This window comes from Electrona antarctica, assembly GCF_951216825.1.
Source record: "Electrona antarctica genome assembly, chromosome: 10".
Classification (NCBI taxonomy): Eukaryota; Metazoa; Chordata; class Actinopteri; order Myctophiformes; family Myctophidae; genus Electrona; species Electrona antarctica.
The window spans coordinates 43,889,441-43,941,364 of NC_136791.1; the positions used below are offsets into that span (position 1 = coordinate 43,889,441).

General features: G+C 43.8%; 1 protein-coding gene and 2 long non-coding RNA genes across 4 annotated transcripts in view; 2 read left to right on the plus strand and 1 right to left on the minus strand.

Annotated features, from left to right (window-relative positions):
• Positions 1-912, minus strand: part of LOC306930998 — a 943-nt gene extending 31 nt beyond the window's left edge. Inside the window, exons 1-5 of the long non-coding RNA XR_013790946.1 lie at positions 852-912; positions 606-674; positions 407-454; positions 223-294; positions 1-64 (exon numbers count right to left, since the gene is read on the minus strand). The exon at positions 1-64 is cut by the window's left edge and continues 31 nt beyond it. This is a non-coding gene — a long non-coding RNA (uncharacterized lncRNA). The remainder of the gene's footprint in view (positions 65-222; positions 295-406; positions 455-605; positions 675-851) is intronic.
• Positions 913-16,868: 15,956 nt separating this feature from the next.
• On the plus strand, positions 16,869-31,120 carry LOC306930854 (receptor-interacting serine/threonine-protein kinase 4-like; the record flags this gene model as incomplete). The annotated part of the gene is made up of 12 exons (XM_079511950.1): positions 16,869-17,032; positions 17,884-18,055; positions 19,146-19,301; positions 20,956-21,092; positions 23,506-23,534; positions 24,011-24,169; positions 25,504-25,586; positions 26,210-26,258; positions 27,217-27,495; positions 28,541-28,640; positions 29,214-29,379; positions 30,993-31,120. 12 exons carry the CDS (start codon positions 16,869-16,871, stop codon positions 31,077-31,079), a joined length of 1,581 nt encoding a protein of 526 aa, XP_079368076.1. The 3' UTR covers positions 31,080-31,120.
• Positions 31,121-40,910: 9,790 nt separating this feature from the next.
• LOC306931101 lies at positions 40,911-51,530 on the plus strand. 2 transcript variants are annotated; one of them, XR_013790966.1, is made up of 10 exons: positions 40,911-41,006; positions 42,947-42,990; positions 43,309-43,404; positions 44,321-44,593; positions 44,695-44,795; positions 45,218-45,319; positions 46,810-46,929; positions 47,668-47,796; positions 48,908-48,990; positions 49,256-51,530. It is a non-coding gene; the product is annotated as an uncharacterized lncRNA (long non-coding RNA). The 2 variants fall into 2 exon arrangements; XR_013790967.1 differs by lacking the exon at positions 44,321-44,593.
• Positions 51,531-51,924: the final 394 nt, after the last annotated feature.

The following is a 51,924-nucleotide window of genomic DNA, read 5'->3' on the forward strand; positions in this document are numbered from 1 at the left end:
GTCTTTGGGGCTGATGTTGCGCAGTAGCATCAAGGGCATTCCTGGCTTGAGGGTGATGAGGTGCCTGGGAAATCCATTGGGGCAGAGGGTGTTGAGGTATTACACGTTGAACCGCATTCTGTCTTGGTAGTTCTCCAGGGTGTATGTGTAGTGGGACAATGTGATAGTTGTATTAGAGTTATTGAGGTGAAAGTGTAGATGTGAGTGTAGTGCGTTGGTTACCTGTGGTTTCTGCTGTGGCCATTGGCTGTGTTGTAGCCATCATGTGCTGCTGTTTGTCCAGGTTATGCTGAGCTGAGAAATTAAGATGGGAGTGTATGTGACTATATATTCAGTACATGTAGGTATAACATACACACATATGCGTAATGCATTGAGGCAGAGGGCAACATATCTGAGGCCTTACCTCTGGTCCGTCTCACTCTGTCACGTGTTTGCTCCCGCCTGCGCTGACCTGGGTATGGATGTCAGTAGTGTGTGTAGACACAGAGGTACAAAATGTTATCGACATGTTATGCAGAGATATGTAGATAGATGTCTCTATACAGTGTGTCAGGATGCTCGGTACCAAGCAGTAAGGTTATCTGAATAACAGAAGTCAGTACCTCTGGCCTCAGCCACGTCCAATGAAGGTGTGTTGGCCATTTGTGGAGGAGTGCTGCCCTGGTGTTGAGCTGTGAAGTGATGTGTAGAGAGATAGTATGAGTTATGTAGAGCACAGGGTGTGAGTGTAGTGTACACAATTAATGTAGGTTATGTGATGAAGATACTGCAGTATCTGTGGAGAAAGAAACAGCAGTGTATTGCATTGTGCAATGTGCTGTGCAAAGTGTAGTTTGGTGCAAGTTTACCTGGTACATGTTGTGCTGCAGCTGCTGGAACCAAGCGTTGTGTTGGGGCTGTTGGCGTGTGAGTGGCGTGGGAGGGTCCATGTAGTAGTTCAGCTGCTTGATGCATGCATTTGCGTGTAGCTGTTGGCGATGGATGTTTTGCAGCCTATACATTGCAGAGGCTGCAGAATTGGGGAAACAGAGAATGTAGGGATAAAGTATACATTGAGACATCTCCACCAGGTATGTTGTGAATGAAATGACAATGCTATGTCTATGTTTGATTATCAGTTATGTAGACTAATCAACAATGAGACTTGTAAGAATGCAACAGCCTTACGTTGATGGGGATGGTTTGGGGAAGACGCAGTTGTCGTGGAAAGGCCAACTTAGCAAAGGAACAATTGTATTTGGCAGCTGATCCAGGAGGGCGTGGAGGAGTGGGGTGATGTGGAAGGGGTGTTTGTGTTTCTGGTTCCAGAGATTGTCATGGTTGAGCCTGCAGAAAAGGAGACACAGATAAGGGATGAATCAACCACACAATGTGACATGTCCACCACAGATCATGTGAAAGGTAGTGATATTTCTGGAAAGTGTTAATCAGTGTTAGCAGCAGTTATGTATTATTCAGAAATGACATATGTAGAAATGACATGTAGCAATGCAACAGCCTTACCTCAATGGGGATTGTAGGGCCAGGAAGAACAGCGCGAAGCAAGTCTCGAAAAACCACATTGGCAGTATGATGTTCCGGCTGTCCTTCTTTCTGCTTTATGGCATAGGTGAGAGCTTCTGGGTTACCTGTCCTTGAGCTGGCAACATAAAGCTGTCCGTGACTGAAGACAGGGGACGAAAGCCAGACCCCCACTCTTGTAAGTGTCTGGCCTTGGGATTTATTGATGGTGGTGGCAAAAGCGGTGCGGACTGGAAACTGTCGTCTGGCCCACTCAAAGTAGGAATGTCTAGGATCAGGAATGAACTTGATTCGAGGGATCAGGACTTCCTTTTGTGTGGCTGCAAGTTTGCACAGCAGCAGTTTGTTGTTGAGGGTTCTCAGGAAAAACAGTTTGGTGCCATTGCAGAGTCCGTCTTTGGGGCTGATGTTGCGCAGTAGCATCAAGGGCATTCCTGGCTTGAGGGTGATGAGGTGCCTGGGAAATCCATTGGGGCAGAGGGTGTTGAGGTATTCCACGTTGAACCGCATTCTGTCTTGGTAGTTCTCCAGGGTGTCAGCACTGCTCAGGTTGGTTGACAGACCTGGTACCCAGGTCTCCATTAGGTCGTTGATGGTGTCCACGTCCTTGTTGGTAGGGGCAAGTACTGATCGGCCATCCAGCCAGCCGGTAGTAGTGAAGTTGTTGGACATATTGGGAAATATAGTTTGGCAAAACATCTTCATGGAGCACTCCTCCGCTGTGTGGTCATTGTCTGTGTTGCTTTGAATGTGGAAATACCTGTCATCTGGGATGAAGATGAAGTCGTTTGCATCGTTGGCTGTACCATCACCAATGCGGAGTGTCCATTGGTCAAAGGCCTTCAGGTCTTGGTTTTCACTGGCCCTGACTCGCATGTTCTCTGTGAGGCTGGAGACTTGGAAGTGTTGCCAGAGGCCTGAGTTATTGAGGCAGCTGTTGACAATTTGGGCAGGATTAGCCCCTTGAACCACTGGAAGACACTGGCGGAAGTCGCCGGCCAAGATGATGATTTTCCCACCAAATGGACAGTCTGGCTTGTTCATCAGGTCTTTCAGAGTGTAGTCAAGTCCCTCTAGCAAGAAGCGGTGCAGCATGGTTGCCTCATCAATGAGCAGGAGTCGTGCCCGTCGCACCAGCTTGGCTAGGCTGCTTTGAGCTGTGATGTGGAAGGGTGTGTGTTCTGTTGGGTGGAGAGGTGCTTTCATCCGCGAATGGAATGTTCTGCCTAGGTGTAGGAGTTGTGCAGCAATGCCAGTAGTTGCCATGGCAAGGGCAATACAGCCACCAGGTTCCAGACTGCGCACAGCGTCCAGTAGTGCATTGAGTAGGAAGGTCTTACCACAACCGCCACGTGCTGATATGAAGAGTTGTAAGTTGGCCTGTTGCTGGACTGCCGTCATGACAGTGTCGTAAATCTGTTGTTGTGCAGCAGTGAATTGTGGAATGGTTGCCTGTACATTGGCTTTCAGCTGGGCCACATCATAGTCCAGCTCCTCACGGATAAGAGGCTCTTCGATGTTGACCAGCCCATGGACAGTGGCCTTTTCCTCATCTGTCATTTTTTCCAGGAGGAAGTCTTGGAGGTCATGTTCATGTGACTGGAGGCGGACTTGCAGATCCAGTCTCACCATGGTTTTGAGTTGCTGGTCAGTGAAGGTCGTTGCACTCTGCTGTGCTCTCCGCTTGAAGTCATCTGTCCAGTCTGGCCAGAAGTCGTTAAACAGGCTTGCAGGGTTCGCTGGTTGGCAGAAGATGAGGATGATGACGAATAGGGCACGAATCTGGGGGCAGAGGTGAGTGGCAGCAGCCTCAGTAAGGACAGTTGACCACTCTTGGTCATCATCCAACAGGCCAAGCTCCCTGCACACTGCCTGGTAGGTGTCAAGGCGGCTGCCATTGACTGAGTAGAGGTCCTCAAAACTTGTTTTCCCTTTGGAGTGGTCATTGTGGAGGAGCAGTCTCAGGTAGAACACATCTCCAGCTAGGGGGCTGATGGTGTGGACACGGCCAACGGAGAAAGCGTTGTTTTTTCTGAGTTGCCACTTGTTGTTTTTGTAGGTGTATTTGTGAGGCATGTCAACATAGCGCTGCATGGTCATAGGGTTGTAATCTGGACCTTTGGCTGTCTTCTGTTGAGCATTCAGTTTGAAGAAAGCAGTCAACTCTGTCTGTCTGCCCTGCTCCACCACATTCTCCTCATCACCCTCGGCGAAAACGACGTATTGCTCGTGTTCCAGATGCAAGCGGAGGACTTGAACAGGAGGCTTGTTGGCGGATATGGGGAATGCGAAGAGTTTCCAGCAGGCCTCACTTGACCCAACAGAACGCATGTCTTCATAGTCCCTAATCTCATCACGGGCAGCCTGGGCGCCCTCAACTTCAACACAAACCATTGCACGGTCCGGCCCCTTGGTCACATATTTGTAGAGATATTTGGCCGCAAGTGCAGAGATGCATACTTCTACGTTGATGTGGCAGTTGTATCGGAGGCTGAGGTAGGGGTTGTAGGGCACTACCCAACTGTTGTTGATGTGGTTCCCATTTTTTGTTGCAGTTCGGCCACCATTATCTGGAGAGCGCCGGCGGTAGATGGGATAACTTGTTTCGTCACCAACTGTTGTTCTGGGCTGGAAGGGTTTGGGGAAGTTCTTCTTGCAGGCTTTGCAGTTGGAGCCGGCTTTCTTCTCCATGCAGGGATTGTTGGGATGCTCTTGTCCACAGGGACCGTGGATCATGTTAGCAAGTACAATGTCCCACAGTGGCTGGCGCCTTGCTTTTTCTTGGGCAGAGATCCCATTTTCATGCGGGTCAGGGGGAAGTTCTGCACAGACAATTTGGTCCACTTGGGCTGGTGTCTTGGGTTTGTCCTGCTCTGCTAGAATGAGGAGGATGTGCGAGTGAGGCAAGCCGCGTTTTTGAAATTCTATGACCCAGAGGTGGGCAATGGCTAGGCCAAAGATGTGTCTTGTGATGAGGTCATGCATGAGCTGATCTTTCTTGAGTTTGAATACCCGGGCCACCAGGTCAGGTCGGTCTTGGGGTGTCTGGCCAGGGGTGAGGGCAGCTACGATCTCTGGCCAGTGAGGATTGCAGGTGACCGTGATGAAAAGGTCTGGCTTTCGCATGTGGCGGACTATGGCCATAGCGTCCTGGAACTTGCTGTGGTACCAGCGTGGACTGCCATGGAAAGAGCTAGCAAGGATGACTCTACCCACAGCATGTTCCTGCTCATTGTGGTGGACAGAGTGAGATGGAGCACTCCGTTCCCGTCTACGCACAGCCACAACCTGTTGTAGTTGTTTGAAGCTGTCAGCCCGTAATGTCTTCTGGTTATTGCGCTGCCAAGTCAGCCTCTGGTTCTCGCATGTTATCCAGGCATTGAGGATCCATTCTTGGAACAGTCTGCCTGCCTGGAAAAGGTAGTCACTCGCAGTGTGACGACTGTTCATGTGATAGGCAAAGAACTCACGGGCTGTGAGCCTTTTTTCATCATCCACATGCTTGAGAGCACAGTGCCAGCCAGATGTCCCTTCAATGAAGAGGAGGGTGAAGTGGAGGGGCATGGCTTTGGGATGGCGGTCAGATATGATTTTCAGACCTCCACCACGTAAGTGGATGACCAGATCATGTGCCTGTTCGTTGGTGACAATGCAAAGTTCTTGGAGATTGGAGGGGGCATTGTAAACACCGGAATGTCCTCCCTGTGGCCTGGCTGCAGCACTTATGACAATAGTGCCTCGCTGTAGTTGTTCTTCTGGGGTTTCAAGGATTTGCTTGAAATCTTGGACAAATATATTGTGCAGGTGAATAACTTGCTGCACAGTGTGCAGCAGCTGCGCCATTGTGTCCTTGTCAGCAGTGGATGTTCTGGCGGGGAGTGTCATGTTTGCAAATCTGGTGGTGTTTTCCAGACTTGGGTCGAGGACATAAAGTTGGGCAAACACAGCAACAGCACCAGGTTCTGGTTGGAGTGGCCCGATGCGCTGGATTACCTTTCCTTGGAAAATGACAGTGGGAGTGAAGCGTGTGAATGTTTTCTCTTTGACCGCAATACTGGAGAGGCAGACAGCGTTGTTGATGACACGGCTGTGTTTCCGAAACAGTTTTGCCTGAGGGGTATCGTCAAACCACAGATCATTGATGGCCTGTGGGGGCCTAGGGAAGGCTGGTAGGCAAACCTTTCCATTCAAGCAGCAGATACTGGAGGTCTCGTTTTTGAATGTGAATGCGTGACAGTGGTCACACACACAGTTGAGCTGGCCAATACTCTGTGGTGTGTCGGAGAGTTGGTTGATAGTTAGTTGGCCGCTGAGAATCTGCGCAGTGCAAGTTGCAATTTTGGCAGCAACTTGTGATTGTCGTCTTGCTGGCTGATGGGAACTGCCTGTGAAGGTAAATGGAAAGTATGGTGTGAAGTTAATTTCATGAGAGTCATGCAATAAGTAGATTGTGGTCAGTATGTGAATGTGATGTTTTTGTTGAGGCAGGCAATGGAAATGTGTGGAGGCATTAAATTGAACTGTGTGTATGTGTAGTGGGACAATGTGATAGTTGTATTAGAGTTATTGAGGTGAAAGTGTAGATGTGAGTGTAGTGCGTTGGTTACCTGTGGTTTCTGCTGTGGCCATTGGCTGTGTTGTAGCCATCATGTGCTGCTGTCGTTTGTCCAGCTTATGCTGAGCTGAGAAATGAAGATGGGAGTGTATGTGACTATATCTTCAATACATGTAGGTATAACATACACACATATGCGTAATGCATTGAGGCAGAGGGCAACATATCTGAGGCCTTACCTCTGGTCCGTCTCAGTCTGTCACGTGTTTGCTCCCGCCTGCGCTGAGCTGGGTATGGACGACAGTAGTGTGTGTGTGGACACAGAGGTACAAAATGTTATCGACATGTTATGTAGAGATATGTAGGTAGATGTCTCTATACAGTGTTTCAGGATCCTCTGTACCAAGCAGTAAGGTTAAATGAATAACAGAAGTCAGTACCTCTGGCCTCAGCCACGTCCAATGAAGGTGTTGTGGCCATTTGTGGAGGAGTGCTGCCCTGGTGTTGAGCTGTGAAGTGATGTATAGAGATATAGTATGAGTCATGTTGAGCACAGGGTGTGAGTGTAGTGTACACAATTAATGTAGGTTATATGATGAAGATACTGCAGTATCTGTGGAGAAAGAAACAGCAGTGTATAGCATTGTGCAATGTGCTGTGCAAAGTGTAGTTTTCGAGCAAGTGTACCTGATACATCTGGTGCTGCAGCTGCTGGAACCAAGCGTTGTGTTGGGGCTGTTGGCGTGTGAGTGGCTAGGGAGGGTCCATGTAGTAGTTCAGCTGCTTGATGCATGTGTTTGCGTGTAGCTGTTGGCGATTGTTGTTTTGCACATTATGTGAGTGTAGTGGACACAATGCATTAAGGGTAAATTTGAGTGAAACATATGATGTGAATGCATTACCTCTGGTGTTATGCAGGTGCAAAGTAGGGGTGTGGACCAGTGGTGGTGTAGTGGCGTCATCATGGCGTTCTGCTGTGAAGTGAGACAATCATCATCAGCGGTTGTCAACATAATAGCTTGTGCTGCTATGACATGGTGCTGTGTGATGGGTCCCTGTTGCACACAGTAAATAGAAAGGTGTCAGTGTACTGGGTACCTGTGGGCTGGGTGTCTTCCAATGAGTGGGTGTGAGTGTGGCCATGTAGAGTGTTTCGAGCAGGGTTGTGGTTGAAGTTTGGATCCTCATAGCGTTGTTCTGCGAAGTGTGATTTACTTGAGTTAGTCTGAATGTGCCGATGGCAGTTGTGGAAAGTGTGGGAAACAGGCTAGTGAATGTAATGTGTTTGGTAGATGTATTGGAATGTGATGTGAGAGTGAGGGATGTGATGTGAGAGAGAGGGATGTAATGGAGTGGAGTGGTAATAAGAAGGAAGTATTTACTTTTGGTGGGGGGCGTGTGCAAGGAGGGTGTGTTTGTCTTTTTTGTTGTGAAGTCAGGGGGCGGGGGGGCATAAAGAGTAAGTTGGTTACTTGTGGTGCGATGTTTGTAAATGGTGGTACACACACAGTGAAGGAGTACGTGTGTACAGTATGCACAGACGCACACATGTATTGTGCAGTGCGTGTGTTTGTGTAAGGTTGTTAGAGCACATGTACCTTGTGCGTGGTGTTGTGGCGCAGCTGTGAGCAAGCGTTTTCGGGTGGCGTTTGCCGTTCGGTATCCAAGGGATGATCTGCGTTTCTTCGGCATGGTGTTGTAGGTAGCTGTAGTGTTTTCTGCATTGACGACATAAACAGAATTGTTATTGTAGTTATTGTGGTATTAGGCTAATAATGGCTTTTTTGGCAATAGCAGAATTGCTATTTAATGCTTTTAATGATGCTAGTGTTATTATAATTAATATTGTTTTTGGCATGATGCTATTAATAATAGCATAATTGGTAACAGCCCAATTGTTACCTGCCCTAATAATAGCATAATTGGTAACAGCCCAATTGTTACCAGCCGTTATGCTAGTGTTATTATAATTAATATTGTTTTTGGCATGATGCTATTAATAATAGCATAATTGGTAACAGGCCAATTGTTCCCAGCCCTTAGCATTAGCAGCCGTTATTTTCAGCATTGACATTGTAAATACAGAATTGTGTACTAATCACTCTCACACACACACACACACACACCAGAGAATTCACCACCAAGACGCAGTACGCCCCTCCCCCTATTTGACCGTGTCAGGTAAGTGTCGAATTCCAATGGCTACTACTTTGCATAACAACAGCTTGTGTTTAATTTTATAGCAGAGCGGTGAGCGGCCGTAGGCAAGCATGCACACAACTTACAGCAGTGGACTGCTATGGCTCCAGTAGGCTACTGCTGCTGTGTGGTGTTCTCCATCAAATAACAGTTACAGATGTTTGTCTGACTGTTTTAAGTCTACTTTGGTGTTTTGTTTATGTGTCTGAAACTCATACAGTATTTAGCCTACGCCTACTGCTGCTGTGTGGTGTTCTCCATCAAATAACAGTTACAGATGTTTGTCTGACTGTTTTAAGTCTACTTTGGTGTTTTGTTTATGTGTCTGAAACTCATACAGTATTTAGCCTACGCGTGACGTTCCGTGGTACCAGTGGGGAATTCACCATGACACCACTGATTGTTAGTTATTATTATGCTCTTAATAGCATTAGCAGCTGTTCTTTGAGTGCTGATGCTAATAATAATAGCATTGGCAGATGTTTCTTCAGCATATTGTCATGAAATACAGAATTGTGTACCAATCATACACACACACAGACACACGCACACACGCAAGTTGTAGTTACCTGTAATGGTGGAAAGAGCCGTAGTCAGAAGTAACGTCGTGTCCAAGTGAGTTGTGAAACTGCTGTGAAGAATGTTGTCGTGTTCGAGGGGGACACCGTCCGAGACGTCCCGATGATGCTGCGTTCAGACCTGAATCCAGATATGCGCGTCGGTGCGTCCCGTTGGTACCGCGGCAGGGCTCGGCGCAGTCATGTTTCCATTAATTAAACTGTTGGTGCAATTCTCGTGTTCGCATGAATTAAACTGTATGTAATGTAATCACGCCGCTGTCCATCCAAGTTCGAATGAGTGTGTGTGTGTGTGTGTGTTGTGCTGTGCTTACAATGTTGCCAGGTTCGCGAGTTGTAGTGTGTGTAAGTAGGGTGTTGAGTGGCAGTTTTTGTGGGCTTCGTTTTCATAGACCTGGCAACCCGTGTGTGTGTGTGTGTAGTGTTGTGTTCGTCTTGTTCTTGTAATGTGTGTGTAGTGTGTAAGTTCCGGTTGTCTTTTCGGAAGTGCGCAATGTAACATGGAAGGTCGTGTTGGGGATAGAGCCAATGGAAGAGGGCATGTTAGTGTTGCCAGGTCCGTGTATTGTAAGCGAGTGGTAGTGTGTGTAAGTAGCCTGTAGGAAGTCAGGGTTGGCGGGCTTGGTTTTCTTAGATGTGGCAATAAATTAGCAGTGGCAAAATGGTAGCCAATGGATGCAGGATGCAGTGTTGCCAGGTGCGCGAGTTGTAGTGTGTGTAAGTAGCGTGTTGAGTGGCATTTTTTGTGGGCTTGGTTTTCATAGACCTGGCAACAGTGTTCAGGGGGTGTGGGTGGTTGGGACGATTGTGGCGTGAGTGTGGAAGGGAGGCGAGTTGGTGAGTGTGGAAGTGAAGCAACATTGGTGTCAGTGCAATGAGTAATGTTCCGCGGGTGGTTTTGATGGTCGGCGTTCGGCGCGATATGAGGAGATAGCGGCCGAACGACGCGGAGGGTAAGTGTGTGACGTCAGTGCCGTGTGAGTGTAGTGTGTTGCAGTGTGTCAGTGATGTGTGCAGTGTGTGACTTTGGGTCCCTTTTCCTGGGTTGGGTACAACTTCTCACTTGTATATATAGATTCTATAGTATAGAAATAGGCTAGACTTAGACCGATTATACTAGGCTAATTTCATCTCTAGACCAGACGGCTAATCAACGTCTAGTGCTCAGTGGGTAGGGGCTTGGCCCAAAGCCTGTTAACACTTTAATTGCACGGAACTATTTAATCCATTACATTCATGCGCCCAGTCGATTTATAAACACAGACGCCTTTTCCGGACGGACCGGCCGGAAGTTCATGATGTTGTTTAGCAGCTAACAATAGCCACACCACTCTAGAATCGATCGACAACAACGGGAGACAAGAATAAATCTATCGAGACTAGCGACTGGACCGCGGAGCGCCGTCTAACACAGGATCTTTTTTCAGAAAAAGACGGGATGATTTAGATTGCGAGTTATGAACGTTTTAAGATTTTCGTTTTCATCAGCTAAACAGAGGAGGGAGTTTTTCGATGACGTCTCACTCTTGCGCCTCACCGAGGAGAGCCCAGGAGGCGCGCCTGGGCTATACAGCCATGCGATCTGTTCTCGTATCAATAAACTTCGTCTTTTGGACAATACTTCGTCCTGGGCGACGGGCGTTACTAATAGAAAGGACAAAGAACTTCGTCCTGGGCGTTCGGAGTGTTAATAAAGTATTCAATCAATCAATAAATAGCCTAATTGTCTGTTTCCACAACTGAATGACTACTGAATGAGATGAGTACACAAATGAAATGTAGAAAAATGTAAACTTTAGTTTTATTTAAGATTTGGCTTTTGTTCTAGACTAGAGGTACTAGGCACTTTTGATTTATATTGAACTCTGATGAGTTTTTCATGTATTTATTTATTTTGCTGGTGAAAACAGATTCAATAATCTGGATTATTTTGAGACCGATCCGATACCGATATGGCATTTTTATGGCCGATATGGCCGATTCCGATTATGCTACCAATTATATTGTGCATCCCTAATACACGTCCAAGGCACCCCACGATTTTATTATTCTGTATGTGTCACTTTATACCTATATGGAGTTCAGTGTCAGACTGGGCATGCCCAAATATGTTCACCCAGAGGGTGACAGTTATAGCCTGGTGAAACCACTCCCCCTGCTGGACAACATTTGCATTCTGCCAGAAGGGTGAGTCTGGAATCTCTCGGGCAGAGACGATGTACTCCGGACCAATTCTGTCCGGAGTGATATGCGGCTGTATGGGGCCGCTAGAGGCGGGATCAACGCGAGACTTATGACATATTGAAGCTGTGCCACAGCGCAAATGTAAACTCAACCTAACAAGACTACAACTCGAAATTATTATGGAGATATCAGATTTTTGTCCTACTGCTTCCGTGTTCATCGTTTCTGCTTGAGAGAGCCCAGATGCAGGCAGGAGGAGGAAACTTGTGAACTCAATACTGCCGCAATCTGGCAGAGTCAGGTTATGTGTCCTCCCCTGCCCTTTGGGCCCGGCCCTGTGTTCAGGAATCCAGTAGAACAGGAGTGCGCACACTTTTTTGACTACTTTCAAACCAGCTCAACAAGATCTACCAACAAAATCAACGGGGGTTGATTTTGTTGGTATATAATGCATGCAGGTATAATGCTTGACACTGTACTGTACGTGTGACTGCAGAGGAGAGAGGGTCATCAGGAGCGTACATCAGGTAAGAAGCCTGGTTACTGATAGTGTACCATTTTGGAGATTTAGCTTCTTGAGGTGTGTCATGGATGTATTATTGGCTGTTGTGACGATGCTACGATGTATAGCATTGAAGTGTAATTGTATTTCTGCCTCTTGTCCAGTTCCCACTTGTAAAATAGACTCAGTCTCAATGTGTTTTTACTAGTTAAATAAAGGTTTAAAAAAAAGGGTTCTAGGGTTGACAATGTTGAGTCTAGAGTTGAAACCATTGACAGCACATAGCCTACATCCAAACAGAAAAGTCCTATAATCTGATTAAACGTCAAACTCACAAACATTGCAGCTGTACGAAAAGCTTGAATTATCCTAAATTTCTATCTGCAAAGTGTTTCATTAACAGAACATGTTATGAGCTACGTCCTGTCAGGTCATTTTGTGCAGGTGATATTTTTTGTGTTGGACTTTGGAAGCGATCGTTTTCAACAACGCAACATCCTTCTGACGAGTTCTATTGACGATATTCAGACCGCGGCCATCTTGCCAGCAAGGTGCTAACAAGGTGGACTGAGACCAGATTCTACAAAGTGTCTTCTAAATCCTGACAATTTTCTGAAAAACCTACGTTTCTATGTCAGTGATTCTCAAACTATTTCATGTCAAGAACCCCGAAAGTTTCATGTAATTGGCTGCCGACCCCCATCGGAAAATATGTTGTTCCGGGACCCCACCAGAAGCAAACATATACGAGTTAAAAACGTTTGCTGTGACAGAATATATATTCCAATAATTGCACACATTTCCTCCACGCACATGAGCTTGTAGATCTGATTTTTTTCAATATCTAAAGTATAACATAAACACCAAAAGGGGTTCCCGTCCTGAATGGGTTAAATACCTGAGGGGGCTTTGGAATAGATGGAGATGACATGTAAGACAAATGCACTTGGAATGGGAAATAGAATAGGTAGTTTTTTATTTATTTTGTATTTAATTTGTAACGCTACCGACGTTTTTGTGCACAGCAACACAAAAATAATTGCATTGTGGGTTTGAGGCTGAGCTGACAGGCCCTTTTGATGTCAATCAATCAAGTCACCTTAATTCAAGTGGCAGCTGGCAGCCTTTGTGATCTACTAGTAGATCGCGATCTCCTTTTTGGCCACCCTTGCTTGGATTGTGTGACTGTGTGTATTTTGTCTTGGGCACCCATAGCCCCTCTGCACTGTAGTTCACTCCCACTTATACTCTCCTAGACCAGGAAATATACGTCATGTTCCCCCAGGCGTTAATTGTTTTAGCTGAACACAAACGAAAATAAAAGCCTGGGTACCGAGGCTATTGGGCACCCCTGCTTGGATTGTGTGACTGTGTATTTTGTACTGCATAGTGCAGGCCATTCTATAATGTGTAGGTCTATACTGCCGTCTACTATTGTTCATTCTGAGGATGTTTCTTGTGTGAATGTTATGCTATAAACTATAAAGCTTGCTTAAAAATGGTGCCCGGATGTAACGTTACCGAGTCGGTAACGATGGAAGTTGAAGATCCATGCCCCACCCGGCTATGGAGTACCCGTTCCACCCATCTGTCTGTGTCCCTTTTATGCCCATATATATGGAGTTCTGTGTCAGGCATGCCCAAATATGGAGTGGTGTGATGTCAGAACAGGCCAGTTTATGGAGTTCTGTGTCAGACATGCTCAAATATGGAGTGGTGTGGTGTCAGAACAGGCCAGTTCCATATATGAAGCCTGGGCTTGGGCCCTGTCCAGAACCCGGGAAGAGGCCTTTTGTGGTGGTTCTGGACAACCGTGGGTACGATGGACTCGACACCGGGCACTACACTCCTCGCATGTGTGGAACGCGTATGTTGAATTTGAAGTCGGTGAGGCGAATGGTTCTCGAGTTACATGCATTATAGACGTACACACCGACAGACAGACGCACAGATACATGGTGCATTTATGCAAAAAAACAAACGTCCAGATACCCTATTTGTTAATTTAAGTGCAATATTGTCTGAGATATAGTGAATAATTGTTTTGATAATGCGGCACTCATTTGCATACAAATGGTAGATGGGACACTTTGCCAACCTTTTAACATAGCTCATTCAAGTAAGAAATATTCCATAATGTGGATACAGTTCAAACTCAGTCATTCATTCATTTATTCCAAATGTATAGCTGATACTGGCTGAATATACACTTTTCACCGATTTGAAGTACATAGTTCAGAATGTTGGCTACAGAATTTTCAAGATAGAAAGGTCATCTTGGGACATGGGAGGTTTTCTCTATACAAGTGATATTCACCATAATGTGCTGAAAAATACTTTGTAACTTGTTATTAGTCAAGCGGACAGTGTATTTGTCTGCGTTTCTGGGGATGATGTATGTCATATTTATAAATACAATGGTAGCAAGCCCCAGAATCCTATGTGTCAGGATACTCCATGACACATTTCAGACTACCATGTCTATTTATGTAATTTTAGTGAATAATTATTTGCCTTTATGCAATTTTGCAGCAGAGCCATACCAAAAAGAGGGGTTTGAAGTTGGTGGGGACATTTTGACAACTTCTTAACATAGCTCATGATTTACAGCACTTTTTTTTCATTGAGAAAACACTGATTAGAAGTATATTTCCGGGGGGGTGCATGCTAACCCCTTCCTCCCTCTATGATCCAGATCATTTGCTGTCAGAATTAACACTGAGATAGGCCCCGTTTACACTGGCAGCCAAATCTAGCTTTAATCTAGCCTGAATCAGATCTGAGCCACAACCAGATTGGAGTCAGATTTGTATAAATCTAATGCAGACAGGTCTCATACAAGTCACATGGAATCTGATTTTTTTCTCTCAAATGTGCCACATTCAGAGGTGGTTTCAAATTTGATTCAAATCTGATTTGAGGCGATCCGTCTCAGTCTGAATGCAACAACCTGATCTAAATCAGATTCCATGTGACTTGACTTGTATGCGACTTGTTTGACTTTAGACTCATTTAAACAAATTAGATAATCTGGATAATGCACAGATCTGATTCAGGCTAGATTTGGAGATTTGGCTGCCACTGCAGTCTGAACACACAGATCAGATCTGGTCACTTGCAAACGGCAGTGTCGGGCCAAAAGATCAGATTTGAGAAATATATTCGATTTGAATCAGAATAATTCTGTGTGTGTGTGTGTGTGTGTGTGTGTGTGTGTGTGTGTGTGTGTGTGTGTGTGTGTGTGTGTGTGTGTGTGTGTGTGTGTGTGTGTGTGTGTGTGTTTCATTGTAAGTGCATTATACCTGTGTGACTGTCTCACTGTTTCATTTTACACCTCTGTGTGATTGCAGACTTTCATTCTACAGACCATACCAGGAGAGAGGATCACCAGCAGCATCGTCACACAGGTAAGAACTCTAGGAAAACACACAATAAAAACAACTTAGTTCTATTCTAAAAATCGTGAAAATGTGGCGCAAATCTTTGAATATATTATTTCACAGTGAACATTTTCAACTCAAATCTTTGCCTCTGGGGGGTCCCTGGAACAACATAATGTTGAGATGTGGGTCAGCGGCCAAATAGGCTACAAATAATTCTGGGGGTCCTTGACATGAAAAAGGTTGAGCATCACTGACATAGAAACACAGGTTTTTCAGAAAGCTGGTGTTGTGGGTGTGGACTTCATTGACATTAAGGAAGTATTTAGAGAAGTGCATGGGTATCTTGGTGGTGTAGCGAACCTTGTGGACCAGACCCATTGCAAGATGCTGTACTCTGTGGTCAACTCTAAGACTTGGGAAGTCTGGAGCCTTGTTTTAAGGGCCTTTGATGTGCTGTGGTACCAAGAGTTGCATGCATAGTCGAAGAAACCTTGTGGTCTCCTGTTAGGGTCTTCAAGGTGACCCTAACAGGTTTTGTTGACCAGTGAGGAGATCCTACATGTAAAGGAATACTAATCCTCCTTACACTCCCCCCTATCCATTGAACAATGGCACAGTCCAGCTATCCTAACCCTTAAGCCAAATTCCAATACCCAAAATCTCGGCCACTCACTCACTCCCACTCGATCACTCAGGGTCATTCCAGCTTGACCCGGAAACGGTTAACGTTCCAATTGTTAATGTGCTCCATCGAGGAGGCGATGCTGTTTTCCTGTTTGTTGAAGAGACACATTTCCGCTGAATTAATAGAGCTTCAGAATGATAAAGTAGCCTATCTATAGCCTACATATGTGAAAGTGAAAGGACCACAACAAGCCACTGGCTTTATTGCGTTGTGTGATATAAGCATAATAAAAGTAGGCTATATAAATTAGGCTATATTGTGCGCACCTCAAAAGCTATAGTTAATTTATCTCTGTGCACTGCTATGAATGACAAAAATGTATTTATTTATATGTGGACTGAACTGAATATGTAAGTCAGAGAGACTACCTAATACCTGTTATAGTGTCCGTTATTTGCAAAGACCGTTGGAGGAGGGACTGTCGGGAGGAGGTGGGGTGATTTATACGAGCAAAAAGGAACGCGGGCTGCGGGCAGGTCAGGAATTCCCTTCACAATCATATAATATAAAAGTGTGCGCATCCTGGCGCTTATTCACTATTTCAGGAATAAATAGCCTTGTTACCAATACATACACATTGGCCTCGGTTACATGCACAAAATTATGAATTGTCTATTCTGTAGACTGTACGGCTCTGGGTTCGGAGTTCCAGTGATCCAGCTGTGTGACACTGTATTGTTCCACCACTTTTGCTTTGGCAATGTAAACGTATGTTTTCCCATGCCAATAAAGCCCTTTGAAATGAATTGAATTGATACACGTCATAAGTGATCGCGGAATGTGCCGTCGCTTTGAAATGACAGCGTAGTACATTCCGATTCTATAGAGGCAAATCCACTCCACCACTCTGTCCTCGCATCGAATCCTCTCCTCCTCGCTTGGGGCGGAGCTAAGGAGCGAGTGGAGGACGTGAGGGTAGTGAGCGAGTGTGAAAGTTGCGGTATTGGAATTTGGCTATACTCTCCAGTGAACAATGGTACAGTCCAGCTATCCTAAAGCTGTTGCCAAACCTACCAGACAGGCGCGGACGTTTTCTGCTGTCGGCCAGCATCTTTTCCGGGTTTTTAGACAGCTGGTGGATGGAAAAGAAGCGTGGGGGGAAGTGTTTCCGGGAATCTGGCCGTCATGGCAGTGGGTGGAGCTTAATTTCCGTCTAAAAACCCGGAAAAGAAGCCGTCAGACAGCGGAAAACGGCCGCACCTGTCTGCCCTGGTCTGGAAACACTGTAACCCTTACTCTCCCCCCTCTCCAGTGAACAATGGCACAGTCCAGCCACCCTGCAGCTCTAGCAGTGATTGGTGAGAGGAGCCTGGATCAGAGCTGGAAGGTGATTGGTGCAGGAGGATTTGGTCAAGTCTTCAAGACCAGACATCTTCAGTGGAGATGGGATGTGGCCATTAAACTCTTAGGTCTGGATAATGGGTAAGTGGAGAAAGTTACTGAGCACTGATGACGTTTCAGAGGATACATATTTATATTGAATTATTATTACAAATGGACCCTTACCCACCTGTACTCTCGGGCCCCTTTTCCACCGGTTTGAACCGTGTAAAGTTCAGAAGTAGTCCATGAGCCAGACCTCCAAAATTGGAACGTTCATTATTAATTGACTGAGTGTATACCTATATTAAATTGTTTATAGGATCAATATAAATAAATTAATATATGATAACCTTTCGCTTTTTTCATATTTATCACGCATTTTGTTATTTTCACCTACAGTAGGCCTATATGTGGTAAGTGAATAGGTAAAAATGTAAAAATATAATTAAACAATCAATCAATCATCTGTATTTGTATAGCACATTTCATACAGCAAGTGCAACCGAATTTGCTTCACAGATTACAATAATAGTAATAGTTATCACCATGAAACTTCCCCAGTTGGTTATTTACACGAAGGCAATGATTTATTGCAGGGGTTTTCAACAGGTGGTCTGTGGACCACTGGTGGTCCGTGAAGGTACTGCATGTGGTCCCTGACCATGCATTGAGTAATGTAGGACTTGTTGATTATTTAACTTTTCTTTCCACTAGTTGAGAAACCGGACTGACAGAGGGTCATGTTGTCATGTTCAGATCATTCTCAGATAAAGTGACATATATGTCATGTTATGTTCAGATAAAGTGACATATATCTCATGTTGTCATGTTCAGATAAACTCACATATATCTCATGTTGTCATGTTCAGATCATTCTCAGATAATGTGACATATATGTCATGTTATGTTCAGATAAAGTGACATTATATATCTCATGTTGTCATGTTCAGATCATTCTCAGATGAGGATTTGCTTGGTGAGGCTGAGATGATGCGACGGGCAGAGAGCCCCTATGTCATCAGGGTCCTGGGGGTCTTCAGGGGCTGTAGACCCAGTAATAACCTCATAAGTGTGGGTCTAGTCATGGAGCTGATGGAGAGAGGAGCCCTCGACTCCTTGCAGGTCAGCTTTTTTGAGTGGCGCTAGCCCCTCCAATACGTGGCGTTTGAAGATTAGGTGATATCAGGGACGTGCAGAGAGTGTTAGAGAGGCAGGGGCTGAAATCCCGTAAGAGGGCACTTTTGAACACAAATAGCAACCCGGCACTCTAGTGGAGATATGGTGTACGACATGGATTTCTAAACACATTTGTTCAACGCAAAATGCTGTGTTCAAGTTCAGGAGACTTGAAACAATTCTCCTGAATGCTGCCTTCCGGCATGGCATGGAAATGAGTGGCATTTGCATTTCTTTCACCATAGAAAATGCTGCATTTGTGGTCTGGAAAGGGCAGTTGTTTTACAGACGGATAAAAGGGCAGGGGCTGAAGCCCCCTTTGATGGCTAAGTCTGCACCAAAGTGTAGAGTAGGAGACGCTTTGATCTTGCCGGAAACTTGGTGCCTATGGGCTATAGTTCCAAACATTGCTCCTATGGCTGGAACTATACATTGAGATAGATCGAGCACTTTCACATTCCATTGTTACAATGGGAGTCAACGCTATAGTGTCGCCACTCTCTTACTATATTACTCTGGTCTGCACGTCCCTGCGTGATATGGTGGCCATGCAAGTCTATGGGATTTTTAACCCTAGAACACTAAACATATTTTTGTTACACCATCACTAAACACGGGTACATTTTACCCAATATAAAATATTCCATACAAAATATTTCTCATCAAAATATATTGCCAGTACAGCAATACATGGCAACTTAAGATACTCTTCTTTAATATTTCATCATGACTTTTAGCAAAAAAAAAAAAAGATTTCAGAAATTAAGTTGAGAACTTCTCCTTTGGTCCACCCATTCCTAAAACATGTGAGAATGGTCCAGTGAAGAAAAAAATAAAAAGGTCCATTGTGGGTGTATTGGATTTTTCTCTTTCACACTATCACTAAACACGGGTGAAATTCACCAGAACACCTGCCTGTAGGAAAAACCAAGGATGTGGGCAGGGAAACAAACCTACTGCACTAAGACGGTTAAAATAGCCTTTATGTGTATGTGTGAATGTGAATGAAATGTTTGACCCGCTCCCCCCCCACCAGAAAAAACTAAAGGACCTGCCACCCTGGTCCCTGGTGTTTCGGCTGGTTCACCAAGTGGCTCTGGGCATGAACTACCTTCACAGTCTGACTCCTCCCATGATCCACCGTGACTTGAAGCCTGCCAATGTGCTGCTGGACTCAGGTCTGAATGTCAAGGTGAGTCTACACCTGTTGGACTGAACGTCAAGGTGAGTCTACACCTGTTGGTGTGAACGTCAAGGTGAGTCTACTCTACACCTGTTGGTCTGAATGTCAAGGTGAGTCTACACCTGTTGGACTGAATGTCAAACTGAGTCTACACCTGTTCAGGTCTAAACTAGAAATGCAATACTTGTGCGCGAGCAGAGCACACAACTTACCTCTGACTCTTGTCAACTTACCGTCCCCCGTCCCTGAGCAATGATCTGTATTACATCCTTGCCATAAGCAGACTCCAATCAAGTTATTGAAACATCTGAGTTATATGTCTATAGATATCCCATTCAAGATATCCACTACTACGGGTTCTAAATATTTTAAGTTTCCTATATGTACGTTTGAAACTCAAATTGGTTACGTCATCCACATATGTCGGTGTTGTCCCTCGGCCAATCAGGAACCACTGTTTTTACATAAACATACATAGTCATCAGCCAAACCCTGACTGGCTGAGCGACGCCACCAACATACAGAGCCAATCCAATTGGCTGAGGGGGCCACCGACATATGCAGCAAGCTGCCAACTTGCGCTCTGATTGGCCCAGCGACGCCACCAAAAATACATAATCCTTGATTGGATTGGCCGAGCGACACCACCAAAAATACATAATCCCTGATTGGCCGAAGAGGGGGGGGACGACGACACAGTACTTGCATTCTGCTCGCGCAAGTAATAATAATAAAAGAGAGCAAAAGCATAAAAAAAAAACATTAAAATAATAGCAAAAAGTTCAAGCATGTCGTTCCTTATTGTAGGGGGGTTGTCCCGATCGGATTGGGTGATCGAAATCGGCTCCGATCACATGATTTTCAAAAGATCGGAATCGGGGAGAAAAGATCAGATTTTTTATTGTCTAATGTAAATCTCAAAGAAAGATGTATTATCAATGAGATTTTGTAAAAAACGGTTGTGTTTATGCTAGTTGTTTTCCTTCTGGTCCCAGTCAGAGATCATCAAACAAAGACTAGTCACACTCAGAGGCGTGATAGCATATGTGTCTGTAGTACTCTCTCTGAATGAGAGAGATACTCTTTAAGAGTTTTAACTTGACTTCAGTCCTATAAGCTGTAGAACTGTATTCACTCTAATTAACCAATACATAATTATTTTGCTATGATTCCATGCTTTCATAGAAAGAAGAAAAAACACAATTTTTGCCTTTCAATAATTGAAAGGCAACACAACAGACTAGACTAGAGTGACATACATTAGGATATCTGCTATTGTGATATGGCATGTGTTATATAAAAATCACGCCCATGTGAACTGAGTGGTGCAACTACACATTTATTGTTATAGTTACTGACGTCACATACTAACCATAGCAACCATGCTCACCCGTACAGGCACAAACACACACGGGTATTAACAAAGCCAGTTGTTGGAGTGGTTTGCACTACTCAAAAATAAAGATTGGCTCGGGAAAGATCGGTATGTCTCAAAATCAGATGATCGGAATCGGATCGGGAGCAAAAAAACATGATCCCTAGTAATTGGTGCATTTACTGTATATAGTGCCTTTATCCAAGGTGCTTTACATAGAGCTTTCCTGTTTATGCAGTAGTATTGAACATCATTCTCTCTCTCTCTCTCTCTCTCTCTCTCGTCCAGATCACTGACTTTGGCCTCGCCAAGTTTGTCACCAACGTGACGGCGACTCGTATCAAGGGGGCGGGGACACGGTTCTTCATGCCTCCAGAGGCCTTCTCCACGTCCTACACATCTGCATGCTCCTTTGATGTCTACAGGTATCCATCATTCCCTGTGTGGCTGGAATTCAACCTCACAGCGCTCGCAATTCACTTTGAAAAGCTGCATTAAGACTCTTCAGCTCAGACTGACCATTAACCATTGCAAAGCTATTTCATATAGTATGGCGGTGTGGCTCTGCTCATGTGATATCACAGATTATCTGTGCACGGAGCCACAGCTCTGATATCATATCACATGTGATATCACAGATTATCTGTGCACCGAGCCACAGCTCTGATATCATATCACATGTGATATCACAGATTATCAGGAGCATGTCTTGAGCGTACAGGGTTTGATGAGGTCAGATCAACATATGGAATGTCAGAACATCTATGGAGATCTAAGGGTGGTAGCGGGGACATTCTCTTGAGTGTACAGGGTTTGATGAGGGCCCAGGTAGGGCCAGGTAGGGCCTGTTGAGAACTCTAGTTTTCGCCGGCTGCCGGGCGTGGCTGCACTAATAACTTTGGGGCAGGCCCGTCTAGAGTTTGAATGCACAGGTAGGTTATAAGTCAACAGGGAGACATCGAAGAGGAAGGATGGATGGGGAAGGATCAACATATGGAATTTCAGAACAGGTTCTGACATATATCCATATATGGAGATCTAAGGGTTTTAGGTTTGAGGTCATTATGTAGAGTTGCTGGCCAATGTTGATGACATCAGGGATCTCCATATATGGGCTTAACTGCGACAGCAGGTCACATTTACTATGACATCAGGGATCACCATCCCGGATGATATCACGTGAGGGCTTTTCCATGTATGGGGATTTTGAGTGATACACTGACAAAAATGTACGATTTCATAGTAAATGCAACCTGTGGTCGCAATAAAGCCATGACATCAACATCCTAACTTTCAATGCATTCCATATGCCACATACATATCACATGATCATAATACAATCCATAAAACACATTATAATCTGTCAAAAATAGTATAATAATATAGTCTGTCAAAAAAACAAAAAACCGAAGAGGCTACTGGAGATTGGAGAGCCTGATTGGGAAACATGATCTGATGCAGGATAATGTCACTATGACAGAAAGAGACAAGATGGGTCTGTTGCCACATTCATTCACCCCATAATCTCAGTGGAAATAGGTTGTGAAATTAAAAGTCAGATTCTAAAACTGGAATTTGGGAAAAAGCCCTATTTTTACATTTTCTTAGTTAAAACCATTCCATGATTTCCCCATGCCCCCATGCCCGCACGCACGCACGACGCACGCACGCACGCACGCACGCACGCACGCACGCACGACGCACGCACGCACGCACGCACGCACGCGCGCGCGCGCGCACGCACGCACGCACACACACACACACACACACACACACACACACACACACACACACACACACACACACACACACACACACACACACACACACACACACACACACACACACACAGGACTTTGTGCCTATAATGTGCGCACTATGGCACCGTTCCTCATCTCGTGCGAGACACCACACACCAGTAGAGATAGTCACTTGTTGTGGAGGCTATTGTCTTCCATGAAAAATATTTCGATGCAATGTTACTACTCTGCATGGCTCATTTCCATGCGTCACAGTCAGGGACCCTGCTGACGATTTGGTGGTTCACTGGTTACCCTACTACTGCATATAACAGCGCTGCACTAACATAATGCAGCGCTGCAGAGCCGCGGAGAAAATTGTTATTATTATGTTATTATGGCTTGGCTTTTTTTGGCACATTTGATGCCCCCCTCTGCGTGCGTAGTGTGCGTGCGTGAGAAATGGGAGGTGTGGAGTGGTGCGGGGTAAAAGGTCAAATTGCCCGTAGCCATTTGTCCGTCTATGATTTTACGGCCCTGAAGGTGAAAGATTGTCTTTGGCAAAGGCCTGGGGTCACTGCATAGCCTTGTGAAACTCCAACATAATCTTTGACTGTATAATTCTCTGTGTGTCACTGCATAGCCTTGTGAATATCCAACGTAAACTTTGACTGTAATTATCTGTGTGTCACTGCATAGCCTTGTGAATATCCAACATAAACTTTGACTGTAATTCTCTGTGTGTCACTGCATAGCCTTGTGAATATCCAACATAAACTTTGACTGTAATTATCTGTGTGTCACTGCATAGCCTTGTGAATATCCAACATAAACTTTGACTGTAATTCTCTGTGTGTCACTGCATAGCCTTGTGAATATCCAACGTAAGCTTTGACTGCTGCTTAGCTGTACAGTTCAATAGTCATGATGCATGTAGCTACATGTGCAAATGTACACTGACGACAACAGACAACCAAAACAACATATGCTTGGTTTTAACCAGTTAATTTAGTTAGTGTTTTTAATGAGTAGCTTGCAATCTGTTCCATGTGTGATGATATGCAAAGTAATGACTGATGAATGTCTCTTTTTATTGTAGTTATGCCATGCTGCTGTGGAGCCTTTTAAGTGAGTTATCTCTCTCTTCCTCTTTGTTTATGTTTTTTCAGGTCTATATACGCACTGCACAATTGATTTCCGTCAAATATCCTGCTGCTTTATTAAACGGCTAAAACTAGCCTAAAATAAATATATTGACCCAAAAGTAACAACAAAACAAAGTATTTCCGTACTTATGGTAGTGAATGTATTCCATTAATTTATGCAATGTTTTCTAAAACATTGTTGAGAACAAGTTTAGCTGTAAATTGCATTGTGTGTTTGTTTGCATGGCTGTCATGTTGGATAGTTTTATAACAAGCGCTATAATGCCTTATAAGTGCATTGTAATGCATCATATCTAACACCTAGACCCGACCTTTAAGTAAAGTGTTACCCACTCATTGTTGGTTCAGCCTCACAGAGTCCACTGTTAACAATAAGAATAAAATCACTTTTATTATTCCTATGGTTTATCTTGTCTTCTAATCATGTAAATTCCTCAGACACTGGAAACGACAGCGATCCAGAGTTTGATGTCCAGCGGGGAGGAAGACCACCGCTAGACGTTGCTAAAAGAATGAAGGCTCCAGGACTGGAGGAGCTGATCAAACTCATGGAGAGCTGCTGGCACCAAAACCCTCGCCGAAGACCCACTTTTTCAGGTGAGAATATGAGACTGGCACCAAAACCCTCGCCGAAGAGCCACTTTTACAGGTGAGAATATGAGACTGGTAACAAAACCCTCGCTGAAGACTCACTTTTTCAGGTGAGAATATGAGACTGGCACCAAAATCCTCGCCGAAGATCCACTTTTACAGGTGAGAATATGAGACTGGCACCAAAACCCTCGCCGAAGACCCACTTTTACAGGAGAGAATATGAGACTGGCACCAAAACCCTCGCCGAAGACCCACTTTTTCAGGTGAGAATATGAGACTGGAACCAAAACCCTCGCCGAAGATCCACTTTTACAGGTGAGAATATGAGACTGGCACCAAAACCCTTGCCGAAGACCCACTTTTTGAGGTGAGAATAAGAGACTGGCAACAAAACCCTCGCCGAAGAGCCACTTTTACAGGTGAGAATATGAGACTGGCACCAAAACCCTCGCCGAAGACCCACTTTTACAGGTGAGAATATGAGACTGGCACCAAAACCCTCGCCGAAGACCGACTTTTACAGGTGAGAATAGGAGACTGTCCTGCACCATCGCTCGGACAGCGGTTTCCAAGCTGTTGAGCCTGTGACCCAAAAGAGAAAATGTCCCGGGACAAGACACAAACTAGTGAAAATAGCAGATCTACAAGCTTTTGGAACATAGTTGGCGATCTAAGATATGTATGTGGTGCGGTGTGGTTTGGAAACACTACCCAAGCTGAGAGGAAATCGCTGCAACGAGTTGTCAAAAGTGCAGAGAGAATTATTGGATTAAATCTCCCTGCCATGGACACAATCTACACACAGCGCTGTAGGAGGAGAGCACATCCTGCACATCCTGCTCACCCTCTGTTCATGTGGAAGGACTCAGGACACAACCTGAGACACCACCGGCCAGAGAGCATCTCCACCCACACAACACGATTCTCTAACAGTGTTTTCCCTGCTACTGCGCGACTAGTAGCCGAGGACATTAGGGACGGAAATCAATATGATAGATGAACTGAATCATGAAAGATGAACTGAATTATGCACTGTTTTAGGCGTATTATTAAGCACTTTACTTATTTACACTATCATGATAGATTCACTGAATATGCTTGTTTTTATAGGTAGACTATAATGAAGCACAAGTCTATTCTATTCTTTATATTGAAAGATAATTTAAAGACAATATTCCCAGCTCATCGCTCTGAGTGGCTGAATTCATTGTGTGTGTGTGTGTGTGTGTGTGTGTGTGTGTGTGTGTGTGTGTGTGTGTGTGTGTGTGTGTGTGTGTGTGTGTGTGTGTGTGTGTGTGTGTGTGTGTGTGTGCGCGTGTGTGGTTCCCACTTCCCAGAATGCACTGCTGTGACAGAAGGCCTGTATGGGAAGCACCAGCGTGGGATCAATGATGCCGTCTATCAAGTGCAGAAGAAACAGGTAATGATCAGTGTTGATTTCATTGACTAAAACTAAGATGAAAAATGTTCGTCGACTAACCTTTTTCACAGACGGAAACTAAATGAAAACTAAGCTGTGATGACTAAAACTAAACAAAATATATTGACAATTTCGTCAACAAATAAAAACTACTAGTGGACAACAGATCCAGTTTTATAAGTAATTTTACACTTGGTTGCATGCTGAAAATAGCAGATCTACAAGCTCACATCTGCGACACGTATTTTCAGCAAGTGTAAAAACCGTCATCACTTCAGTGATGCTTGCGGAACTCGACTATGTCTCGTTCCTGACCGCATCACTGTCGTGGCAATAATCACATTAAACCACACCCTCTCGTGTAATATTGCTTAAATCGACTATTCATCCACTAGATGGCAGCTGTGACAGATTAGGTTAGAAACTGTACTGGCACAAGTGCCACTTTATTTTTGTCATGAGTTGAGATGTAGTTATGACTGTATATAGAGTTATAGAGTTTCACACTATTCCATCATAATTGAAGTGATGTCCCTTCATTTACTGTTGTAACACAGCATGCAAAATGCAATATAGAACCCGCAGTTCCTGACTTATTTTCCTACCACTGTATTATTCACCAGGATCAGCAGCAGAGCAAGCTGAGCGGTGGTGAACTGAAAACAACGAAGGGTATATAAAGTAGTGAAAGTTTTTTTTTTTTTTTTAATTACAATATGTTACAATATGTTCACATTGGTGTGAATGAAGCCTGTTTCTAGATTTGGAATCTTATAATTGTATATCCAGAGAGCCTGAAAGCGAAAAAAAAGGTTTGAGTCCAAAATGTTATTTAGGTGGCACAGGTATTGTTTTTACCAGTTCAAGAGAGTGTGATATGGTTTGTTCTCTTCACATTTTGTGAATAAAGCCTCATTTTGTAACTTAATTTCCTCATTAATCATTCCATGACAATCTTTTTGTTCAAAGAGGTTTGGCCGTTTTATGTGTGTTTCCTTAATTCTTAGACTTGTCATAATAGTGTTACAAAATCATTGTCTAACGTCCAAAATAGGACTGTCCTTTTTAGCTTGCGGCCCTTAGACTTTTTGTATATTGCTGAGTGGCCCTTGAGCCATCTTAAGTTGAGTAGCCCTGGTTTATCACATCCTTCTGCCAAAACTGATAGTAGGCAGCCAAAAGACAGCTGCAGAAAACGGAATAAATGGGCCCTTTTCCAAAAAAATAAAATAAAAAACTTTTAAGGACGAAATATTCGGTGGCAGTGTGCAATCGTGACATAACGTGAGGTCGATTTTATTTTATACTCGCTCCGAAATTCGCTCCGTTATTCGGCTGAAAAAAACGCACCAGTCTTCAAGGACCTTTACAATCGGAAGCAGTGGGTTGAAACCTCAGGTCAGATTAAATGTTTTTGCTCAGGAATGCTTTTTTTTTTTTTTTATCAAATGGACTGGCTTCGCCAGGAATTGTACGTTAATATTATAATAATTATGTTTAATGGTTTCATTGATGCAGATTTATTAATGCATATAATTGTATTTTGCTTGCTTCCCTTCCTGCTTTTTTTCTTCTTTATTTCCTTCCTTACTGCGTCTCCTACTTCATTTCATATCATTGTGGGATTAAGAGAATAACAAGATGATTGACAACCTGAAGGAGGAGGGGGGAATCCGCTCCAAGCCGGTGGAAAAGGCGTTTCGGGGAGTCGACAGGGCTGACTACTGTGTGGACGAGTTCAGGGACAACGCCTACAACATCCAACCCTTGCGTCATGGTCACATACACCTGTCAGCTCCCAACATCTACACTGAGGTGATGGAAGCTTTGGACCTCCATGCCGGCCTCTCCTTCCTCAACCTGGGCAGCGGGACTGGCTACCTCAACACCCTGGTCGGCCTCATACTGGGTGAGTGTTCCACCCAGACCATCCTCCTATGGAATGGAAAGAGTAGAATGGATATTTGCTTTGGCTTCACCGTGGGATCAGCATAGCCAATCAGGGACTTAGTTGGGGTGTCAGTGGCTCAGTCAGTGGTAGATTGGCTTCATGGTAGGCCTACTTGCTGCCGGTGTTGCTGTTCTGGCTAGAAGGAGAAGGAGATATCAGCGCATCAAACACTGCATTGCTTTATCGGTTCCGGCTAGCCGAAACGTTTGTCCTTATTTGTTCAACTATGAAATAAACTATTTGAACTGCAGTCTTGGTGTGTGCGACGCACTACCTTTATTTTTATATGTTTTGAACGGGTAGCGCACCTATAGTCAGAGCGCGGTGGTCATATGAAGAGTTAATATACAGATTAACATACAATCCACAGAAACAAACATTTAAATATTGAGCTCTTCAAAAGTTAAGATATAATAGATATAGATAGCAGAGGAGGATACTGGGGAGGAGACTGTATGATAACAATGACATCTGCAGGAGTGTGAGGCTGAGCGTGTACACCTCCTACCTTCTGTGCTGAACTATACTATCGCTATAGGGTTAGTTAGCCCTATAGTATTTTTGAGTGGTGCAACCACTCCTAGACAGCTTTGTTTGTCCCTGGGTCCCTGCCTGGGTGTGTCTGTCTGAGAACAAAATGGCATTTGGTTGGTTTTCATAACCAAGTGTCACTGTTGCGCAGCCTAACACACACACACACACACACACACACACACACACACACACACACACACACACACACACACACACACACACACACACACACACACACACACACAGTATATATATGATGATTTGGCGTGTTACAGTACAGTACAGTAGAGGAACCCCCTGGGGACCCCCACACAGTAACTCTGTAATTTCTCAACCATTCCGGACGCAGGTCGGCTCGCCGGAACCGGGCCGGCCCCCTGGGCACGTTCCTGTGGGTCTAGAACTTCCGGGGACCCCCTAGGAACCCCCACACGGAGTTGCACCACTCATTTTTCATTCTATTCTGCAGGTCCAATGGGTGTGAACCATGGAGTTGAGCTGTATGCTGACGTGGTGGAGTTCGCACAAACAAAACTGGACATCTTCGTCAGTAAATGTGACTTGAACAGGTATCGGGTTATTTCATAGATTATAACGAAAAGTAGACACAAAGGGGGAATTGAAAGTGACCGTTATTGAAACACACTATGTAATGTCACATGAAGCTCGACCAAGCGTATCACTCTAGACAAAAAATAACTTTTTTATAATAAAGGATCACTCTATGTCATATCAACCAGAAAAGGCTGATCCCAATATGTAATATAAATAGACAACCACTCTTGCAATTTTCCAATAAAAACTTATAGTTCTTATTGTTTTGTTAATGCATAAAATAATATTGCTATCATATGTATCTCAGCCTTAACATTTCAACTTGGTATTAAGTCCTTCTAAATCCAAATTAAATAAAAAGTAATGTATATCACTTTTCTAGTGGCCAAACCATGTAACCTGTCACTTCTATGCTAATGATGATACCGTACATTTAAAAATAAACCAATAGGCTAATCCATTAAAACTTAAAAAATTAATAGTATCTTTCTGTGTGTGTCTGTGTGTGTGTGTGTGTGTGTGTGTGTGTGTGTGTGTGTGTGTGTGCACGCACGGACGCTTGTGTGCACGCGTGCTTGCATTTATAGGTTTTGCAAGCCTTGCTTTGTGACGGGCAACGGTCTGCAGACTGTCCCGTTTAGGATCAAGTATGACAGGGTGTACGCTGGTGCCGCTGTGCCACCTGCGTACAAGTCCTACATGATGAACCTGGTTAAGAGGGGAGGAATCCTGGTTATGCCACTGGAGAACAAGGTATTTACAGGCAGGGACGTGCACACATAGACATCAAAGGGGGCTTCAGCCCCTGCCCTTTTTTTTTAAATATATTTTTTATCCCACGATATTGTAACCCATTTTTCACCCCTGTGTCAATTATCTAATGTGATCCTGGGCTCTACACACCCTCCGCCAACCTAGTCCCCATATATGGGGGACATGGGGAGAGCAAGGGACTTGAACTCATGCTTCCTTCATGCCTGAGTGTCCGAATTGCTCCTTTACACCTGACAGGGGGGAGTTTCCCTGGTTGGACGTAGCGCGTGGAAGGAACACGTTATTCCAACCAGTTCCTTTCCCCTCCATCAGGCGCCCCGGCTGGCCAGGGGGAGGCAGTTTAGAGACCAGGATTACTGCATGTTTTTTGTGAGGGTACCTACCCTATAGGGACACGGGGAGAACATGCAAACTCCACACAGCCCCTGCCCTTTTACCCGTCTGTAAAACAACTGCCCTCTCCAGACCACGTATGCAGCATATGGTGAAATAAATGCAAATGCCACTCCTTTCCATGCCATGGCGGAAGGCAGCATTCAGGAGAATTGCTTTTTTTCCCGAAGTCTCCTGAACTTGAACACAGTATTTTGCGTTGAACAAATTTGTTTAGAAATCCATGTCCTACACAGCATCTCCACTAGCTAAAGAGTGCTGGGTTGCGCCCCGAAAATAGCTGATCTACAAGCTCTCAACGTGTCGCAGCGTGACACGTTGTGAGCTTGTAGATCTGCTATTTTTGTCCAAAAGTGCCCTCTTAGGGATTTCAGTCCCAACCATAGTCAATAATTCACTCTGAGGGCTATATATGCATTGGGGGTGATGTGTCTGCCTCCAATTCCACTAATTAAAGGACCACTTCACCACTTTTCAACCTATCTTCATATAATAGGTCCTCACTAATAATCATGATAAAATGGCACGATTTTTTCCTACTCAGTCTGTGTCTCATAGGAGGGCTGTGGGCAGTTTAGAAACCGTCTTCCAGTTCATTAGGCAGATTATTTTTTAAACGAGAATAGATTTTCATTATCGTGAGAACGAAGGCTTCCATTTCCGCATTGCAACTTTTCAGGAGTAGAAAGCCTGCAGTTTTTATTAGCTTGTATTCCCCATCGATGATGTCACTGGAAGACGGTTTCTGAACTGCACACAGCCCTCCTATGAGACACAGACCGAGTAGAAAAGAATTGTGCCATTTTTTCAAGATTATTAGTGAGGACCTATATGAAGATAGGTTGAAAAGTGGTGAAGTGGTCCTTTAAGCAGTGCCTTATGTGGGTGCAAAGTGATTGTATTTACTCTGTAGAAGGTATCGAAAATATTTGGGGCATTTCTGATTACCCAAAAACATTGCTCAGATGGAACTGCCATTGTAAAGTTCAGAGCCTCTCTCTCACGCACGGACGCACGCACGCACGCACGCACGCACGCACGCACGCACGCTCTCTCTCTCTCTTCAGCTATTCAGGTTTGTTGCCAGTTTCAGCCAACAGAGGAGAGTACCCATTTTGTCTGCTCACTTATTTGTGTCATCACTTCCTATATTATCTCACTTGTGTATCCTGTGTTGTTTTTCTTTGCTCTCTTCTCAGTTGATGAAGCTCACACAAATTGGCTCCAACGACTGGACTTCGGAGAACCTCCTTAATGTAGTCTTTGCCGACCTGGTGCTGCCCTGAAATGTAAGACTTAAAAGGGGAATTTTGCCCAAAATCCCTTCTTACCTTACCGTTGTTGTTATTTCTTCCCCATAAAACAGGTCCAGGTGTTATTATTATTATTATTTTCAAAATAAGCAATATTGGCCAACCCGGCCACAGCCCATAACGGAGGATTTTGGGCAAAGTTGCCCTTTAAAATCTGTAGTCAGGGACATGCAAACATATACATCAAAGGGGGCTTCAGCCCCTGCCCTTTTACCCGTATGTAAAACAACTGCCCTTTCCAGTCCACGAATGCAGCATTTACTATGGTGAAAGAAATGCAAAGGCCACTCTTTCCATGCCATGCCGGAAGGCAGCATTCAGGAGAATTGCGTTTTTTCTCCTGAACTTGAACACAGTATTTTGCGTTGAACCCATTTGGGTAACACTTTATATTAAGGTTGTCTTTATAATGCATCATAGCGCATTTATAATGCATTATAATGTGCTTATAAGGCATTATAACACACGTTATAAATGTTTGTAATCATGTATAACAACTTATAACCACGTTTACAACATATAAGTGCTGGTCATAATGCATTATTATGCTCAGTGGAACAGCAAATTATAACTATTATAACTTAGGTGGTTATAAAGGCACATAGAGAAGTGCTGTAATGTCTGTGTCATAATGCATTATAACCAATGTGTATTAAATGGAATAATGTCTTATAAACATCAATAATATGCTATAGCAGGACTTTGAGACATTTAAGTAAAGTGGCAACATTCTTTAATGGTCATTAGCATTTTATAATACCCTATAGCATGACTTCCTGACCTTTAAGTAAAGTGACACAACTTTGTATAATATGCTATTATTATTAGGGTTATAGTAAATAATAAAAAAAGGAAATCGCTATAAAATTGTGTCATATTTGTGGCATATTTAGCCCCATGTTCGAATGCCCCCGCCCCCCTGTAAAAAATAGCTAAAATCGCTAAAACGAAAGAAAGCAGCAAATGAAAAAAAATGTACACTCATCTTTTACTTTCTCCAATAACAACCTACAGTATAACATGAACCTTGGTTGAAAAAACTAAAGTTGTCCTTTAACTTGTACTGTACTTTTCTTCACTTGCTATTTAGATTCTGTAAATTGGCAAGCTCTTGGCTGCCTGTCCTCCCGAAATGCGTGTTGTTATGCATTTATGTTGAATAATTGCACATGGCTGAATTTGAAGGTACAGGATCCTTTGGGGCATATTGTACATTATTCAAATGTATACTTGAGTTATTATTATTACGGATAGTACATACATACCATTAACCATTAGGATTTATTTTATCTTTTAATTAAAATATATGGATGTGTACTACACTATTGTATGCAATAAATATGGAATAAATAATGCTTGAACTGTTGATTGTGCTTGCTGTGGATTATTTGAATTAATTGGATGGTCGGCTATCTCAACTAAGGTCTCCGTTAAACCAGTTTTTAATAAGTTAAATGAAGAGGCGTGCGTGTGTGTGTGTGAGGGGGGAGGTTTAGTTAAGATAAGAGTTGAGCTGTAGGCCTAAAGAAAACGAGCTGGGCAGCTGCAACATTCCTCTGACAAACAAACATACAAAAACGAAACTACAACTGAACCTGACAAGCAAGAGCTGCACAGAACTAAACGGGACAAAACTAACACTCCGTGAAAGAAGGGAGTAAAACTAAGGGTAAACAGAACGAAAACGCAAACTAATGAAATTAGGCAGACATGACAGAGGGAAGACCAACGCTAAGTGGTGTTTCCTCGTCGAAGTGCTGACAGAGAGTGAGGTATGTAGCCAGGTAGTCGAGTCTCTGAGCTGCTACAGAGGCCTGTATAATTATATGTTACGGCCCAATAAGTGTAGGGGCAAATAACATATAAAACGGACAGGAACCCAACTGGAGATTCGAAAATGCTTTTACTTGCACTTGTAGAAAAAAGTTTTTGTTTCAGTACAAATGGCTCAATAAATACATGATGGAAGTTAATAGACTTTCATGTACATTGGCTATCATTTATGATAAGGGTAATAAGTAGTATACGTTAGAGAGAAATATATTAGAGCGGAATATTTACGAGCACTTACAGACGTTACAGTGGTATGGTGTTCCAAAAGAAAAAGGAGACCAACAAAACACTATAACTTAACCTAACCGAACCCTAACTGATAACAAGAGGACAACCTATAACTTAAACCTAACGAACTCCTTCCCGAAGGGAGCTACAACTAAACAAAAAGGTATAAGCAAAGGTAACTAACAGAAGATAATAACGAATGGCTGGAGTAAGATATGTTCTCTATCGTGTTCGAGACTGGCTCTCCACTACAAATTATTAAATTTGTACGGGAACTGACCCCACGGGGCAGTGTACGTGGATATCTCTTTAAGACACATCTTCTATGGTGGCCCTGCCCAGATGCCAATCAGCGGGCTATTTAAGCCCCGTCTAGGCATGGCCACTTCGATTTTTTGATTTCCACGAGAGCAGACGTTTCGTGTATCTCAGCATTTTTGACACTTATTAAACAATATATATAATATATAAACAACATACAGCTGCGTGGCACACAGCTTGCTTACCGGAGGTAAGAAGAGAGCCGGTCGTCTCGACGACTCCTCTCAGGGCACCACATAGCTCCACAAATAACAACAGCAAACAAGCTGAGTGCCGAACCCGCTCGCGGAGGAAGCCTCAGTCTTGTCCGTGCGTCCGCTCCCTGGTGAAACCTGACCACGTTGGGGGAAACCTTGCGACGGCGCTCGGCGTGGCCAAAGGGTCCCAAGTGTGAAACCGACCCCGTTGGTGGAGCCTTGGTCCCCCTGGTTTCATAGCGTTGTGAGACCCGGAGCGAAACCGACCCCGTCGGAGAAACTCCGGGTTAATCATCGCGGCTGTATACCGCTGCGGCGGTCGGCGGGGTAGAACCCAGAGAGAGCTGACCCAGTCGGCGGATCTCTGAGGCCATCTGCTGTTGCTGTTCGCTGCCGCCGCGGTCCAACCGGACCACACGACAGAGAGTGAGACAAGCTCACGAGAGTAAACAAACAAATTCCAGCGTGCTCCAACTTCCTCATGGCATGAGCGTCATAGTGTAGGAGGAGGCGCGTCAGGGACGGCTGCCAGACTGCACTGTGCCTCATGGTTCACAAGAGGGCGATGTGGCTCAAAGATCAGGAGACAAAAACTCCCGATGACCCACAGCGTCAGGCGCTGCAAATCGCTTACTCTGTCAAAATTGGTTCTGGTTAAAATATACTTATATGCTTATAAGTATGAAAATGGCGATCTACAACAACACATATGCATGTGGACTTGTAGGCCGACTTGAATTATATACAAAAGTTTGGAGGGCTCCAGTGTGCTTAATGTCAGATCGTTTCGTGCTAGAGCGCCTCAGAGCGGCCTAGCAGTTTATGTGCAACCTCTTTCAGAAAAAAGAGAGGTCCATAACTCTGCTGGGGACACAAAACAAACGGTGGACATTGATTTGGTATGGACATCTGTCCTAACAAAGAGAGAGCACATGAGGGTACCATGTTGCCTTGATTCATTGATGCAGCATTGTGAGATTCTACATAGGGTAGATTGTGACCCTTCATGTTCAAGCAATTACTATGTGCCCACTCCCTGTTGAGCACAGTCCAAACAGGTAAAATATGTGTAAAATACGAGTATATATATATACATATATAGGTGTATATAAATACACATATAATGAAGAATATAGGTATATATAGAATATATTAATATATCTATATAGAGACAAGAGGAGATGGAAACAGTGGGGTTTCTCAGGCTACATGTGGAGCTCATATGCCCACAGAGGATGGCCATGACCAGTGTGTGTCCCGCAGGGGCCCTGGTATGAGGATCCCACCTCCTGTATGAATGGTCTCATCCTTCCAGCTGAGGCTGGGGGGGGGGCATGGGGCCCTGTTTTTAGAGGCAAAAGGCCAGTCATTTCCACTTCAGCCTAACAGACTAAAATGTTCCAGGTTGGCAGAGCTGGGCGAGCTAAGCTCAGGCTATGGCTCCGCCTCTTTTCTGCTCTGCCGGAAAACTCCGGGTTAATCATCGCGGCTGTATACCGCTGCGGCGGCCGGCGGGGTAGAACCCAGAGAGAGCTGACCCAGTCGGCGGATCTCTGAGGCCATCTGCTGTCGCTGATCGCTGCCGCCGCGGTCCGGGGGCCCGTTTACGCACCTAGGTGTGACTCTGCGTGGTAGAATCCGGTTACCGGTTTGAAACCACAGAGAAAGCTCTTCTCATCCAGAGAAGTCACAAACTCATGGCTGTCTAGGTGCAGCTAGCCAACACAGGGCTATTTTTTCAATGCCGCCAGCACCTGCTTACACATGGCGCTTCGGTGACCATAAGGGCCCTGACCTTATGGAGGAGCTACAGCAACTGGCTTCAGGCTCCCCAGGCAGTGGCAGGCAACTGGCCTCGACAGCTCCTCAAACTGCGCAACCCCAGTTAGGTTTGGCAGCTCCGGTTGGAGGCCAACCGGCGGGGTATGGCTAGACGTGCTCAGCGCGCTGAGCCCACTCCCCAGTCCTGACAGTTCAGGGAACCCAACCCCCGCCTGCTGTCTCTCGAGACAGTGGCTGTCAATTCAGGTGGACCCCTGGGTAGGTTCCACCATGTCTTAGGTGGGTTGTATGCTACATACAACACTCCCCGGTCAAGGAAGGGCTAGGGTTTGACAGGCCGGCTTCCGAGGCAACTGGCCTGCCATGCTCGAATGGGGGATGCTTATTCTCAGAACCCGAGATCCGACGCACTGACGCTATCTCACGACAGAACCTGAGTTCTGTGTCCTCCCATTCAGCATATACATGGCCCCCTGCGTTGACGCAGTCCTGGGACCCTGGCATCGGGAGAGCCTTCACATCCAAAATTGGTTGACCGGCTGTTGTGCGTTTGCTCAAGAGGTGAAGTGCCACAACAATGTGGCTCCGGCAGCACGTTGGGCACCTAGGCCGGTGCCCCAACTGGAGGGCTTGCAGGAGTCAGTTCTCACAGTCCGCAAGGTTTCTCGGCATGTGTTGGAGGGAAAAGCTGGGACTCTGTCCCTCGCTCCAGTGACGGGCCACCTTCAGGGCTCACCCCGATTACAGTGAGCCAGCTTGGGCCTCCGCCCCTTAGGGCTGAGGGCAACCACGGTGCACTTTGTTCCCCCGGCTCCCCCGGAACAATGAACTCTGTCATTACGGTCAGGCACAGTGTCAGTTTACATGTATGTAAACGTGTATAGTTCCGTCTGTTCACACAGCAGAGTGTGACGAGACTGTCAGGGGTGAGCAGAACCACCATAAGGGTTATTACGGCATGGCCGTTTAAGCGCCTGGGTGTAATTGTGTGTGGTGGAAACCGGTTATCAGAGCCACGGAGTGAGCTCCCTCCTCATCCAGGGGTAATGGGCTACGCCGGTGACCTGGGGACACGGCGGACCGCTGTCCCACACAAGGGCAACACGAAGATCACCCAGTTACTGAAGGGTGCTCGCACCGTTAATCCCTCGCACATTAGGTCGGCAGTCCCCCCACGGGAGGTGGTACTGTCTGCCTTGCGGCATGAGCCAGTTAAGCGTGGACACTTGGGTGGCTTCTCGCAGGACAGCATTCTTGTTGTTAGCAGTGTCAGCCACAAGAATGTCCCTATCAGTGCATGAAGGATGCTGCCGCTTCCTACATGGCAATGTTTAGGTGGTGCTGGCACCAATCCCCGCATTCTACCATACGGCTTGATCAGAGTACGAGCCAGTCAGCCTGTTGAGTTGTACCCTTCCCACCCTCCTAAGCAGGGTGGTGAAGCAGGATTGCCGTCACTGTTGGGCCCTGTCAGGGCCTCTAATGGGCCAAACTGTCTTAGGCAGATGGTCTCCAAGACTGGGCGAGACGAGATGTCCCTCTATCTGAGATCTGTGGGACGGACTCTGTGTCGAGGCCGTCCGCATTTAGCAGGTTATACCAGTGTGGTATCCACGTGGCAGCCAGCACCATCCTCACTGATTGTGCTGGGCTCCGCATCAGGACATGGCTTCAACAGTCTGTTGGCCTACTGTCCGACGGGCTGACTTGAGCGGGAGTGCATGTCCCTGCAGACTGCAGTAACCTGGTTACATTTCCCGAAGGGCACCCTGGGGCTCAGAGGAGCTCAGGTTAGGGCCCCACCAGTCCCATTTGGGGGCCAGGCCGTTAGCCCCGGAGGCTCCATGAGGAGCCCCCTTTAAAATCATATAGTCAGTGAGCCTGACATACTGTCACTCAAGACAGCAGTATTGTTGGCTGTCACGTCTGCAAGGAGAAATGTGGGAGTTGCGAGCTCTGTCAACCCATAACAAGCTCGGCCGGGTGATAGAGTAGTTTTACACCTCGACCCAACCTTCTCCCCAAGGTTCTCTCAGGGGCACATCTCAATCAGGTGATTGAGCTCTGTCCTCTCTTCACATGCAGACGGATGAAGTGTGCAGACAGAGCAAGAGTTAATCGAAGTGGCAGGGCCACCATAGAAGATGTGTCTTAAAGAGATATCCACGTACACTGCCCCGTGGGGTCAGTTCCCGTACAAATTGAATAATTGTAGTGGAGAGCCAGTCTCTCCACTCAGAGAACCTGGGTTACCGTGTAACCCTCCGTTGTCTCATCTCAGTCCAGTCAGACACTGATATTTATAGGAGAGGCCTGCAGTTCCTCTGCTAGTCACATGACCGGCTTTGGCCAATGGTTTTGATCAGGCCCTCACGTAGCATCTACAACACTAGCCATAGTGGCGCTTTAAAGATGGAGTGCCATGATTTTTTTCCACCCTAAAACATGGTCATCAGGTCATTGTTATATAAGGAGGAATATTTTTTTTCAAAAAAGGGTACAGTATTTGTTAAAATGTCGTTTTTATGTATGCCTGGTTTGCCTGGTGGGTGGTGATGGGTGGTGATCAATGTTCCCCCTAACGTGCGCCCGTGCACGCGCACGCACATGTGTGCGCGCACCATAAAACCGCCAAACCCTCAGATCAAAGGCATCCGTGAAATCAGGCACATAGCACATTTACTCAAGTACCATATTGATGTATTTCTACTTTTACTTCTACTCCACTACATCCCAGAGGAAAATATTTTAGCCCTACTTTTACTCCATTGGGCAATTTCAAAACGTTAGTTACTTTGTAGAATTTGTTGAAAAAACAGCATTTGAAAATGTAAAGCTTTTACACATTTGAAAACTTGTGAAATGGGACATTCTGCATAATGAGTAGCCCACTTTTTACTTTTTGTAGGCTACTTTAAAGCCTACATTTTGATACTAATACTTTTGCAAGTACATTTTGAATTCAAGCTTTTTTACTTGTAAACAGTATTTCTACATTGCAGTATTGATTCAATGTGCAGTATTAAATACTAAGTACTCAATTTTCACAAATATTCAAGTAAAAAAAAACTCTACATGCTCACAAGCCATCACATTGTAGATCAGCTATTTTCGAATAGTCGAGGTATACCGGTAACTGTTATACCATTCAAAAATATAGGGTGGTACATTTTTTGTTGTTACTTTGCAGATTTGATTATAGTAATAGAAAACAGACCACCCTATATTTTCAAACCTCGACTATTCGAAAATACTTCAAAATAGCAGATCTACAATGCGATGGCCCTCAACAAGTAAGGTAACGGCGCGTCACCAGGCTTTCCACCTCAGAGGAAAGCCTGGTCTGTGTTCCAAAATCACCATGTGAACCGGTCTGGAGCAGATGGTAATTTACGTCATGTTGTTACTGATTTCTAGTCATTAGGCAGGAAACCACAGGGCAAGAATAAGAAGTACCCAATCATAGTACTGATTCCGCCTTGTGCTTTCCTGCCAGATGACTACAAATCATTGACTACAACATGACAAAAGTTAGTAGTTACCATCCACTCCTGACCAGATCATAAACCCAAAATGGAATACTGCCCAGTCTACAAGTAAGGCGTTACACCCCGGCATTCCGATGCAGTGGTTATGTAAAAACTACAGTATTTACCTCTAAGATGTAGTGGAATAGAAGCATATGTAGCAAAAATGGAAATTAAAGTGAAAGTACCATAATCTGGGTGACAGCAATTTTCTCTCCACCCACATTGATGTCATACATGACATAAGGCCTGCATGGTATGTCCCCTCTCGGATGACAGGTACAATGAATTCCCGTGTGCTGTAGGAATGGTTAAATTGATTAAAAAATATACATTTTAAAAGCAATCATTATAAATCAATACATGTTTCTGACTGTGTAGCCTATGATGTCACTGGGGGGACTTTATTTGTCCAGCATGGTTATTCACTTTCATGCTTTTAGCGGTCCTTGACTTCCAAGCATAACTTGGACTGCTTTTAAGCTATAGGCCTACTATTATTATTTATTGGATCCCATATAGGGAGTATAGTGTCCGGAATTGTCACTACTCTAGTCCACCGCATCTGAGGCCATGGTTCTCAGCAAGGATCCGGTGGATTGTGACTAGACAGTTAGTTCAAACTAAGGCTTTAACTAACTAAGATTGGTTGATTGATTGAAGTATTTATTAACAGATTGGAGAATTACAGTACATTTGAAGCACAACTTCATTTGTGTATTTTTCCAGTTTTTCACGTGTCTATGAGGTGACAGTACTTCATTAGACACCCTGGAGACCTGTGCCTGATTAAAAGAACAGCTTTGTCTTTTATTTTTGTACTGAGTGAGTTGGGTCCCGCATGGGTTTCCTCTCGGACCGGCCTGTCCGCTAGACTCTCTGCTAGATTTTCCACTGTTGTATAAGCCCTTTGCTCATCAGTGAAAAAAGAAAGCTTCTTAAAAGGGGGATCGAGAACGTTAGATTGTATATAAATGCTGTTTGGCAGGAGTGGATCCCATCTAGTAGGGATATTATCGGCAATAAATGGCCAAATCGTTACGCGGTGGATAAAAGCACCGAATTTGGTACACGCACTCTTTAGGGTGTATCTCACCATCTCAGAAGGGGTGCCCAAAAATGTGGACACATTAAAGTATTTTCTAAAGGAAAGGAAAAGAAAGATCCAAAATGGCCACCAGAAATTACCTATTATTTCTAAAGGTGATACATGTCTAAATGGATGTTTAAACTGTTGACAACTGCAGAATGTATAACCTGGCATATTATGTTTACATTTACACTACATCATATTTATTTCCTTTTCTTTACTTTACTTACTTTGAATCTGTATTCATCTATCTCTACATATCCATATTTATTTTACTCAGCATCTTATTTTACTCTGCATATTGTTATTTTACTCTCTGCATCTTATTTATTTTGCACTCTACTTTGGACTCTATCTTCTTGTAACTGTGTGCCATTTCACAATTACCAGCACATTGACATAATGCTGTGCAAGGTAACCCAGCATCCCGGCACCTACACTTCAAACAGAGGGGCTCAGCTTTGCAGCAACACTTGAGGAATTCTCTACAAACTATTTTTCAAGAGATGGTAAATCAGCTCGAACAGATAGAACAAACCTTACCTTGAGAAAACAAAAGTTGTAGACTTCTTAAATTACCTCTGTTAACATGAAGCGTCTATGGAGTGACGTCACGCTATCACCACTAACCCCGAAAGGGGGCGTATTAAGGGGGGCGGGGAAATTCTGTGAGATAGGCTTAGTCTTATCAATAATGTAATTTAAAAACCCAATGAAAATGAGTTCCAGTGAAAACTCCCAGGGTCCCATGAAACCACGCCTCTCTCCAAGTTGCGCAAGAGAACTCCGAATCCCAGAATTCCCTGGTGCTCACTTCCTGCAAACGCCCGGGATTTTTTCCACTCGTTTGAAATTTGAATGCTGCAGTGCAGACAGTGAAAAACTAAAGGCTGGTTCAAGTCGTTTGCGAGACATTATCAAGGTATTGTGCTCTCCCCTTTCTTCTTTTTTGTTGTAAATGTTAAGTTAAAATCAGTGGGTTAATAACATTGTTCGATTTTAGAGCTGCATTTTGATGGGGAGAAATTGTGTTGTGGGCTATGTGGCCGGCCAAATGTTGTTTGTTTTTTCTTTGCGCGGGCTCAAGACACATGCAGTTAACGTGAGTCTAACTGTGCCAAATATAATGATAATACTAATATGTCAAATGTATACAGCGCTTTTCTTTGTACATTATGTCGTTTAACAAAGTCGACCCAAACGGCTTTATTTGGCTCTCATGCTAGCCTCGGTACTTTCGTTCACATAGGCTACTCTCATGCTATCTCAGTGTTGGCATGAGACCCCATTTTGGGTCGCTGGTAGGTAGTAGGCTAAGGTGTATGTGCTCTGCTTTAACTGTTAACTTGTTGGTGTACGTGAAGCATGTAAAGTCAGTAACGTTGCTATATTTGAGAGTCTGTGAAATTATTAATGGCGCAAGCATCATGCTTACTGTTGTTTACATTGTAGGTTATTAGGCGCCGCATTATTACGGCCCTAATTAACGCTATGGTTAAAAACGGGAATGATACACACCATGAGCTGACCATAGACATTAGACAATATCCCCTTTACAGCTCTCTTTATTTAACGAATATAATTCGCCACAATAGGACTGGACAGAAAGGCTGTTGCGCTGCGCTCCAACCAGCCAGCAGCTCGCATAATGCCCTCTCCACGGGGCGCACCGCGGCGAATGAACAACAACACCACCACCACCGTGGACCCACGTATGAACTACATAGTTTATAAGAAATGGCACGGCGGCCATCCTTGCAGGCAGTGACAGTAACAGAATGAGAATCCTGTAACCTGTTATTTTGGGGGGGCATTAGCCCTGAAACATGACTGTCATGCTCGTGAAGTACGAGCGTCATGTGAACCATGGAGCTAGGGGGTCATCAACAACAGCCTGTTGATGATGAATGTTACTATGAAACTTAAACAATTCATTAAACTAGTACTCACCTAATGACGCAGCCACGGAGGATCTACCATGTTTAACGTAATTCCAAAGTGTTTAGCCTACATTGTTTAAGTCAAAGACGCATGCGTTTTTTGGGCTTAAAGCATGTTATTATTATTCCAACACCGGCACTGTCATGGTAGCTGGCTACAACCGAAACAACTTCCTCTTCCTCTTCAAAATAAAAGCTACTTGTAACAATACTTTTATTTCTTAAGTGAACTTACAGGATGTAGTAGACGCAGGATGTATAGTAGGCTATACTATGCGCTGCGCGTTGGGGCTTGGGAAGACAAATCACACAGAAGGCAGGAGAAATAGACTCCGTGGGCAGTCGGGGCTTTATTATTTTTAAATCTTGCACACAAAATGAACAGGGACACATTATAGTAACGGGATTACTGTTTTGAAAAAGTAACTAAGTAACAAACTACTAAATTGCAAAACTAACTACTTACTTTATTCCTTACCAATAAAAGTAGTCCGTTACATAACGCCGTTATTAATAGCGCCGTTACACCCAACACTGCATATTAGTCTACAGACCGCCATTTAATGGCATTTCTATCTCTGGGGCCCCCAATTTATATTGTAAAATCAATGTTAATTTTACTCAAGAGTACAAAAGGACTGGTTCCATTTCCATCATTTAGCTGGGGACCCCCTGGAACTCCCTCAAGGACCCATGGAGTGGACCCCACTTTGAGCACCAATGGTTTAATACACTCAGATAGGACTTTTCTGTTTGGTTGGATGGGCTGTCAATGGGAAATGTTATCTAGGTACCACATCGCTGGCAGAGGTGTGCATGTGGTCAACTATGGCCTCATACATTTAAGTTAATTCTATGAGGCCAGTGCAAAATTATGTCTTGTGGCAACTGAGAACAGCTTGTTGTTTTTTTCCCCCTTCAGGTGACCCAACTAGAATTGCTACTGTCCAAGTGGTCGAACATATTGTGAGTTTGAGGTTGGATCAGCATTAAACATACAACTACAAGCTCACAACACACCGTGTTAGCTTTTATCGTTTATTTTTGGTGTTTACAGCATGTATTATAAGTAAACATTTTAATTTCAAACAGGGGCTGCTGCTGTCAATGGGAAATTGCACCTAGATGTGTGCATAAGGTCAATTAAGGCCTCATACAATTTAGGCATGGTACAGCATGTATATGCAGCCTAGAAATGTCAAACAAAGTTGTTTTTCATCTGAAAATATGTTTTGTGAAGCATGACGGCATGTGTTATAGCTACGTTGTCTTCTGTGCCTCCAGACACTGTGGCAATGTGAAGAAGTGTGAACTCGGGACAACCAGGGCTACCATTCTGCGGCAGTACCACTTAGAGCTTTTTGGACAGCTGCATTGTTGGTGAGTTTGATGTAATTTAATACAGTGGTTCCCAAAGGTTTTCATGTCAAGGACCTAAGGACCATTTTTAAATATTGTTTGATTCTATTGTCTCCTCCATCACGCAGTGTGGTCTGCTGCCTCCTCCTCATTCTTTTCCAAAACAATATTTAAAAATAAATAGAAACAGTAAATGAAAAACCACGGCCCCCTCACGTATTAGAAGGACAACATCAGTCAACATGGTTTTTGATGAATCTAACATGTTTAAAATAGAGTTTGAAGTTTGTATAGGGAGGGGGTGGGGCAGCTAAAATCAAATACTAGTAATTACTGAATCGAGCGACTTAAAAACTGTCTGAGGTGTTCACATAAGCCTGAGTAGACTGGATGACTAAAAGATTTTTTGAAAGTGAAATATCCCTTTAAAGGGGAAAACCACCCATTTTCAACATTTTACTATGTCATTAATATACATTAGAGCTGTTGTGTGGAAATAATAAAAAAGTCCCCCTATTCTGAGTTTCCTAGAACTGTAATTATGAAAAAAATGGTGGAACACATCTTGATGACATCATCAAGATGTGTTTCACCATGTTAATGGTTTTTTTCAGACCTTTAGTTCTAGGAAACACAGAATGGGGGGACTTTTTTTTTATTATTTCCACACAACAGCTCTAAGGTATATTAATGACATAGTAAAATGTTGAAAATGAGTGGAATGCCCCTTTAAGTAGTTCAGGTCATTTTGTGGGGGTCTGGGGGCCACACATTGAAAATAAATTAATCCACAAAACTAGTGTAATTTGTATGGTTGACCTATTTCTATAGCGCAACTTTCGTTCAACTTTGAACCCTCTGTCACATGCCATGTGCAAAATGAATCAAGCTTGTGGCAATAGAGGCTTGTGGTGAGCTTGTTCTTTTTCCCCTTCAGCTGACCAAACTAGACTAGTGCTGCTGTCCTTCCTGCTCAACCAGAGAACAGTGAGTGTACCCCCTGGACATGATGGTACAACGAGTACACACCCTGGACATGACTAGTATGTTGCATGGTCAACTTTCCCCCAATCCAACCCATTGATGCTGAGTGCCAAGCAGGGAGGCACTGTGTCCCATTTTTCAGAGTCTTTGGTATGACCCGACCGGGGATCGAACCCTGACCCCCCAGTCGCAGGGCGGACACTATAACCACAAGGCCACTGAGCTGGTACAGCATGTATATGCAGCCTAGAAAAGTTTTTCATATGAAAATAAGATTGTGAAGCATGACAGCATGTGTTATAGCTACGTTGTCTTCTGTGCTTCCAGATGCTGTGGCAGTGTCAGCGTGGATTCAGAGGGACAACCAGGGCTAACCTGAACCTCCAGCATTACCTCTTACAGCACAAGATCTTCCTACTGCTGTGTTGGTGAGTTCGACGTTGTTTAATACAATGGGATAGGACTTTTCTATTTGGATGTATGGGCTGTCAATGGGAAATTGCACCTAGTTACCACCTTGATGGCAAGAAGGCAGCGGTGTCCATAAGGTCAATTAAGGAAGTTCAAAATTAGTCAACCTTGTGGCAATAGAGGCTTGTGGTGAACTTGTTTTTATTTCCCTTCAGGTGACCAAACTAGAATTGTGCTATGAGCATACAGATCTGCGTCATACATTGAAAATGGCCGATCTACGAGCTCACTATACATCACATCTGCAACGTGTTGTGAGCTTGTAGGTTGTCTACTGTTGGTGCTTGGCTAAAAATGTAATTTAGCTCTCAGACAAGATTGTATTCACTTTAAATCAAATTGCAGCCTGTTTAGAACCTGACATTGTTTTTCCCTTCAGGTGACCATACAATTGTGCTGCTGCTGTCCTAAGTCTTGTGCTCAACCATGATGTCAACCACTGTCCAAGTTCAAGTGTTGTGCTCAACCAGAGAAACTTGTGGTGAGTTTTGGATTAAACATTTCTGTAGTCTTTGCTATTCACATTTACAGCTTTAAAAAAAAAGATGGGCTATCTATATGGTGACGGTCATGCGTTTGATTCTTTTTTATTTATTCATTTTTAACATGTAACTATATGAAATCTTGGAACTCTTGAGCAGCAACAGTCACCCAACAGTAACCAATGGATGGGTGAATTGTTTTTGAGGAAAAAAAAATTAACGGAAGTAAATATATGAACTCGGCAACAAAAGTTCGGAAACTTAACTTTGGTTCATTATTTCTCCACTTTAATAATACCAATTGATATTTTATTTTATATAATATTAATCTTTGATTAGTCACCTTTACAACGTGGTATAGATTGTAAGGATCGGATGTTCGTGGAATGAGCAACACAGCTAAACGTGTGGGTAGCTCCTCCAAAACATTTGCCAAAATGGCAAGTGGTTGGTATTCATCCTTGCTTTGAGTTGCTTAGTGGATTGGATGATTGCACTCTCCCACAGTAATAAGGGAGGTAAAAGCACATATTGGTCATTTTTTCACTTTATTAATTTTCCACTCAGTGTTAGGGAACTCAGTATAGCGGGTGGAAGATCCAAAAGCAGCTGCAACAGCTTGGCACCATGCTGGTCACCAAACCTAGCCACATTTTGTTGTGGGATGGCATCCCATTCCTCAGCCATATTTTGTTGCAAGTCATCCAACATGGTTCTGTTGGTCGCTCTAGCATGTACAGCACATCCAAACTGATCCCACAAGTGTTCAAATGGGTTGAGGTCTGGACTCACGGCAGGCCATTCCATCCACTCTACTCCCAAATTCTGGAGGTAGGCTACTTAACTCTGTGAAGATACTGGCTCTGTAGGGGCGAGTGTTGTCATCCTGGAGGATGGCGTTAGGGCCCAGATTCCAAAAATATGGGATAGTGGCTCCAGAATCTCATCCCGATATCTCACTGCATTTGAAATTGCATTCAATGATGACAACCTCAAGTTCTGACTGTTCTGACTTGCCTGTGAGAGAGATACTGCCCCATACCATGCCAAGCTGTTGCAGCTGCTTTTAGATCTTCCACCCGCTACTGAGTTCCCTAACACTGAGTGTACAATTAGTACGTGTGAAAATGGCCAATATGTGTTTTTTCCTTATCACTGTCTGAGAGTTAATTCATCCAATCCACTAAGCAACTCGAAGCAAGGGTTGAATACCAACCATTTGTCATTTTGGCACATTTTTTGGAGGTGTTACCCACACATTTAGCTATGTGTTGCTCATTCCACGAACACCCGATCCTTACAATCTATACCTTGTTGTAAAGGTGACTAATCAACGATTACAATTATATAAAATACAATACCAATTGGTATTATTAATAAAGTGGAGAAATAATGGACCAAAGTTAAGTTTCCGAACTTTTGTTGAGTTTATATAACAAAAAAATAACGCTGAATTGAATGAAGAACTGAATTGTTCTTGTATTTTCAGGATGGGAGATCATGGGACAGTGAGATTGCTCCTTTTCCACCTCATGCCACATCACCTCAAGGCCGCAACAAGAGACCAGGAAAGCTCTCAGCCAGACAAGCCATTGTGAAGTTCAACAAGGTAAGGTTTAGTTAAATTAAAGTATAAGAAGTATAGTTCTGTCACTAATATTGACCATTAAAACTACATTTTCGTGAAATCATGTTAAGAGACAGATGCTCATCTGTAATCCGTGAGCGATATATTGGTGTGATATTTGTCTGATTTGGCCCCTCACAGATCTATCGCTATCGTCCTGAGATACGCTGATATGAATATATGTTTATTTCTAGTTTTGCATTTAGCAGAATATACATTCTGAAAATGTCCTTATGGGACGTAATGTAAACTGCTGGGTTTCCGCGGTGGGTACAGGCTTTATTTCCGACAGTATTATTGGTCCGACAACCTACCTCAAACTCAAACCCTAACCATAACCACAAGCACGGGAGCAGCGAGCACATGTTTGAGCGGTAGTCCGACAGTTGTTCCCGCATGTCAATAATCAATAATAATCTTTATTGTCCCGAAGGATATTTGTCTCCACATAAAAAACAACACATAGCACATAACACCAAGGCATCTCGGACTAATGCTACCATCGATCCCTTCCACGACAAGTGTTTTTGCGACTTGACGTGAAGCGACACACACACCAGACCAAACACACACACCAGAGCCGGCTAGTTGTGACATACATACACACACACACACACACACACACACACACACACACACACACACACACACACACACACAACTTGGATGCAAAGCTGATGTTTTAAAATGCAGTTTGTGTTATTTGCTCTCTATTCACAGGCTGTGGACAGCTTATGTCCTGAGCTCACCAGCATGACAGGAAGGAATGCAACTGTTTATTATTCAGTTGAGGTGTGTCATTCCAGAAGGGGAAAAAGACTGGACCAGACAAAGGTGGATGCGATTTAAGTAAGTATTCCATCTTGGTTTTGTAAAGTATATTCTGAATTTATGATGTAGCCAATACATTATCATTTGGGAAATAATGTCTGCCTTCGTACAGTAAAGAAATGCAGCCAGTGAACTGGTGGGACACAGTCTCTTTGTTTTAACCAACTGGGGGGCGGGCGGGGGGTCATGTTGAATGTGTGTTTGTGTACTTTACACAAATGCAGTTGTTGCTGTTATTGTGTCTCTGTTGTTAATAACAATGTAATGATGGATATAGGATATATAATTATTATACAGATAATGACTTATCCTGATTTGTCCCGACTTGTCCTGATCATGAGTTAATAATGCCTTGCCACATGTTTCTGCACACAGGCCTACACATTGGGATTTCACTGTAAATATAGATAAGTGATTAAATTAGAACAATAGAGCACAATTTGCTACGAGACTTTGAGGATTTGACAATATACTCATTTGTTGTTAGGCCTTGACCAGTCCTGTACAGAAACCCCACCACTGTCTTCTAAAGTCAAAACTAATTGAACTTACATTGCAACTTAATAAAATAAAAATATAAAAGTACAGGGTGTGCGGTAGTATACTTGTTTGTACTTGTACTGTTTGTACTACTACTTGTTTGGGTTTTGAAAACAATAGTTTTGGAATAGTTTTTTTCTTGTTGTTTCTTCACCAGAGCTGGTTCTATGTTACTGAAATAATATGGAGCAATCATATAATAATGCCTCTGCTGCATGCAGTAACACTTCATTAATATCCACTTATTCAATATTATTAGACTGTACATAATATTATCCAGATAGTCAGATACTCCATATTGGATATAAATATTCATATATTAAATATGAAGCTTACAAAGCAATCTCACAGTTAGCAGTTTATTTCTAGAATGTTGCATAGAGCATGACCTGGGGGAGGAGTCAGAGAGGGTGGAGCACATGCAGCAGTTTGTTATGATTGGTGGCTGATGATTCTATTGTTACACTCTTTGGCCAATCAGCACCAAGCTGATAGTAGTTCCACCTCAGGCTCTCTAGTATAAGAAGAGTTTGTAGTTGTCCGTTCAGGATATCAATACTTTCTGATCTCATCTGACTGTGGACTCCAGGTTTGAAGTGAAGATGGACTCTCTCAACGCCACCTCAAATGATTCTGCTCAACAGGGAGGACCCGATGATCACCAAGACCTCTGTAAGTTATACTTACTGTGTCTATATGGATATACAGTATGCCATAAGGATGTTTTTTTTTTATCTAGTCATTTGTTTGTTTTGATTTGTTTTAGCATTGATTTGACTACCAGTTTTGTGTCTTTTCTAGAATATAAAACGATTGTGGAATCGAAATATAAATGGATGCTAAATTGATAATTGGGTACATTAACTCTACACTAGTTTTTGCTATTTTAAGTCCAGGAAGGCCTCTAAACAACATTTCCTTTTTCTTTCCAATTCAGTGTTGCATCAGTCTGGCTTCCCTGTTCTACCAGAGGTGAATGAACAAAGAAACTTGGCTAAGCAAAAATGCCACTGCTGTGATCAGTGTGGAAAACGCTTCCCTAAAATGTCCAAACTTAAAACACACCAGAGAATTCACACTGGAGAGAAACCCTATGGATGTGATCAGTGTGGACAACACTTCCCTACAATGGGAAATCTTAAATCACACCAGAGGATTCACACTGGAGAAAAACCCTATGGATGTGATCAGTGTGGACAACACTTCTCTACAATGGGAAATCTTAAATCACACCAGAGGATTCACACTGGAGAAAAACCCTATGGATGTGATCAGTGTGGACAACACTTCTCTCAAATGGCACACCTTAAAAGCCACCAGAGAATTCACACCGGAGAGAAGCCCTATGGATGTGATCAGTGTGGCCACCACTTCTCTCAGTTGTCCGACCTTAAAAAACACCAGAGAATTCACAATGGAGAGAAACCCTATGGATGTGATCAGTGTGGACAACACTTCTCTCAAATGTCCAGCCTTAAAAGCCACAAGAAAATTCACACTGGAGAGAAACCCTATGGATGTGATCAGTGTGGACAACACTTCTCTCAAATGTCCAGCCTTAAAAGCCACAAGAAAATTCACACTGGAGAGAAACCATATGGATGTGATCAGTGTGGACAACACTTCTCTGACAAGTCCAACCTGAAAAGCCACCAGAAAATTCATACTGGAGAGAAACCCTATGGATGTGATCAGTGTGGACAACACTTCTCTGAAATGTCCAGCCTTAAAAGCCACCAGAGAATTCACACAGGAGAGAAACCCTATGGATGTGATCAGTGTGGGCAACACTTCCCTACAATGGGAAATCTTAAATCACACCAGAGGATTCACACTGGAGAAAAACCCTATGGATGTGATCAGTGTGGACAACACTTCTCTCAAATGGCACACCTTAAAAGCCACCAGAGAATTCACACCGGAGAGAAACCCTATGGATGTGATCAGTGTGGCCACCACTTCTCTCAGTTGTCCGACCTTAAAAAACACCAGAGAATTCACAATGGAGAGAAACCATATGGATGTGATCAGTGTGGACAACACTTCTCTGACAAGTCCAACCTGAAAAGCCACCAGAAAATTCATACTGGAGAGAAACCCTATGGATGTGATCAGTGTGGACAACACTTCTCTGAAATGTCCAGCCTTAAAAGCCACCAGAGAATTCACACAGGAGAGAAACCCTATGGATGTGATCAGTGTGGGCAACACTTCTCTCAAATAGCAAACCTTAAAAGACACCATAGAATTCACACTGGAGAGAAACCATATGGATGTGATCAGTGTGGTCACCGCTTCTCTCAAATGACACACCTTAAAAGCCACCAGAGAATTCACACTGGAGAGAAACTCAAATGATCATGATGTGTGTGGAAAAGCCTTTGGTATATATTTTTTTTGTGACCATACAGCTGTATGTATAGATCGATTTTGTTTAACTTGTTAATGGGTTTTCTTATTGGACATTTTTCAAGACATTTTAAATTAGACACATTGTCTGTGACAGGGAAGAAATTAGTGCACATAATCACGTTTTGTGTTGTAAGTATGGATGAAAAAAAACGTGTTACAAAATACATATTGTGTATGTTCTTATATATTATGGCTACAGCCATTGGTCAAATATATGAAAGGGGTATTTCACAGTTTGGGGCCATTTTAACAGAAGTCCATATACAAGCTTCCCATTGTATTTTCAAACACCATTTTAACCATGTTAGATTCATTGAACATATCCTGACGAAGACCCGAAGGGGTCGAAATGTTGTATCCTCTTCTCCATGAAATAAAAATGTTTAGCTCAAGGCCGGTGTGCGAACTACATCTCCTTTCATCAGATTAATTGAAAACACCCGTATTCTGGTGACTGATTGTCATAATGTTTGCGGGTGAGTGGTTTTTATTACTTTAAATTCATTTTTTGGTACAATACTTTTTCTACTTGATGAGGCTCTTTTTATTTCCTTTTTTTTAATATTTTTTATTTTATGTTTGACATTGCACTTTGACATCACAAGATGTATTCTCTCTCTTTCCTACTCAGATCATGTTCTCAAATGGCCAATTATCTGGTTACCATTTCAGATTTGTCTCCATTCCAACTGAGAGAGAGAAATTAGCACACATTTATGAATATAGGCCTAATGTATTTTATAGTGATATATGTGGTGTGGTCTCGTGGATATATAGTCCATAGCCATATATTTGCAATATTCTGTTAATAATTACACTATATTTTGGTCACGGTGCTAAGATGATCATGGTTGGTGAGAGACATGTCTCCAACATGTCTCTGAGAGCAATCACCTCGGAGGTTCTCAGTGAAGTACCCTGGGGCTAGGCATTGTTCTAAACTGTCTGGGGTGTAGGAGACAACATTAGTATTCTTTTGTCTCAAAGAAACCTTCAAGGATGTTTGTGAGAGACAGCTATCTCTCTGCCAAACGCTGTATGTAAATCTTAACCACACCTATAATTCAACTCTGTCTATGCAAAAGTACTATACATCATGTCATGTTGTAAATGAAAGGGTTCAGTTTTAACTGGCCGCGTGCTGCCCAGGTCTCTGCCCAGGTCGGAATGTTGTCACTGATGGGCTCGTTAACA